The sequence below is a fragment of the Corylus avellana genome, chromosome 1 (genome assembly GCF_965113065.1).
Source record: "Corylus avellana chromosome 1, dhCorAvel1.hap1.2, whole genome shotgun sequence".
In the NCBI taxonomy this organism is placed as follows: domain Eukaryota; kingdom Viridiplantae; phylum Streptophyta; class Magnoliopsida; order Fagales; family Betulaceae; genus Corylus; species Corylus avellana.
This window is the reverse complement of record NC_142490.1, coordinates 27,201,792-27,273,880: the sequence shown is the minus strand read 5'-3', so window position 1 is coordinate 27,273,880 and position 72,089 is coordinate 27,201,792. Positions and strand designations below refer to the sequence as shown.

Genomic DNA, 72,089 nt, shown 5'->3' with positions numbered 1-72,089 from the left:
AGTGCAGATTTTGTGAGGTCTCTTGTCCCTCCAAACAAGTTGTTATTTTTCCTCTCTGTATATCCCCACTTGGTTTGAGATCACCATTAACATCCCTTTTGTGTTTTGGGCCTTGGTTATTATTACTAAAGTCCTCTGCATTTGTAGCATCACCAAGTTTACGTTTCCAAGAGACCGTATCAGCCACAATAGCCACCTTATCCTTCTTTTTTCCCCCACGTTTCCCATGCATGGTTTTTTCAAAATCAGAAAAAGTTGGGCTCTGAAGGTCTGTGGGTTCATGGGGCTGCTTATGATTCCATTTGGGCCCATGGAAATTTTTTCTACCAGTCCAGTAACAGTCCTGCTACCCACGTGCCCTGGAGTATCATGCAACGAGAGCTTACGTGCCTCCTCATCCCATTTTCCTTTTTTAGTATCCCGTATTTCCAGAAAGTCTGCCCGCAAATCCTCCCCCATTGAAGCATGATATTCAAATTCACGCTCCTTTCCTTGTGGCCATCTATTCCTTTGTAACCGTTCTCCTTCGCGTATCTTTCCATTAAGAGACCCATGATTAGTGCCACCGCCTCCGCCCTAGCTGTTTTGGGATCTAGGGTTAGCATTCTCCTTGGGAAATTCAATGCCGGCACCGCCGCCTTCTTCCCCATCGGAATCTGCTACATGCTGGTCGTCTGTTTTTTGGTAGCCTCTATCCCAATTTTTCTCATGTTCACCCCGCCCTGCATTCCCCTGACTGCTTTGTCCCCTTGGAGCATTTCTCCCTTGGTTTTTGTCAGGCAGTCTGGCTAGAGAAGCAACCGCAACCATGGGCCATATTCCTGTTCTTGCTGGCGGAATGAACTTCGACGAGTGCAGCTTGCCTTACCATGGATGATGACCCCTCAGTTGTAGCAAAACCTTTTCAGGAGACGCTCATATTGGAAATTTATCCACCTGACTGCTCCTTGGAGTTTAATCTTCCGTCCTCTAGGGAGTGGTTTTGTTAGATCAAGAAGAATCTTAACACGTAAGGATTCGGCCCACCCAATACCCTCCCCATCCGTATCAATGGCTTTCACCACTCCTACCGAGGCCCCAATCATTTGGCCTATCTCACGCCCCATACAGGCGAGAGGTAAATTTCGTATCCGGACCCAGAAAGCTGCATGGTCGAACGTGAATTCAGAGGGAGCAAGGTGCCATCAAAATCTTCAATTAAAAACAAACTCCCTTCAAACACCCAAGGGCTACCAGCCAAGACCTGTTCCTTGTCTTCTTTGTTAGTAAAATCAATTAGGAAGAGATTGTCTCCTATAACTTTGAAAGATAGACCAACCACAGGTTTCCACCAGCATGACAGGGATTCCTTAACAATCTCTTTGCTAACCAATATGTCCGTCAACAGTTTACCAACAATGCATACTTTGCCCCATGAATCCAATTCTTGGAACTTTTCTCCTGGAATTTCCAATTCCAATTCTTCATCTTCCGTAACAGTAAACTTTTCCCATAGTTGGGAAAGGTCTTCTGCCATACTTCAGTAGACAATAGAGAAACACCAAATAGTATACTTTCACATATCCAAATCTAGAAAAACTTTCCCTTCGTCTCTAGAAGAAGCTAGAGAGAAAACATCTTTATTCAAAAAAAATGTTACCTTAATTAATTAGAATTCAAATCTAGATCACATCATTGCATTCAAAAATGATGGCTGAATTACTTCCTAAGTCAATCTACTCTAGATGTATTAGTATCCACATTTTAGAAAACGTATAATAGCAAATAAATGATAGCAAAACCTGAAGTAGAAGTTCGGGAGAGGTAGGGATCGAAAATTTGAAGAAAAAGAACTCGTTGATGTGGCCGCCGAATTTTGGTGGTGTTCATCGGATTTTGCAGGTATCCATCGGACTTAGTAGGTGTTTGATAAGTGTCGAATGTTGCATATTCAAGCCCCTTAACTCACATATGTTAATGCCCCAACACTGTTATCTATTTGATTTTGTTTTGTTTTAGTGTTTTCAGGTTGTTATTACAGATGCAAGAAATTTCATTGATTTTGGGGCTTCAAACACACTTTGAGAAGGCCTAGAAGATGTGGTTAAGCCTAACCAATCATAATAGATGACCTATATGATGTGGTTAAGTTCAATCAAATCAAGAAAATGATTAAATCATAATTTCTCTAATTGGAGTTAAAATCGGATTGGATTAAATTTCGGATTCTGTACACGTCTCAATATTTTGACCATAAATATTGGCTCAAGTATCTAATTCAGGTGAAACTAGTCACAATGGAATGCTAACTCAAAATACTCAAATCATTGTGAAATATGAATTTTCTAATTTGGACGTTTGCTATGCCAAAAGTGTCTCGCAATATAAGGATGAAAATCTTGACGAATCCAATTCCGATTTGTACTAGGATTGCTTCCTAATTTGACTAGGAGACTAAAGTACAATTTTTCTGGGAATTCTATGACTTCTAGGGTTTGTTTTACACCCTATAAATAGGCTTCAAAGCCATGAAGATAGGTGTGCTTAGTTATAGATAGAAAATATCTTCTTGGAGGCTTAAAGAATTGAAGAGAAGATGACCATGGCAGGAGGCATCCCAACACCAGCATGAGCAACTAATTCTGTAATAAGGTGTTGATGTAGCCATTTCCAAGTAACAATGGTTTAATTGTATTTTAATTTTGGATTTTCTATCTGTATGATGGTTGTATAACTATGAGAATTGATCTTAATGTTTATATTCAATCATTATGAAATTCTTCTCTTGTCTTCATATTTTATGTGACTATATGAATGATTGTTATACAATGGTTTTAATTGACACACGATAATACAATTTGATAGGCTATGCCTAGGTAAGGCGAACTTGTCTACACCCCAGGTTAGTGTAATTTAAGTAGACAATTCATACTAACCTAAGATGAGTTATGCTTATCCATTGATTGTGTGTAACTTATTAAGATATTTAATAGTCCATGCCTAGGGAAGACGGATCACACCGCATCTAGAGGTTAGGCAGACGATTCGTGTCAACTGAAGATGAATTATACTTATTTCTTAATTATTGTATTTTCTTGACTACTCGAGTGAGACAAGCCCTATATGATGAATATTATGAATTTCCCTTATTAATTTATGATTGACCATTGTTATGCGGTTAATGGTGAAATCAACCAACTATTCTCTCTCTCATCACAATTTACTCTTACTTTATGCATTTAGTTTCCAAATAAAAACAAACAATCATATTTTAACTAAGTTATATTTAATTTTGAAAAACTTGATAACGACACCAGTGCAGTCCTTGAGGTTTGACACCCTTTATATAGCCATATCCTATAAGGATTCGTCCTATTGCGGGTGGTAATTTTATTATTGATTATTTTTGCACACAAAAATACCACGTCAGTGTCGAACGGCCTTAACATTTTGCTCGACTAGGTAGGTGTCTGGATCATGTAATGCTTTCTTTAGCGGATGGCTAGTTTGTAACTTTATTGGATGTGACTAGTAATATGGATGAAGTCATTTCTCGAAGGTGACAAGGGAAAATGATAACTTTTCGATTTCCGGATATCTAGTTTCTACTCCTTGCAATACGCAGTTGGCGTAATGCACTGGTTTCTGCACTTTCAAGTCTTAGAGACCTTCGGGAGTCTTGCCTAATTGAAATTATGGGCAAGTGGGAGTTTGTTGGGATTGTTGTGCCTTGAATCCCAATAATTTTATATTTGTGTTGACATTTAAATGTTTGTAATGAATATATATTATATTCACTGATTAAATTTTTTGAGCATATAGCATATAGCATATAAAATGTCTTTAATATGCTTATTACCAAGTTCATCATGTGGAAGGTCCTAAGATTACATTAAATATGGCTATGGGTGTGAGTAACAGGGTTATCACACAAGGCCTTAGTCTATAATCCTTGTATCCTTAATGTATAAAGTTCGCAATCAATAAATGGAATTGAGCATTCCATTTTGAGTAAGACTGTTACACATCGAATCTTGGTGATCTACCTTGATCAATTGAAGCGGTGACTTCGGGATTGATGTGTAGTGTGCTGAGATCCTAAGGCACTGAACGTACCAAGGAACTGTCTTTTCATAGAGATATTGTATACTAAGGAAAGACAATAAACTCATTAAAGGCTACTATGACTTTGATTCTAAATCCTAAGAAGTTCGTGAACTCGGATGTGAAGTGTTGATTACTTAAATGTATCTAAAAGTGAGACCTATCATCAGTCAATAGTGCTCAATACGTTGGGTAATCACATCTAACATTGTGGGAACATCGACTTCAAGAACAAATCCAAATCCTTTGTCAGAGAACAAAGAAATAAGAAATTTCTATTTGAGATAGATTTCATGGTTATTATTCTCAGAGTCTTCGACCAGGGCATTTTGGTTGGCATACCAAAATATATACATGTGTTTTTCACATGTATGAGAATAACGTAAAACCAGTGACTCAAGAATAAAGATGTAGAGAATTAAGTGGCAGTATCCTTAGGCTTAATTCTACTATGGAATATTTCATGGAAAATCATAAGTCAGCACTAAGTAAAGTCAAAGGGATTAATTGTTTAATCAAAAATATTTATTGGAATACAGTCATAATTAATTAGTGGAATTAATTGTGATTAAAAATATTGTTGCATAATAAATGTCAGGGAGACATGGTTACGAACATATTTAAGTCAATAATATTTTTCCCTTTAGGCCCCTCACCAAGCTAATGTTATTTAACCATAATAAGGCTTTCTTATTTCTTAGGCCAAATATTTTATTTATTTAAAACATGGGCTAAAGAGATATGGTGCAGTTGGGCTTGGGATAAAACCTAGAAGCCCAATGAGCATAATGGATCACATAAGGCCAGGGAAATTCCCTAGCCTTATGCATTGGAGACTGGAGAATGGCCTGGGATTAAATCCCAAGCCCAATCCCCTAGGATAAGGGGTGCATGGACCAGGAAGATATTCTCCCTAGCCCATGCGGCAACAACATGGAGGCTAAGTCAAAGCCCTAGCCATCCATGATGTTTCCTAGTGCTCCTTGGAGTATTCTTTTGCTCCTTGTCCCACATTGCTTAAATCTAAAAATCAGTCTCCCTACTCAGCCGATAAATAGAGAAGAGACTACGCTCTCAAATCACTCAATTCAAGCTATCAAGTTCTCTTGATAGTTAATTCTCAGAAACTCTCTGATAATTAATAGTTCTTTGTGTTAACTCACGAAGAACAAAAGTTTAAGATTTAAAGAGCCATGTAAGAGCCCACACTCTCTTGGTTTATCAGTCATTGGTGAAAATATCTAGAGGAGAAGCAAAAAGATTTTTGCCCAAAGCCATGAGTGGCCGCTGATATCCAAGTAAGTGTTATTCATTCTTGAAATTTAATTTTAAATTGCAATTGTTCTTCACATGTTCTAACGCCCCCAACCCTAGCCTTCACCAGCTTGACAGGGTTATTGGCAATTACCCTAGTTTAACCAACTAATGGCTAAATGAAGAATTACCCATCTAAGCATTATTAGGGTTAATGCATAGGAAGGTGAAATAAATCTGAGAAATCTATAAATCATTACGGTACGAGTAAAATCCTCAATTTAAAGACATGGAGCAACTAACAATAATATAAGGCAAACCTGATAGCATCATGAAGATCTTAAAACAAAGTCTGTAGTGGCAACCATGCCAATCTAGGATTCTATGAACAAGCTCCCTATAAGAGTAATAACCGCGTAAGTCTAACGACTTAGTAAGTAAACCTCACGATTAAATATGAGATGGACTCATTATTATTAAGCGGAAATAAACGTGCAGTTTTTGGTAAACATTGAAAATGAGGTACTGGGAGGTTAATACACCATAAAAGTATTGTTTGGTTAATAAAAGAGTGGTATACTACCGGTGGCAATCGCCTAAGTGTTTTAATGCAATAAAACTAATGTTTTATAGGTCAAAACGATCATATATGGTCTGCGTGAGATATTACCCCTTTTTAGCAGGGTTGGTGCAGTCCCGAAGGGCCTGTAATATAATGCTGGTGCCCCGACCATTGTACGCTACCGTCTATAACATTAGCAGCTCAACCGAGTCTGACCTCGGGTGGCCCACGCTACTAATGATGTACGTCATGTAGTGAACACCTGTTTAGGCTACGCCGGTCACAAAACACCCTTTGGATCCAAGGCCCATATAACAACATATACATTTGGCCATAGAATCAAGTTTATATAGTAAGCCCATGGTCATTATACTGCATGTACCAATGTACCATGTCATACAATGCATCTTATCAACAAGTTATTAAAGTAGTTACCAAGTTATTGCAAAAAGTAGACATGCTCATATCATATGTGTGGTCAGTCAGCTGACATTTCCCACTTTTTAAGGAAAATGTTCGTAAGTGTTCACTTACCTTGCGCACTCAATCGAGTCTTCCAACATCACCAATTCCTGCTATAACGAAATACGACACATCATTATAAGCAGTACTAGGGAACTCCTCAAGTGACACAATAAGTTCCTTCTTAGCGAAAAGGGGTCGTCAAAGCCTTAAACTTACATGTTTGGATCACTGGCGTCCTTCTTGTTGCCTAGGCAAACACTCGGCCCCGTGGGTGTACGTTTGGCCAGAGAGTAGGAACTCTCGGCTAGAAGCCTCGAACATGACCTTATGCTACTAATATGTGGTATATCCCATTCTAGGCTTCTAGTGGACACATGCAAGGTCACATCTCATGCTATCACACAAACTCAAAGCAATAAAAGGCAGGTTTAAAGTTCTTTAAAAACATTCTTTGCTTTTGTAAGAGAATAAATACAAGAACTTGTCAGAACATTTTAAAACTCTATAACATTAGGAAAATAGTAAGGACAACGTGAAAGTTATGGAAAAAGGCAAGGGGTTGCCTTAGAAGATTGCCAACTTCTCCAATCTCATCCTTCCCTCACAAAATCATTCCTTACCCTAGGTTTTAGAGTTTCTTCGAGTGCAAGGGAGGCTGAAGGTCGAATGGGGGGCTTTGGCCTTATATAGGGGCTTGGGGGCGTGGTATTGTCTGGAAAAGTAGATAATGGGTTAAAAATGCTTTTCAGGGTATCAGTGAACATTCGGTTACTATTGGGTGAACGTTCGGGTACTATCACACGTTGGATAAAAGGGTTCAGGCATACATTCTGGGGTATCGCCCACTGGGTCAAAGAATAGTCAACGTACGTTCGAATGGTCCCCCAGCTTAGGTTCTCACTAAGGCCAAGTGTGTATGTACGGGTGGTCCCCCGGTGTACGTTTGGTCAGAAAGGGGTGGGGTCTGGGTTTTGCCTCAAAAAGTTGTAGGGGTTGGTAACATGTAAGGGCCTAGGTCATTTTGTTTTAAAACCATACTTTACAAAATTATTAGCCATGTTTGCAATGAGTTATTAACCTTTTTAAATGGGTGTTTTTATTGGGGTATTACACTCTTCTCTCCTTATAAGAATTTCATCCTCTAAATAAAGAGTTTTATATTAAAAAAACCAACTCTTCTTTTACAAGGAGGATTTGCAAAACAGTCGGGAGAGTTGATATAAGATTTGTAAAAGAAACATTCATAAAACATAAAGGCAGCATAATAAGTCTAAAAACAACTGCATGCACAAAATTGCCACCACCGAGGTGGACTTATAATGTAACCAAAATATACACAACCAAAAGAAAGAGAAAGTCATCCAAGAGATTGCTCCTAAGAGCGAGATCGTCTGTCGCGGGTTCGTCTGTCGCCCTTGGGGCTAGGATTTTCAGATCCTTGGCCAGTGGTACCTCGCATGCTCAGGCTACCTCTCCCTCGGTTGATGCTCAAACTGTGAATGCCATAGTCCCTAACGTCGAGGGGAATCAGGAAGCTCTGTAATTGCAAGATTATGGCGTGATCTGCTACATGCACCTATGTTAACCCCTGAACTGTCGTTGCCAAGCTCCTGATGGAACGCTGAATCACGCTAAGTGTGCCTTCCATATGATCTAGACAGTCGTGAGTAGGACCGCTTGTGGATAAGGATGCCCCATCGACTACCGACGCTCTTGGTGCTCGCGGTGGTCTCGGTTCTTGCTCAACTCCTCGAAGGTGAGATTTGCTCACGTTGAGAAATCGCGATGTCATTTTCCCTTTCGGTTCCAGAATAGTCAAACCCTCAAAAGATATATCGGTGTGCTCGGCAATACGGGTGATAAAGGCCTATATATATGACAGGGCAGTGACCTGATCTACCAACCACACTCCCATCATCATCGTGAGGATGAGGGAACCGAAGTTGATAGGGGTCCATGTTAGGATAGCGTATAGGTAATGGGCCTTCTCAATAGTAATAGAGGCGAGGCTCACCATAGAAAGGACTCGGCTGATCATGATGGGGTAAATAACCCGGTCATCGTCCTGAAGAGCGTTGATCTGGAAGCTCCCCTCTCCCTCTAAGTCCATCTGGTGAGGATGCCTGTCAGCGAATCACTCGACCATCTGGCTGCGGGTGGGAAGTCTGTCTAGTGGCCATGAAAAGCCAGGGTTGCGAACTCATGGTGCCCTGGTGATGCGGATGATGAGGTCGAGAGTCACCACAATCGACTCACACCTAAGACAAGTCTGGAAGGAGTCACTATGCTACGCATGAAGGTTAGCGTAGAACTCGTGGACCATTTTCCACGATCGCCAGCCTATGGTCTTCCACCATCTCCAACCAACCCCTGGGCATCTAGCAGTGTCCGTACCCTAGGGGCGTGGTTGGTCACGTCCGCCATCTCAACTCCCCTCTAAACTATGATCTTTCAACCCCTGTACAGGCGTCGATATCGGAACTCGACCTTGTCGACCTTGAAGCGTTGGCGGTCGTAGGCGCGGCTACCATCATCAGTATTTGTACTAGTGCTACCCTCCATAACTAGGCCGTCATGCTCGTGGCTGCCGGTTGGAGATGCGTCGGGGATGGCCTCCTCCATCTCGTAGTTGGGGTCGAAGTCAGGGTCCTGGGCATCCTGCATCATAGCCCTAGTCTTGTGGGACCGTGGGTATGCGAAGGATGAAGCTACTGCACTCATTTTTGTTCGCGCCATCGTCCTGCATCATAAAACACCATCAACGCTACTTCCAAGTGTACTCATGCAACATCCTACCCCAACTATGTGCAAAAGCATCCTAGTCCTACAAATGGAGTTTCCCCAAGTATGGTTAACATGCAAGATAGGTAATGCAAAGCATGAAGAGGTTCCAAGGAGGATTCAAGGGTTGGAGCCATAGTCAAAAATAGGGTCGAAACATGATCGATGGATTAGGTCATCAAGGGCATTTCGATCAATTTGGGGTTTGGTTGGAATTACAGACCCTGATGGGTAAAATGGTGGGTTTGGATGTGGAATCTAACTTGCATTACCCAAGCACCTAAGGGGTTTCAATAAACGTCCTTAGCTATGAAACGTTGACGAAGTTGGGTCGTTAGAGGGTACTTTAGTCAATTCGGATTCAATCAAAGTGCCGAACTCGTTTAGGTAAGGTTGATGATTCAGAATACTTGGTGCTATCATAAGGACAGTCCAATTCGGTGGTGATCACAATGTGTGAGGGTATTGAGACATAAAGTTATACTAAGGGTATTTTGGTAATTTAGGTGAAAACACCAGAGGGGATGGGGTATTTGGAGTCATTACTTGAGTAACCCCGAATAATTGGTGATATCAAGATGCGAGAGCACCGGGGTAATTGATAAATCATAGAAATCAGGATGTAGGTCCAAGGGTATTTTAGTAAATTGTCGAACTCGGGCAAAATACCAAAGTTCGATTGGGTTAGGGCGATGGATTATGGTATTGTTTCAAGGAAACTCTCCCATAATGGCAACCTCAATAAGCGAGATCAGCATAAGGGTTAGGGGTATTTTGGTCATTTTCGAAGCTAGGACAAAAATACTGGAAATTAAAATGGCTAAGTACACCAGTGGGGTTTTCAAAGGTTTAAGGCTTAGTTTGACAAATGGGACTTACCTGTTAGCGGAATTGGGTCATCCCTAAATTAGGACAAAAATCCCCAATTTAAGAGGGAAGGGTATTTTGGTCATTTTTAGATCGGGCGAAAACTCCTGAATCCAATCGGTTAAAGGCATAGATCGGGATCCTAATTAAGGAGTTTAGACTTCAATTGGTCCGTAGGGCCCAATAGAGGCCACAAAAATAAAAATAAAAAAAATCGAGTTTAGGGCAAAACCCCCAAATCAAAGGCTAGGGTTTAGGTTGGTCAAAATTGGTCAATGGAGCGAGTGGGTTTTGTTCCTAAGCCATCCCTAGGGCATTTGAGTCACAACCCATGCATCAATTGCATGGTGGGATCAAGAAATGCAAGGGTTTCAGATTTTGGGCAAAAATCCTCAAATCCGAATAGGTAGCGAATTGAGGGTGGAAACATGCATAATTCAACCATAGCCATCCTAAAACATGATCCTAGTTCACAACCAACCAGCTATATGCCATAAAAACAAAGTAATTGGAAATCCCTAACTAAAAACCCTACATTGCGAAAGTTCGGAAAAAGGGTTTGAAAATCTGCACACCTCGTTTTAATCCATTTAGATTGATGGAATCCTTGGAAACCTCGAGAGACTTGGCTGAAAATGGGCTTGAGGGTGTTTGGTTTGTGAGAAAATGAGAGAAAGTTGAAATGAATAGGGTTTTGAGAGCGTTCGGCTATTTTTAAAGAAGTGACGCATGGGGTTTTGGGGCTCTGAGCGTACGTTCGACTACGGGGGTGATATCGTACGCTTCACTTAAGTGAGTACGTACTCCCTCACGGAGCGTGTGTTCGGCCAAAGGCTAGAACAAGGCAAATATATATATATTAAACATGCAATTTTAAAACAAGGTCCCCTTCTCCAATCATCGGAAGGTATGATTGGAAAGGTATCAAAACAAGGAGGATTAGGGTGCGGACACGAAAATTGATCTTGTGAAATCCACGGCACAAGTAAAATTCATTTTGAAATATAGGGGCTTCTAATACAAGACGTACTCCTAAGTACGGTATGTAGTCCTAGCTACCCAATCTCTAAGTCTAGCACTCCCAGGTCGATTCTTCTGACGGGTCTTCTTCATCTTTGACCATTGCCTCATAGTCCTTGTCAATGCTTGAGAGGAAGGTGGCTTTCTGTCGTTCAGACCCATAAGACTCTTGCCGTTTCTTTATATAGATGAAGCCTTGATGTCCTTGTTAACTGGAATTTCTGTAAGTGTAAACAATTTCCTTTGTCTTTTTCACAGGTGGTTTTACTGATTTAGTCCCAAGCCTCATCTATTTAATATCCAATCAATGTAAGTCAAATCATGCTTGGTGGTAGTAGTGTTTTTTTTTTTTGATAGTATGCTTGGTGGTAGTAGTTCAAGTGACTTGAAATGGAGTATTATCATGTACTGCTCGTACTAAAATTATTGGGTAGTTTGATAGTTGGAAGGCTTTTAATGGGTGGTAATTACAACTTCTATGCTTAATTTTGGATCCTACAACATTTGTAATCGTTTTTTGTTTGAGCAGCATTATATTATAGTTCTAACAATCCTGTATCGTTTTTTGCTGATACAGGATTGTCTTGTGTCTTTGTGTAATTGTATGTGTGTTATGTTATTTTTCTGTTTCATTTAGGCTGCGGTTGCATTTGAGAGACACAAAGAGAGAGAATTTGCTAGCTGTTCTTTTGTTTGTTCTACGATCCTTGCCTTTTGGTGTAGAAGTATGGTAGAAGCTGTTGTACTTGAGTAGAACGCGTGTGTATGAGTGTGCTTGTCATGCTCATTGTGTGTGGGGCAAAGAATGTACCATATTTTTCATGTGTTTGAGTAATTATGTTCACTTAGGGCTAGTAAAACGGGTTGGCGTGTCGGGTTCATGTTAACCTGGTTGACCCTCAAACCCGTTTATGCCCACACGAACCCGACACGTTTATATAAACGTGTTACGTGTCGAACACCCAAACCCAAACACAACACGTTTTCTTAACAAGTAACACGATACAACACGTGTAACCCGTTTAGATAAACTTGTTGTTTCAGGTTGACCCGACCCATAAACATATTAAATTTAGTTGTTACCCGACTTGACAGTGAAGTAATTTTAATTTTTATAAGTTAAAAAAATTATTAAAAAGGAAATTTTTATGAGTTAAAAAAAGAAGAAGAAGACAGATATTTCTTTTCTTTTCTTTTCTTTTTTGTAACAAACCTGCTTCATAGAAAAAGAACACCCAAAAACAAACACCCTCACTAGGAGGGAAGAGAAGGAGGTGGATCCTTGCCACTACAAATAGGAATAGGAAGAGGAGGGGAAACTAAGTAGGGAATGCAGCCCGAAATAACTCTTGCCACAGCCCTATATGCAACATGATGAATACAGAAGTTTGCACTTTTGTAAACTTTCTGAACCTCCCACAGGAAGGAGACCAGGAGAATAGAAAGAAATTACATGCTCAATATGCTAATCTAAGACTATAGTAGGACGCTATAAAGAAGAGATATTACAATAGAAGAGTCTCCTTCTAAAATGAAATTCTCTAGTTTTAAAGAAACTGCCAAAGAAGCAGCCAGAAGGGCTGCTTGAGCTTCACCAAACATGGGATCACAGGGAGGCCTAACTTGTGAGAAAGCCTTGACAATGTTGCCTTTGGAATTTCTGCAGACAGCTGCTTGGACAGAGAAGAGGTCTCTGACGGCTGAGTCAAAATTGATCTTAAAAGTTAAAACTGCCTGCTGAGGGAGGAGACCAAAATTCTCTTACTGGAGTGGAGATAGAAAACCAGGCTGCAAAATGTTCCAAAGAGATCCGTTTGATATTTTCAGCAAGCTTGGATGCATCAGGAATAACTCCATTATGTACAGCTTGATTTCTGGAAAACCAGAGCATATCACAAAGCACCACAGCATAAATCTTTAGTCCAGTTTTATTAACTCCATTTCTTTTAGACTTTTAGTACTTGTGGATTCTGTTGCTCTTTGTTTTCTGCAAAATAAATGTGTATGTTTAGGAAGTCTTGTTGGTCGCCCAACTCATAAAAATAACTCATAATTTGAAATTCGAATATAAATTATTTTTATTTACAATTATTGTAAATAAAAAGATTGAAAGTAAAATTTATAATAAATGTCATTATATGTTTTAAATTTTTTTTCTTTTATGGAAAGTAGAAACACCATTTAATCTTTTAATTTTCCTTTAGTTATTTTTTGGGGGATAAGATTTGACCCTAGCTAATTAAGATCTAGAAACAACCACATTATTTTAAAAAAAATTATTCTTTTTTCTTTAATTGTTTTATTAAGTTGCAAGCTATGTAAATTGATTTAGATAAATTCATTTTAAATTAAAAGAGTGGGAAGGAGATCATTAAATAACTGAATTTTAAACTACCTCCCCAATAACATCCAATAAAATTCATTTATTCTGTCACCACCTTGCCCTATGGCAATAAAATAATTACTCGGTTTTCACTAAGATCCTTATTAAATAATTGTTTTGTTTTAATTTTTCAATTTTTGCCCAAGATTTTATTAACAAAATAAATTAAATCTAAAGAAAAGAGGGTGAGAGTCTAACATTAACAGTTTCAATGCTAAATTTTTTTCAATGAATATATTATTATATTATTCAATGAATTGCATTAAGTACTAAATAAAATATTAATTATGAAATAATTTTTATTTATTTTATTTGAAATAGAAATAGTTTTCAATAAATTTGGAATGGGGCAAAATTTTTCCCAATATAATCTTTTTTCCGTATGAGCGCCAAGGAATAGCAGTTAAGAAATGACAGATTTTGAAGTTGTCCACTAACACGAGAACTTGACCACTACGACAAGCAAATCAAATTAAACGAACTTCACTCTAATGTCTAATAGAAGAGGTACCCGACCCGACCGATAAATGATGCGCAATGGACATTCGTTCTTACTGCCTCGAAAATCAAATTAAAGAGGAGCTCCATTCCAATGTCGCGCAAATGAAGATCGGTTCATTCCGTCTCCGCGGCAAACGCAAAATGGGAAGAAGAACAAAAAAAGTTATCTTCATAGAGCTCTAATAACATAAAAAGCGCTGGCTCGTGACAGCTTTCATTTCCTAGTCTCAATGACTTTGTTTTCTTGGCCTCAAGTGATTAAGAGAGATCTCCAACATGGACTCAGGTCTACGGTAACTGATGCCTTTAAATTTTTCTCGCTTTGTTTTTTGTTTTTTCCAATTTTTTATTATTGTCTTGGCATTGTTGCAGAGATTGATTACTGAGAAAATCTTAGAATCTGTTACTATTTTTCGTTTTGGTTTTCGCCAGTGAACCCAAGTTTCTTTCATAGTGAGATAGCGTAGAATTACGACAGGTGTCTTGAACTCATCATTTTACATCTTTTAAAAAAAAAAAAAATTCCGAGAAATTAATGTTTAAATTTCTAGGTTAGTAGAACGCCAATAAATCACTCTTAAAAATATTTTTTTTTACAAAAAAATGTAAAAGATAACACTTGTCACCTATTGAAGTAATAAATACTTGTGTGTTTGATTTAATCTAGTCATGTTTCTCTTGAAGATCAAAGTTCTTGGTATTTAAATTTTACGCAATAGATCCCAACAATACATTGCATAAGAAATAAAAAAATCTATACATCTTCACGTATGGATTCATTATTTTAAATTAGATGCCACTTGGTATCAAAAAAGAAAATAGATATCATAAAATTGAAGGAAGATGATGTTGTGGGATACCTTGTATACGTATCCAAAACCACCTTCTCCAATCTTATCTGCAGCATTCTCCAATCTTATTTACAGCATCAAATTAGTTAGTGGCTCCTTTGATTTGCCTATAGGTGAAAAAACCAATTTGTAGATCTAATCCTCTCAGCTGTGTCAAAAGGAATGCAAAGATGAGGCTAAGATGTCACATTAATCTTATAAAAGATATGATTAATTTTTTAATCAATATTGTTGTGTCTATTGACTACTTAGAAGATGCCAGATAGAATGTGACCAAACAAAGAAAGTGAGAAAATACCATACTGCAGTTGGTCAGCCACATAAACCCCAACTCAATGACCTCAAGTCATCCATCTCTCAAGTAAATATGCCTTCATTTAGATTTTATGAAAAAGCAATGATCTCATATTTCTGCATGATTTGGTCATATGATTTATAATTATGATTGAAAAAGCCCAAGAAACCAACCATGAGGACAGATTCTTATGCTCTACAATCCTGCAACAGTATAATTGCTTTCATGGTCTACTTTGGACTGTCGATTTTTCTTCAAGAGAAAAATGCAAAATAATCCCCTTCGTACTCTATGTTACCAATAGTGGTTGCACTTCAACCATACTTTATATGCAATGAATACCGATCTACCCAGGAACAAAAACAATGTATTTTAATGAAATAAGATATAAGCAAACATTATAGAGCAAAATGGAAGTTAACAACTGTCTTGTTTCATTTACTCGGTTGCCAAGAAAAAGATGAAGTAGGTTTTTTTTTTTCATTTATGAAAGAAAATATCGAAAGGAAGACCAGACAACATAATTAAAGCATACACCTCATAATTTGAATAAGGTAATATAGTTTAGCTTTTGATCATAGATACGTCTACTGGCACTTGCCGTGGAATATTCTTTATTTTTAAAGCACTCCTTCCAGCCTCACTAAAACCATTTTTTAGTTATTTTGATAAGACAATCTAACTAAAATGGCCAAAATGTCCACTTTTCAACCCCACTATTTTAACCAAAAAAAAAAAAAAATTAGTAAGGTAAACATTACTCACCAAATTTAAAAATTATCATTCACTCACCTATTGATTAAACTCATTTCTCTCTCTTTCTTTTTGCTTTTTGTTTCTCTCTCTTCCTTTAATGGTTAAAAATAAAAAATAAACAAATCTTTGAAAAAAATTATTTAAATGAAATAGTGAAAATAGATTATTAAAATAATGAGGCTGCTGGAGTACTCTAAAAAAGTAAGTTGTCAAAATAACCAAAAGTGTACTTTTGGTTATTTTGGTGAGTAAAATTTGGTAAGACTACTAAGAATGCTCTGAAAATATATATTAAGGTAACACAGCTGAAAGTGCCAACTTGGGCCAACACAACTTAATTAGTGTTGTACAAGGAAGACGTGTGAACTTAGCAAAATTATAATGAAAAAAGGAAATGCTTCACCAAACAATAAATATATAAATTGGTTCTTCTCATAGGTATGGACTCTCTTTTTGGGTTTCTTTGTAAAAAATATAAATTTTTTGGCTTGTTTTGTTGGGTTTTTACCGATCTTGTGTAAAAATTGTATAATTTTTACAATTTTTCGAAAACATCCCGATCTTGTTTTCGGAAAAACAAGATCCGTCCTTGAATGCCAAATATTTAGTCCTTATTCTGATTTCCCATAGACTCTGCTTGGTAAATTTTCTGAGTAAAGGAGAGAATCGTATCTCCATTCTAATCATGGAATAGTGGATGTTAATTCGCATTGGATGAAGAAGAATTGGACTTGAACCTTTGATGCATTTTTACTGCAATACATTGAGGATCCTTTTCTCCCTAGGATTCTTACATGTCGTGTAAACCAATAAACTACTTGTGTAAATTGGGTTTCTGTTTCATTTTATTAAAATATCTATGCTTTCTTCTTCTGAGTAGTGAGTAGACTGAGGTATATTTTCATTTTATTAAAATACCCAGTTACCGGACCAGATAACCGGAGTCCCAGTTCCAGTTCCGGTTGCGCAAACCAAGAACCGGATACCCCGATTTCAGTCCCCGGTTTTGGCCAAAAACTAAAAAACCGGATCGGGTTAACACCCCCAAGAATAACTATTTCACTCATTTTTTAGAAGAATAGCTACTCTAGCGTGTATGAAATTAATCATTCCAATGAGAATAACTATTCCCAAGAATAAACCTCTACCAAACAAAAGAATGATTTCATTCCAGTGGTCTATTTCGCAAACCAAACAAGCCCAATTAGCAATTTAACCTGTCAATTCATGCTAAGACCACCAAATTTCCATAACCAACAAAATTACTTGTCAACATAACAATGGGAAAAAAAAAATCCCTCTGCTCTTTTCTTACAGGAGTCACGTGGTGCAATAAGTAAATCTTATGCCGGTAGCAAAATCAGTTAAAGATAGGTGTGTTAACTTATTCTCTTAAAGGCGCAAAGCATTATAAGGTTTACAAGAGCAAGTAGCTAAATGCTGACTTAAATGCATGTTAAGAAAATAATGTCAAATTAATACTTTAGTAAATGCAGAAACGTTTGGTCAAAATCTCTTAAATAGTATCATGATGATAATAAAATTTTCTTAATTATAAAAATTTCCTCGTTGCACAAATGTACTTAATTAAGATAAAGAAATAGTTTCATGAACATGCTCCCTATAGATCTCCTAAACCCACATTTCGGCTTCCTATTCCTTGCTCGTAACCTGAAAACAAAACATAGTATTCATTTGCTGTAACACTTTTGAAACTACAAGCTACCGCATATCTCCCCACACACTCCTCAATCTTCTCAACCACTCAACCACTCGCCTATCCCACATTAACAATATACCTCTTGATGCCACTTTCGAACCCAAATACACCCGATCAATATGACTACACCCCCACACACAATGAACCACCTTCCTATCAATCACCTCCATTTTTGTCTCTCGCAAACAGACCATCTCAGCTTTCCACTCCCTTAATCCCCCCCTAATTTGCATTCTTTTCTCGATCTCATTCATAACTCGCACATTTAGTGAGATTATTTTTGGGTTGATAGATAACCTTTACCATCCCTCCCTTTTCCTGACATCCAAGATGATTGACCTCCTTTCCCGTCATAACTTACTAAGCATTCCAACTGCTTTAACTCGCGGCGGCCTCTATTTCCAGACTTTTCACTTACATCAAGAACCGTCTCCACCCCTCTCACATCTCTTTTAGCTTCAATTGCAGAGAACAGGACCATCATTTCCTCCTCACGGCCATCACAGGATAATCCCATAGCCTAGCAAAATTCTTTCACTCTCTCTATCACCCATTCTGTAGATATTGGTGGATTCCTTTCCTGCTCCCCCACAATCGCCAAAGGATGAATGTCTAGCATCACACTTCCTTCCCTTTCATCTGCTGCATATAACACCATTGATGTTTCCTTCTCACCCTCACCCACATTCCTTTGTCCCTACACATCAGTATCCCCCTCCCCAATATTTGCTGAGATATCTCCACCATCAACATTCCTTATAACCCCCGTTTGACCACTGATGACCAACACATGGATCTTACCTCATCCTTCGGTTAAGAGTGCTTCTCCATGGCATCCGTGGTGGACATGGCTGCATCATAATTCTTTGTCATGGGCTGCTGAAAACCCACTGAGGCATCTACGACGTGTTCTGTGTGGATATCATCCTTCTCAGAGGTCATAGCGGCACTTGTGGAACTAACTGCCGCGTTCTCTGTGGTCATGGGTTGCACAGTACCCTCTGAAACTACTCCAGCAGGTTCTATGGATAGATTTTCATCCATATCGGCCCTATCTGCGCAAAGCCCACCCTGCCCAGGTATCACCGATCTGACCTCCTCCTTCTCGGCGAGTCTGGAGGCACTCGTGGAGCTGGCTGCCACATTCGCCGTGATCAAGGGTTGTGCGATATCCTCTGAACCTCCTCCGGCAGGTTCTGTGGGGTGATCTTCACCCATTTCGGCCATGTCTATACAGAGCCCACCCTGCCCAGCTGCCTCCGCCACCCTGGAGCTTCCTGCCTCCGCCTCTACGTGCTGCAGAAGACAGTCGCTGGGCCTCCCCATTGCTCTGTTGAGTTGATCGGCATGGTCTGGTCCAAAATCAATGAATTTCAGCTCCGGCACCCTACTCCGGCTAGTCTCCGGAAAACTAAGCCTTGTTCCTAATAGCGGTTGATCGAACCTCAAGTATTGGTCACAATTGATCCCATTACATAATTTAAGCCCAAATTCAACTGGGTATGTTATCCAATAGTAACTTCTTTTTACTAATTATCGTAATCAGCAATATTGTTCATAACAATGCAACTGGAATCTCAAAATAAGGTAGTGAAGCAACATTCCATAAGTCTTCTACGTTGTATACTTTAATGGCTAAACCCCATTATAACTTCCAACTCATTAGCAAAAAAATTTCAACTAGTGACCACATAATCCCTAATTAGAATCTTAAGGAAATTGCCTATTGCTTGTCCTTAACCACAATTAACATCCCTCACCAAAACAATTTAAATTTAAAAGTTTATCATCTCGTTGTCTGACACTCAAATATTCAAGAGGAAAAATAATATTCTACCTCAACATAAGTCTTGCAGCAACAACACATACTATTTGAAACCTCAAGTAATGACCGCATATCTTTTATAGTGTAGTCATTTTATTTTCCCAACTTCACACATCTTATCTCTCGTCAACTTAAGGGGACAATGCATCATGCGGCCATACTGTACCTACTTTATTTGTGTTTACTTAGTTTTAAATTCAGCAATTACTCCCAAGAACTACTACACTGTACCGTCAAGCCTCAACTGGATTCATACTTAAACATCATGTATGATTAATTCATATTATATCTAAGATTCTCATTCGTTTGCCAAGATCTAATATTTAAATGTTCGTATAGTTTCTCACTCATGGTGTTTTGAACTCCCAGGTTCTATTCCAACCACTACACTTGTTGCCTTGGTACATGGTCGATAATCTCAAGTTCTTAGACCAGTTTATTATCAAACACTTATGTACCTCCATAATCATACTAACCTCGATCATCCCGCAATCCTTATGGTCATAAATATATATTTCTCTAATGATCTTAATCAATCTTCAGCATCTTAATTTTCCTCCTACCACAAGACTTTCCAGAAACTAAAATTGAATATTCTTCCTATTGCTAAAATTTCCGATAATATAATTTTTTTTTTTTTTACATTGCATGATACCTATGAGGGAACAACCGACTAATTAAATCTCATCACCTAATTTGTTGGTACAACAATATGATCTTTTAAATCTGGGGTACCCAAAACTGCATGTGTTGGACGAATCTTTGTTAATCGTGTCTCAACATGATCTCCATGTCCATTCTCCTTAATCACTAATTTAACAAAAGCTTAGTTTTGAATTTTTATCTCCTTATTGACTGAAACTAAAGCGACATTGGCGTAAGATCAAATCTGAATTTCAAATTATTCTCTGGATGGCCAAAACTTGAAAGCAACAAAACTGAATCATAATCTTCTCACCATGCTAATTTAGGCAAACCTTTCCTCATAAACCAGATTATAGTAATGCTGTAATAATGTCTAAAATCTTCCATGTAGTTTCAATATTGATAGGTTCCAAATCCCAAATTACCTGGAAATCCATGCCCTAGCCAAGAAGATGCATTCTATCTAAACTTAATTTATGCTCTTAGAGGAACTTTTTTTTTTTTTTGATAAGTAACAGACTTTATTAAAAGCGTAAGGTGCCCCAAAGTACACTGGAGGTATACAAGGAGGATCACCTAACTAGAAAGGGAAAAACGTACAAAGAAATCATCATAGCTAATTGAAACCGGAAAAACAAACGCTACAGTCTAAAGATACAGAGTATGGAAACAATAGGATAAAATGTCCTCGAAAGACCTCTCCACATCCTCTAAGCACCTATTATTTCTCTCACTCCATAGACACCAAAAAAAGCAAGTAGGCACCATCTTCCAGACTACAACACTCCCCGTAAGGCTTAGAGGAACTAAGCCTTAGTCTTTGAAAAAGAGTTCGTCGTACCTTAGGTGTTTCGCCAAACTCCATTTCAGTAAATGGTCCAAAGTAGTCTTCTTATTATGAATCCAACTTTACCTAAATACTGTATTAATCAAATGCCACTAAACAAAACAATTCCATCAATAAATTAAGAACATCTATTCTGTAAATCCAAAAGTCAAGGTTTAACTACTCCTGAGAACTTATTAATCGACTAAAGCCAAAATAAAAATCAACAATCTACACTAGTTTTAAAAATCTTATCAATTACAAAGAATACCTTAACAATTCCTATCCTCGGTAACTTAAAAACAAAACTCAATAAGATGCCTCGAGATAACTATAATTGCTTTTCAATAAAAGTCTATAGTAATAAGAGTACAACAATGTTTTTTCTCTCCAAAGATTATAACCCCCATTCTTATCTCTTTATACAATAGCAAAAATAATTTCATTAACGTCACAACTCCATCCTTTCTTTAAATTACGATTTCCTAAATCTCCAAGAGTAAGAGCGAGGTATTGAATCACATAACTTTATAAATCCAATTTCCTTAGAACTCTAGATCTTGTTTGAGACCTCAAAATCATTAACCCCTCTAATCTTAAGATGTAATATTTCAACTCTAATCATTGTACCTTAGTATCTCCATTCTTAATTATCTAACAAACTAAGAATATCATGAAGTTCTTAAATGGCACTGTAGCGAGCAAATAACGCCCACATCCTGTTTTATTGATAATCTGCCACAAATAATCAATCATAATTATTTCCACTTTCCTATTTCCCAACCAATCCAACACGTGTCATTCTAAAATCATGTCCTAAAGCTTATGTCCTTATAGACTCCCACTTCTATAACCTCTTATTAAAACTTAACAACTTCTATGTCTCCAATTGAAACGTCCTACCATTGGCCATTCCACCATAGAACACATGGTTCTTCAACCAAAAAGAAAAGACAACCATTTGATTCAAAACCCATCAAGGAATCCTTACTAAATACTTATTAACCATATGTAAAACTTGATAGAAGACCAACATATCATGATTCTCACTTATAAATCCACATGGATAAGAAATGATTAATTCGACATCCATTTTCTACAACATAAGCATCAAATTTTAATCCTAAAAGTAAAGCTGTCCAGAATATACCAATATATATGGCCAAATAAGTAATTTCAAAATACAGCAACCTTAGTAACCAACTAGGAATGTTAAAACCACAATAGATCACTTTAACACTTCAAGAGTACATAAATAAGTACACACCTTCCAGGTATAGACAATTTACACCTTTAGAGTAGCTTACGAGTATCATCTTCCAGCAAGTGTTAATTCACAACAAGCTGCTCCGCTTGTCATAAATGTGAACAACCAGCCCTTCAATAAATTTCCATGTCCTTTCCTTACACCCAAAAATTAAAGAAATCTCCAAACATTTAAATTGCTTTTCCATCTTTAATTTATTCACACTTCCTAAGAACCAAACATTCCAACTTCACAATTCCATTTAGTATTGAAACCATAGAACTTAAATCATAATCGGTCAAACCCAAATCAACCATCAAAACAATCTTAATCAATTTCAACATGAGAACCACATTCCCTTAAATCTGGCCGAAACAACAACTAAAATCAGTTCCACAGCCAAACCGAGAACCTCCAAAAGTTACACAAAACTTCCAACACCCAATCTGAAACAGGGAGAAAACTCAACAAGATCCAGCTACAAATTTCAAACCCATACTCGGTCCATGCTCAAACCATGAAATCTGTCAAATACCTAACAAAATATATTTACCCATTCGTTAGAAATTTTTAACTTCAAACTTAGAACTAATATAATCATCGACGACAAGACCCACAAAAGTTACTTCTAAAAACGCATGGAAAATCACCCAAATAAACCACCACGTCCGGTCACCCAAAACAACCACAAGCAAACCCAAAACCAAGCTCTTAACAAAACTAAAACCCATCCACTTAACCCACTAACAAGATTTTTGTGCTTATAAACAATGGGTATAACGAAAATAGGAAGAAAAGCTAGAGATTTTTACCTTCTTACAATCCATGGCCAAAACCCCGCTAGCATTCTTCTTCTCGGCCGATGTGCATCTCGGTCTCTCTCTCAATCTCTCTCAGTCGAAACTCTTTCTCTATCTCACTCGACTCATGTTCTCTCTCTCTCTCATCATTTTATTTTCCCAACTTCAGTCACCTTATCTCTTGTCAACTTAAGGGATCAATGCATCATGCGGCCATACTGTACCTACTTTATTTGTGTTTACTTAGTTTTAAATTCAGCTATTACACCCAAGTACTAGTACACTGTACCGTCAAGCCTCAACTGGAATCATACTTAAACATCATGTACGATTAATTCAAATTATATCTAAGATTCTCATGTATCCTGATACACGAGCACCTTGTTTGCCAAGATCTAATATTTAAATGTTCGTAAAGTTTCTCACTCGTGATGTTTTGAACTCCCCGGTTCTATTCCAAACACTACACTCGTTGCCTTGGTACATGGTTGATAATCTCAAGTTCTTAGACCAGTTTATTATCAAAAACTTAAGTACCTCCATAATCATACTAACCTCGATCATCCCGCAATCCATATGGTCATAAATATATATTTCTCTAATGATCTTAATCAATCTTCAGCATCTTAATTTTCTTCCTACCACAAGACTTTCCCAAAACTAAAATTAAATATTCTTCCTATTGCTGAAATTTCCGATAATATAACCTTTTTTTTTTTTACATTGCACGACACCTATGAGGGAACGACCGACTTAATAAATCTCAACACCTAATTTGTTGGTACAACAATATGATCTTTTAAATCTGGGGTACCCGAAACTGTATGTGTTTGCTGAATCTTTGTTAATCGTGTCTGAACATGATCTCAATATCCATTCTCCTACCAAACTTGGCGTTTCATAATCAATCACATAGCTTGACCCCTTAATCACAAATTTAACAAAAGCTTGGTTTTGAGTTTTTATCTCCTTATTGCCTGAAACTAAAGAGACATTGGCTTAAGATCAAATATGAGCTTCAAATTATTCACTGGATGGCCAAAACTTGAAAGCAACAAAACTGAATCATAATCTTCCCACCATGCTAATTTAGGTAAATCTTTCCTTATAAACCAAACTATAGTAATGCTGTAATCATGTCTAAAATCTGCCATGTAGTTCCAATCTTGATAGGTTCCAAATCCCAAATTACTTGGAAATCCATGCCCTAGCCAAGAACATGCATTCTCTCTAAACTTGAATTTATGCTTTTAGAGGAACTAAGCCTTAGTCCTTGAAAAAGAGTTAGTAGTACCTTAGGTGTTTCGCTACACTCCATTTCAGTAAATGGTCCAAAGTAGTCCTATTATTATGAATCCAACTTTACCTAAATATTGTATTCATCAAATGCCACTAAACAAAACAATTCCATCAATCAATTAAGCACATCTATTCCGTAAATCCAAAAATCAAGGCTTAACCACTTCTGAGAACTTATTAATCGACTAAAACCAAAATAAAGATCAGCAATCCACACTAGTTTATAAAATCTTATCAATTCCAAAGATAAAATCCCTTAACAATTCCTATCCTCGGTAATTTAAAAACAAAACTCAATGAGAGGCCTCGAGATAATTATAATCCCTTTTCAATAAAAGTCTATAGTAATAAGAGTACCACAATGTCTCTTCTCTCCAAAGATTATAACCCCCATTCTTATCTATTTATACACTAGCAAAAATAATTTCATTAACGTCACAAATCCATCCTTTGTTAAAATTACAATTTCCTTCATCTCCAAGAGTAAGAGCGGGGTATTGAATCACATAACTTTATAAATCCAATTTCATTAGAACTCTCGATCTTGTTTGAGACCTCAAAATCATTAACCCCTCTAATCTTAAGATGCAATATTTCAACTCTAATCATTGTACCTTAGTATCTCCTTTCTTGATTATCTAACAAACTAAGAATATCATGAAGTTCTTAAATGGCACCGTAGTGAGCAAGTAACGCCCACATCCTGCTTTATTGATAGTCTGCCACAAATGATCAATCATAATTTGTTCCACTTTCTTATTTCCCAACCAATCGAACGCGTGTCGTTCTAAAATCATGTCCTAAAGCTTATGTCCATATATACTCCCAGTTCTATAACCTTATCACTCTTATTTAAACTTGACAATTTCTATGTCTCCACTTGAAACGCCCTGCCATTGGCCATTCCGCCATAGACCACATGGTTGTTCAACCTAAAAGAAAACACAACCATTTGATTGAAAACAAGTCAAGGAATCCTTACTAAATACTTATTAACCATATGTGAAACTTGATAGAAGACCAACACATCATGATTCTGACTTATAAATCCACATGGATAACAAATGATTAATTCAACATCCATTTTCTACAACATAAGCATTAAATTTTAACCCTAAAAGTAAAGCTGTCCAGAATATACCCATATGGCCATACAAGTAATTTCAAAATACAGCAACCTTAGTAACCAAGTAAGAATGGTAAAACCACAATAGATCACTCTAACACTTAAAGTGTACATAAATGAGTACACAGCTTCCAAGTATAGACATACACCTTAGAGTAGCTTACGAGTATCATCTTCCAGCAAGAATTAATTCACAACATGCTGCTCCGCTTGTCATAGATGTGAACAATCGGCCCTTTAATAACTTTTCAAGTCCTTTCCTTACACCCAAAAATTCCAGAAATCTCCAAACATTTAAATTGCTTGTCCATCTTTAATTTATTCACACTTCCTAAAAACCAAACATTCCAACGTCACAATTCCTTTTAGTATTGAAACCATAGAACTTAAATCATAATCGGTCAAACCCAAATCAACCATCAAAACAATCTTAATCAATTTCAACATGAAAACCACATTCCCTTAAATCTGGCCAAAACAACTAAAATCAGTTCCACAGCCAAACCAAGAACCTCCAAAACTTACACAAAATTACCAACACCCAATCTGAAACAGGGAGAAAACTCAAGAAGATCCAGCTACAAATTTCAATCCCATACTCGGTCCATGCTCAAACCAAGAAATCTGTCAAATACCTAACAAAATATATTTACGCATTCGTTAGAAATCTTTAACTTCAAACTTGGAACTCATATAATCACATGGAAAATCACCCAAATAAACCACCACGTCCGGCCACCCAAAACAACCACAAGCAGACCCAAAAAAAAGCTCTTAACAAAACTCAAACCCATCATCCAGTTAAACCCACTAACAGATTTTCGTGCTTATAAACAATAGGGGTAACAAAAATAGGAAGAAAAGCTAGAGATTTTACCTTCTTGCAATCCATGGCCTAAACCCCTCCAGGATTCTGCTTCTTCTCGGTCTCTGTCTTAATCTCTCTCTCAATCGCAACTCTTTCTCTTTCTCTGCCAGCTCATGTTCTCTGTCTCTATCAAATCATTCAACCTCGATCCATGTTTATAAAATTTTCTAGGTAACTTTAATAGTGACAGACTGCAAACCACAACTTATCAATCAATTGCCCAAGTACAAATATTGTCTTGCACTTTGAATTTATGCTCCGAAGAAAAGTAAGCCTTGTCCCTGATAGGGGTTGATCGGAGCTCAAGTCTTTGGTCACACTTGATCCCATTAAATAATTTACGCCAAAATTCAACTCGGTATCTTATCCAATAATAACTTCTTTTTACTAATTATCCAAATCAGCAATATTGTTCATAACTATGCAACTGTAATCTCAAAATAAGGTAGTGCAGTAACATTCCTTAAGTCTTCTACGGTGTATACTTTAATGGCTAAACCCCATAATCCTTAATTAGAATCTTAAGGAAATTGCATATTGCTTGTCCTTGATCACAATTAACATCTCTCACCAAAACAAATTAAATTTAAAAGTTTTATCATCTCATTGTCCGACGCTCAAGCATTCATGAGGAAAAATAATATTCTACCTCAACATAAGTCTCGCAGCAACAACACATACTATTTGAAACCTCAAGTAATGACCGCATATCTTTTATAGAGTAGTCATTTTATTTTTCCAACTTCACTCATCTTATCTCTTGTCAACTTAAGGAGTCAATGCATCATGCGGCCATATTGTACCTGCTTTATTTGTTTTTACTTAGTTTTACATTCAGCTATCACTCCCAAGTATACCGTCAAGCCTCAACTGGAATCATACTTACGCATCATGTATGATTAGTTCATATTATAATCCAAAATAACGATCAACAATCCACACTAGTTTATAAAATCTTATCAATTCCAAAGATAAAATCCCTTAACAATTCCTATCCTCAGTAATTTAAAAACAAAACTCAATAAGATGCCTCGAGATAATTATAATCCCTTTTCAATAAAAGTCTATAGTAATAAGAGTACCACAATGTTTCTTCTCTCCAAAGATTATAACCGCCATTCTTATAGCAAAAATAATTTCATTAACGTCACAATTACATCCTATCTTTAAATTACGATTTCCTTAAATCTCCCAGAGTAAGAGTGGGAAATTGAATCACATAACTTTATAAAATTCAATTTCATTAGAACTCTCAATCTTGTTTGAGACCTCAAAATCATTAACCCCTCTAATTTTAAGATGCAATATTTCAACTCTAATCATTGTACCTTAGTATCTACATTCTTAATTATCTAACAAACTAAGAATATCACGAAGTTCTTAAATGGCACTGTTTTGAGCAAGTAACGCGCACATCCTGCTTTATTCATAATCTGCCACATATGATCGATCATAATTTGTTCCACTTTCCTATTTCCCAACCAATAGAGAACATGTGTCGTTCTAAAATCATGTCCTAAAGCTTATGTCCTTAGGGTCTCTAAACCTCTAATGTTTCCTACGGTCCTTGGCAAGTCAACCATATAGTCAACTTTGCTCAGATACCACTTTATCAACCATACAGTCAACATTCCTCAAGTCTTCTACGTTGTATTCTTTAATGACCAAACCCCATTATAGCTTCCAACTCATCAGCAAAAAAATTTCAACTAGTGACCACATAATCCTTAATTAGAATCTTGAAGGAAATTGCCTATTGCTTGTCCTTAACCACAATTAACATCTCTCACCAAAACAGTTTAAATTTAAAAGTTTTTATCATCTCATTCTCTGACACTCAAGTATTCATGAGGAAAAATAATATTCTACCTCAACATAAATCTCACAGCAACAACACATACTATTTGAAACCTCAAGTAATGACTGCATCTTTTATAGTGTAGTTATTTTATTTTCCCAACTTCACTAGTTTATTATCAAAAACTTATGTACCTCCATAATCATACTAACCTCGATCATCCCGCAATCCTTATGGTCATAAATATATATTTCCCTTAATCAATCTTCAGCATCTTAATTTTCCTCATTACCACAAGACTTTCCAAAAACTATAATTCAATATTCTTCCTATTGCTAAAATTTCCGATAATATAATTTTTTTTTTACATTGCACGAGACCTCTGAGGGAACGACCGACTTATTAAATCTCATCACCTAATTTGTTGGTACAACAATATGATCTTTTAAATCTGGGGTACCCAAAACTGCATGTGTTTGATGAATCTTTGTTAACCGTGTCTCAACATAATCCCCACATCCATTCTCCTACCGAACTTGGCTTTTCATAATCAATCCTATAGCTTGGTCCCTTAATCACTAATTTAACAACAGCTTAGTTTTGAATTTTTATCTCCTTATTGACTGAAACTAAAGTGTCATTGGCTTAAGATCAAATCTGAGCTTCAAATTATTCTCTGGATGGACAAAACTTGAAAGCAACAAAACTGAATCATAATCTTCTCACCATGCTAATTTAGGTAAATCTTTTCTTATAAACCTTCCATGTAGTTCCAATATTGATAGGTTCCAAACCCCAAATTACCTGGAAATCCATGTCCTAGGCAATAAGATGCATTCTCTCTAAACTTGAATTTTTAGTTTGTAGTTTTATACAATATTACAAGGAAAGCACTATTGACATTGTTCACTCAACCTTGTATGCGAAAGTTACATTGTTCACCTATATAATCTTAACTGATGTCTCCACACTACCTTGTTCAGACCTCTGACAGGTCACAACAAAATGGGGGAAACTAATGGATATTATATAATTTTTTTTGGCACAGTATATAATTATATGTTGACCACATTTTTCTTGTTGTGTCTGATTATAGACAACCAGGTTTGAGTTGGTAAGTGGGAGCAATTATAATCATACGTTAAGTTCACATTATCTGCAGATAAAGGTCCTCCATTGAAAGAAACTACAGTACTCAGCCGACACCAGCAAGAAAAATGTAAAAAGATCTATCAAAGCAAAACTAAATTCATTCAGTAATACACAAATAATCACATAATATCAAACAAAACAGTAGCTAACTTTAAATAACAGGATTAATATAGTGAGACAGCTAAGACTGAATTTTAAGATGATCAATTACATGCTCCACCTGTATGCAAACAACAATTTCTGAGCTTCCTAACAGGACAAATGAATTTGAAGATGATTTATGAATGAATGTCACATTTATCTATAAGTTGTGACGTATCAAGAACAGATAGTGATAACAGTACAAACTAAATTATTCCAATGCATATTATCAAGAACGGATAGTGATAAGAAAAACAAAAGGTTTCACTTTTCAAATTTTCTGGATCAAACGGATCAAACAAAATCCAGATAATCTTATCGACTTGTAAAATAAAAATTATCTCATTTACGAATAATTAAAAAAATTCAAACAAAAACCCCGTTTTCTGCAATTTCCTACTCACTTTTGATTTCAGATGAGGTTAAATCACCACATTTTTCCCTGTTTTGAAGATTATTCATCATAATCTCAAACTTCAACTTTTAAACTGTTAAGAACTTGAAGTTGATGGCCGTAAAACAACAAAAAAAATAAAAATTACAAAAATGAAAGTACTCACACGATAATTCTTCGTGGAACGCGGACGAAACCAGACGACGATTTGATCAGAGAGAAACTTCTTGAGAGATGAAGAGAAATAACAGAGAGAGAATTCTAGAGAGAGAGAGAGAGAGAATTCTGGAGAGGGGAGGAGGCATTAGAGAGAGAAAGAGAGAGAGAGAGACTGACGATTCGAATTCCACAGATTAATTGAAACTAAATATATATTGGGGCTTCTATTTTGAATTTTGGCTGCTTCTCTTTTTTTCCCACCTGCTAGCTAGTTCGGTATTTGTTCTCTATTTATTTCGTTTTTAATAATTTATCCCTCTTTCGCCGAGCACTTAAAGTTCATTTAATTGCATTTAAGGACAAAAGGACAAAAGCAGAACATCATAGTGCTCGGTTTTCTCCTGCATAATCTGGAATGTCATCTTTTTGAATAAACTATAAAATATTTGGTCAATAAATTATATTCATACTTTACGTGGATATGTTTAATTTTTTTTTTTTTTTTTACATTTTTACACTAGAAAAGAAAAAAGAAATTCGAACTAATAATTTTCACTTTATGAGACGTAGTTCATAGTCGATAGAGCTACTCCTTGAGGACTAGACATGTATAAGTTGAATTGTCATTTGTCATTTTCTCAAAATTAATCTCTATAAACACTAAAAATTAATAATATATCTCCTACATATTATTTTTATTTCAAACTAATGAATTCCATGATTTCGTATAAAACCAACATAATATTGTAAACAAAAAAGTACATATTTCCTAACAATAAAAATAATCCAATCATCCATAAATTTCAAATACCCAAATTTAATAACATCACATTAATAATAATAAATTAATGTAGAAAAATCACATTTTCAAGCCTCTCAAATAAATGTTTTTTACCGAACACTTATTTTTGTTTGACATAGCTTTTTTATAATCTCAAACAAGCTCTTAAAATTGGTCACACATTCACGAAACTATAACTGCAATTCAATGCTGCTCTACTAACTTTTTCATAGGCTAAATTGATATCTAAAATAAGGATTTGGCTTACATACTGTTATTAAAATAACAGCATGTATGTTGTAGTTTAATCAACGGTCAAGATTGAATTTTTCAAAATCTCTTTTCATTTTCTCTCTCCTATTAAATGCTTATAAAAGTAAGTGAACTTTAAAATTTAATCTTGACCGTTGATTTAACTACAGCATACATGCTGTTATTTTAATAACAGCATGTAAGCCGGATCCCTAAAATAATTAAGGCTTCACCTCAACACATGTTTATATTTTACTCCAAGAGTTTAACTATCTTGTAAAGTATTGTGCTATAAAAGTGAGTAGTAATTCTTGTGTCATATAAATGTAAAATCATGTTTTATCTTAAAAGATGTTTGAATAATTGAATGTTACATTTTTTGTATTGCACTTCAATACTCTATATTTTAAAAATGCTATCAAATATTTTAAATATTCAATGTCTTAAAAAGTCTTAGTGTTCGTTTGTGTTTGCGATTTCAAAATGTACAATTTGAAAAAAATGATTTTTAAAAATGCAATTAAGCATTCAGTAAAACCATGAGTTGGCCATTAAAATCGTAGTTTAACTTATAAAATGCATAAAAATTCGATTTAACTTTTAAATCAATTTTTTAAAAATTCGGTGGTTGGCCAGTTATAACGAGCCGAATTTACACCCCTACATGTTGCCATGTTGGTACTTTGATGGGCTATTTTAGTACCTTTTGAGCATTATAAGGTTATATTGTAAACAACCGTTAGTTTGAGTGCTTTTTTTATATTTTTCTCTATAAATCAAGATACATTCTTTGAAAAATGGGGCAAATAGGTACCATTTAGTTGTCAAAATGTAGATTGGTTTCATTTGTAACAAGATATATTCTGACAAAGGGTAGCCTACCTATTCATTTAGCTTTCACTTTTAAGTTGAAAGATATATATATACCAGGAATATACTTTGAGTGTGATTTACCTAAAATAAAAGCAAAAAGAACCTGTTTCTGATAAGCATTCCGGACAGCATCCATCAGCCAAGAATCTACTATGATTTACCTAAAGTAAAAACAGAAGAAACCCGTTTTTGGTGAGCACTCTGGATAGCACTCAGTCAATCCAACCTGGACTCCAATACTTCCAAACTCTTCTCCAACCTATTTAAGGATCTCTTATCAAAAGGGCATTATACCTAAGAAACCTAATTTTGGTTTGAAACAATTTGACTTTAGAAGGAGACCACTAATCCATCGACTTTGATCATTTATATAAACAAATTCAAATGTTTCCTATATTATTCAATTGACTTGGAGAAAATGAGAAGATCATCAATGTAAACTATAGAAAAGTGACTAAATGGATTGAATATTTCATTCATTACATATATATAAAATCCTGTCTATATATTGTGCACATGCATGTGCATGGAACAATGTAATTGGAGGCTTTATGAATGCTTTTTTCTCATGTAATATTATTAGTTTCCTTTGAAATTTCTTTGATCTTGAACTTACATGGATTTAAATAATGGAATTAATTTGTTTTTCTAATTTATAATGGAATTAATTTATATGTACGTGTTGGGGGACATAGCTCAACCGAGTCACGCCACAAGTAATCCAAATTTCCTCTTTGGTTTCTCTTGATCTGATTTTTTGGTGTTGTTTATTTGCTCTTATCTCACTTTTTAACAACAAAAGCCTTCTTTTGAGAGATAAAACCGATTCTCATTTGAGAGATAAGAAATTTGAAAATTCATAATTTTTTAACATGGCATATTACAGACCGTTCGATTTACCAGACGGCCTGGATTTCTAACATTGCTGCCACAACACAGCACCAAGATCCTTGGAGGTACAATTTATAATTTCCAAAAAGTTAGTTATATGAAAATAGTATTTTTGTCATCTCAAAAAATAAAAAAGACAAAAATACCCCTCTAATATAACTAACTGGATATAATATCCAGTTCAAATGAAATAGAAAAGATCTTGTTCCATTGACTTTAGGTTGATTGCATGTTATACTTTACATTTCCAAATTATATCAATAATCTCATAATTTATTCTAACAATCACTCTTCATTTACTCATTATAAATCAGACTTCAAACAAATAAAAAAATCAGCTAACATTACATTATAAATTTGAATATCAAATCAATATGATTGATTGCTACAAATACAATCTCATTATATTAGCAAAAGAGGTAGGTGGTGGCTATCATTCAATCATTAATGCATCTATAAATTAGCAAAAGACGCTCAGTCATTTACATGATAATGAATGAAAAAATTGGTTAACACATCCTGCAAGACAGAGTACAAAAAAAGGGGAGGGGGGGGGGGGGGGGGGGGGGGGAGGGGGGGTTGGTGGAATATGACACATAGCCAAAAGGGCCTCAGGCCTCTCTCAGGCAGAGATTTTAAGGATTACTGAGAGAGGAAGGTTGAGAATATGACCTTGATTTCCAAAAAGTCCTATTCTCCCAAAGCTGGCAACAGAATTATTCACATTTGCATTGAGGTATACACTCAACACTTGCCTCTCCCCACTGCCAATGGAGAAGTGGGCAGGAATCACCTTCACAGACACCCCATATGGGGCACTCCAACCAACACTGTAAGCCTCCTCCTTCCCACCAATGTTGATCACTGACCTTTGTATACTCTTAGACTGGTTCAGTTTTGCTATGGTGATTGAGGGCAAGTTCAGGTCAGCACCACTGATTGTAGAATTATAAACCCAACAGTTTTGGCCAGTGTAATTCAAAACCACAGAAGCAGATCCATTGATGCCACAAAGAAACTGCATGTACTCATCATAACCTGCAAAAACCACTGGACTTAGAATAAGATGCATCAATTTGTATGGAAAACATGGTTTATGACAAAAATACTAGCTTCTCTCAAATTACCCTTCTATCATCATCTTTTTTAATACACTTGACACAACTCAAGTCTCTAGTTTTCCTTTCCCTTGAGGGTTTGTTTATGTGTGACAGGGACAAACTGCACCTATAGGCCAGGATTTGACTTAATTTAAGATGTACGACTTAATTTAAGATGTACAAGAATGAAAACTGGAGAGACTTCAAAAGAAAAGGTGGCTGATGTTTATAGACACCGTCTTAGATAGAATTCAATGGTGGAACAAAGAAATATTGTCTAGTCAAACTCCGGAATTTGGGATAAGGCTCTGTTTTATGCAGGATAATCAAAGCAGATGTGAAAAGTAAAAGTAACTCCAGAACACAAACTATTTAGACAATACATAAAAAACATAACTAAAGTAAAAAAAAAAAAAAATACTCCCTGTTTCTTTTGCATGTTTTATATGGACTAGGGTTTTTCAAATGAAATAAGAAAGTTTGTTGGACCACAATTAAATCCAAGAAAGTACACTTGTTAATATAACAATCATGACAATATTTCCAAGAATTAGACATAGCCTGTGACTCCTTGACTAACATAAACCAAACATAAATTGACTTACTGGAATCAAAAATCAAACCCGGATTCAACGCTGCAGTTGCATTCACAAAACCACTGCCCATGTCAAAGGGTGTTGCTGGAGACTGGTTTAGATCTGGGTTGGCATAGGCGCGCTGAGCCATTATTGGTCCACCGTTCTTGGCATATAGAGAAGCAGTGGTGGAAAGGGCAGATGCGATGGCTGAAGGACTGAAACTTGGGAACTTTTGCTTAATAAGTGCTGCGAGCCCAGCAACATGAGGGGCAGCCATGCTTGTCCCAGACATCATTGCAAAGTTCTCACCTGAATTATTGATACCTTATTAGTTAATTACTCATGTAAGATTTAAAAGTATTGGTAAACTTTGAAATTTATGGGAGAAAATAATAATGCTTGTGTAATCCTTTTTCTTTGCTAGATACTTATACTATCACAATTGCAGCATTATGAGTGTATTTATACCTAGGAATTCAACTGAGTCAGTGCCAAGAGAACTCCAAGCAGACCATATGAAATTTCCAGGAGCTACCAAGTTGGGTTTCATTATGTCAGCATCATCAAGAAAATTGTCTTCCGGATCTGGTCCTCTAGCAGAGTAATACATAACCTTTGGAGCAGAATTACTGTAGTTCGCTTTTAATCCTCCACAGATGCTTGCAACTGCTCCATATTTAATGATTTTCTTTGTCAGCTCATCTCTCTCCAAAGAAGAATTGTAGTAATTGAGTAAAATCTGCTAGAAAAATCATGAAAGTGTGAGTAAGCACCAGATATAAAGAAAGTGAGGGGGGTGGACAGGTTAATCACAAATATATCCTAAATTCATAAGCTTTGAGGATTACTAAAGGGGCCCCACACCTTGGAATCATCTGGGGATGGTATTATGATGCCAGGCATTTTCATTGGAACTGGATTAAGCTGAAAACCAATTACAAAAGGATCCATGTAGAACACAACACCAGCCGCACTGAGGTTTTTGGCTGTTTGTAAGGCCTGTTTGATAGTTGAGAGCCCAAGCACAAATCGTATTGAATAGCTACAGATCAAGAGGTTCCCTTGGACGAGATCCTGATTGAAGCTACTGGAGTCTTGACATTCACCCACATACATATCATTGTCAACAGCTGTCTCATTGTTCAAAGCATGAATTGCAGAAATCATTGTATACATTGCATCTTCATCTGTTCCCGCTGAACAAACAAGAAATAAATCAGCTAATCTTTTAAGTCAATTGTGTACACTCGCAATATGTATTCAAGGTGCAAACCATGCATCAACAGCTTAGCCATAAAATCCACCATGCAAGATCAGCCCAATATTGACATAACTTAGTGATGAAGAAAGCAACATTTGCATATATAAAAAGAGGAATGAAAAACAGGTTGAATTCACAATAATCTATCTAATTCAGACCTAATTTTTAATAGAAGAATTCCCTATATAGGAAATACCCATTTGCCATGGTCAGATCCTGTGAGCAGGTTTAGGTTTCTCATGTACATCTAACTGCTTCTTGGAAAACACACCAGGGAAGTACACCCCATTCTAATTCACGCAAAGTTTGTGAGGAATAGCTACTTAAAACATCTTGTATGAAATTGGCAGCAGTTTCATAAGTATTTAATTACTAAAAGGAACTAAAACTTGAATTATCACTTTACTAAAACAAATGAAAGTAGAAAATCTCAAAGTAATACTCTTGTGCGCAGATAATTGAACTATGAATATTTTGAATTGAAGAAATGATCAAATGGGATTGGACAGTTATCCTAAAACAATTTGTATCACAGTTTCTCAAACCTGCCTTGCTTTAGAATATAGCATCCAAGAGAATCCTCAATTTTTTTTGACAATAATGGGTTAGAACCCAGGTTGCAGCTCTCCCCTTCAACTCTATGATGTGTTCACACAAAATATGAGTTTGGGTTTAGACTGAAACTCATATTAGAATGCCATTTTTAATATCCCTACACCATGAAATAATGCTCCCACCGTGCGTAAGCACTTACCCAAACTCATACCCTACAACAAGCCATGGGAGAGGGTTGAAGGTGAGAACTGCCATCCTGTTGTAGGGGAGCAGACGCCATCTATTTCTGACATTCCCGGTGATTTTTCTTTCCAAAATTGTGCAGTTAATTGATGGCTTGTTTAATCCAGTTTTCGCATTTTGAGTTTTGTGATAAACAGAAAATTCTGAACAGCTTTATCTTCTATTCTTTTATATTTGGACATGTCAATAATTGATGAGAGACACCCACATCAGATCCCAATGTTGATCCACTAGCATATAACAGACCTCAAATCATTCAAAACTATGACAGGTACCATATCACTTTGAATTCTTTTTCCCCAGCCAAATTATCAGTCATTTAAACATGGATCAAGAAACTATGTATTGTCACATTATCATCTATAAAGAAAATTAAGAGAGATGAACCAGTTAATTGGAAGACAAACTTACGCGCAAGCCCAACTCCATGAATGGATATGTTGTTGCCAAGGACTATAGAGTTACTGTAACTTCTGTCATGAGATGCAGCACCAACTGTAAAGATCCATGGACTGAAGGAAGACATGCTCTTAGGTGCTGGTCCAGTATTGCCTGCTGCTTGCACAACAAAAATACCAGCCTTTACAGCGGATAGCAACGACATATCTATGGGATTAAAAAATGTTGCGATACCAGGAGGACGCCGATTGGGGGTGATTGATAAGCTTATTATGTCAACCCCATCCTGGGCTGCCTGCACAGGAATATTCCCAGATTAATGGCTGAGCACATTTTGATAGATATTTAAGTGTAATGTATTTTACAAAGATGGGTTAAAAACTTTCAAAAGCACCATAAATAGGTTGGTTGACGCCCACAGTTCAACAAGTATTCTGTTGAAAATCTTGTGGACCGAAAAAGGATAATTATGAAATGGAAATCGTTATAAATAAAAGATATGCAACCAACAATGGGTTATATTGAGGGAAAATTCTAAAAGAAGACAGAAAGTTCTCCAAATTGGCATTGATTCACCACTGAAGCAGGACAAAGAGAACAAGAAGTCGCTTCTTGTTGAGAATATCAAATATTGCCATGCTAGGTTGTAAACCTCCTACCAGGTACACTAGTCATGTGACAAGAAGATCATTTGCAGCAAAAGAACAATAATATCTACCTGGTCTATGGCAGCGACTACATCTGCAGCAAAGCCTCCAAAGCTCTTGTACAATGCCTTGTAAACAGCAATGCTGGAAAGATTGGCATCTAGTTAATACACAAATATATATATATATATATATATATATAGAAATCTTCATGAGAGTGGGAAATTGATACATGCTATTTGGGATCAATAAGAAATTCTTAATGCTTGCTTTTTTTTCTTTTAATTTTTCTTATGAATGGCACAGCATTACCGACCATATTTTTTGTTCAATTACTTATTCCTTTGAATCAAGAAATTTTACCGAATTCTTGTTTTGGGTCAGGCGATAAATTCTTTTAGGGAGTAACTTGAAGATGAGGTGGCTTGCACATAATGAGAGGAATAGCAGACAGTAAGAAACAGGTAGTAGAGGAAAAAAGGGGACAGAGCAACAAAAACTACATTTTCCCCCATGAAATTCGTTGTCCATGGAAGGCTAACAGTGGTCTTAGGCAAGATAAAACAAACAAGCAAACACCCCCTATCTCATGATCCCTTCCCTTCCATTCCCATCTACACCCCACAGTTGCACGCAAGGTTTTACCATGTACAAGAAGAAAGAGAACACTTAGGGTCTGTGTGGTAAAGTTAAGAGTTCTCCATTTTGTGTTTTGAAAAAGTAAAAATCAAAGAGAGTATTCCATTCAGTGGAGGATACATCTGAAAACAGTCTTGTCTATGGGGTCTACAAATGAAAATTTGTTTAGATAAATGAAAGGGGATTTTGAAAACCAAAAAACTGAGAAGTGTTGTCCAAACATAATAAAAGAAACAAAAAAAAAGTCTGTCAAAGGCCGCCACCCCTTAACTGGGGAGGTGGGTCTCCCCCTGCCTTTCTCTCCAATAGGGGTGGAAAACCTACCCCACACCTTCATGAGAGATGAGGAGGGGGTGGATTGGATGGAGCACTAGGGTGAAATCAAACAATCACAAATCTTAGGAGCAGCTGTCTTGAAGGCCTCTAGGAGCTTTTTCTAGAGTTAACCATCAATTATGCAATGGGTAACACATGCATAATTGATGGTCCTGTTGGACCATGTATGGAAAAGTGTCACACACCACCAAATTCATCTCTAACCACCAAGTCAAGACTGTCAAGTTGTCTAATAAAGCCTAGGGCTAAAGCACTGAAACTAGGATAACAAGGCTTTCTTTAAGCGTGAGAGCACAAGAGTGAGGATCTTTAGGGATTGCCATGGTCCAAAGAGTCGTCCAAGCACTTAAGTGTATTCATGTACCAATCACCTTGTAAAGAATCAGGGAAAAGTGCTAGCCACATCTGCTTTGTCACCTTTAAAAAGACTAGTCAATTTGGAACTTCTCTAGAACTATTTATAAAGCTCAATTTCACCTAATAAGTAAGCAATGTAACACTTAGTACCCATAAGCATCTATTATAAACCATACACTCTATGTGTGGGCTACTCATTTTCCCAATATAAGACCAGGGTGTTACACACTCCCTCTGCCCTCAAATTGATTTCTTACTTTCATTTTCTCTTCATTCCAAAATAATATTTCCATCTGTAAATAAGTCCAGGCATTAAGGCATTCTTTACTTCTTAATTTCCCAGTGAAGCACATTCAGGTATATTTACGGTAGTTATGATCAATTTGAATCACTTCTTTCAAATAACCTTTAGCTTTGGAATATGGAAACATGAGTATAAAGTAGAGTTCGTGTATGAATCTGTACAGTCTTTGATGCGGAGAGCAGCAGCCGTTAATTTTATTTAGGTTTTTATTTCACTGTACTAATTAAGTTTTATTTTAGGACTCCCTTATTTATTTTTTGTAATTCCATAAATGAGCATTTGTTGCCCTAGGTTATGTTAGGCAAGAAAATAAAGTTATGTTAGGTAAGTATTAAATGGGCGTTCCCTAGGGTTAGGGTTAGGGTTTAGGTTGTAGTCTATTTAAGCATCATTATCTGATGTAATCAATAGTTTATGATAAATTGAGATTTTGTTAAACATGGATTTGTCTTCCCCTTCCCCCAATTTCTTCTGTATTCTCCCACTTTCTAAAGCTTTTCTCCAGGCTTCTTCCCTCTCTTGGCTTTATCCTCTTCTTCTTCTAAGCTTTATTCTTAAATTGCTCTTGTCCCGCATCAGTCTCTGGTCTGACTCAATCAAATTTTGGTCCAAAGCAAAGTCTTGCAAAATTTAAAGTGATTCACCACTTGTGTTGGTGATATTTGTATCCAAATTCATATATCTAGAATGGGGGTAAAGAACCATCTAGTTTCCTCAATTTTCTTTATCCTATGACAAAACCTAGTCCACATCTTAACAGCCATTTAGAGCAATGTAACCCACCTCCTAACCTTCCAAAGTTATTAAGTAGCCTATTCTTGTTGCCATTCATTCTTATTGCTTTACTATGGCCCAGCAATGTAGGCTAGTGAACAGTATTAGAATTTTAAACTCAGATCTTTCTCACCATAGTAAACAATACTGATTCAGATTATATTAAAAGGTGACATGGCAATCAAATGAATGTGTACCACCAAATGTCTTAATCAGTGTGGCTACTTGCTCACTATAATATAGATTGAAGACCTAACTAACTGACAACAATGACCACAATCATCATTATTGGACATTAAAGCATATCGCATGGAAAGGTGGAAAAGATAAATACAACCAAAAAATGGAAAGAATGATACAATGGTTAGGAAATTTCAGGGAAACAAATATAGAAACCTAAGTTCCTCCAAGCGTTCTTTGAAATGATTGCAATTTCCAAGTAATTCAGCAGTGTATCTGGAAAGTTGCTTAGACAGTTTTTCAAATACAAGTTTTGAGTACATTTATGAAAGTGTCAAGTAGGCAACTACTCAAGTCCTTTGGGGTTGTGTCAAAGACCTAGAAACAAGTTCCACCTTCATCAAGTTTGTGAAATCTTTTTGGGCTACCCCTAATTGCACAGCTCACTGTTGGCCCAAAAAAAGGGTAATCTCCCAAAAACAGGCTTCATTTCCAGACACGGCCGTAGTTTGAATGACAAATGCTAATTATAATTTCTGTTGTTTAAACTGCAATTTTTTTTGGTTCTCCTTGTCTTTGATAAGTACCAAATTGCACAATTTAATGTGTAGCAGCAGTGTATTTTATGCACTTTGTGACACTTCAGCTTTATTATGGTGGGGTCTCACATGATGGAATGGGAAAAATAAAGAGAATGCAGAGCTATATTTTATGCTTTGCTACTAGCAGTATCTTCAGAATATAGAGTATTCTCTATATATAGAAGATATATGTACTGCTAAAGATGCATATTATCAACAAACCAATGCTCAGATTTGGACTAATTACTGTGAACGAGGAGCCATTCCACTTGCATTTCCAAAGTGATGCCCAGCAACTACCACTGGAATCCCATGGTTTCCTGCAGCAACAGAAGCCGTGTGCCTGTGTATCAAGATTAGACTCATCAGGAACCTTTTTGGTAATTTCAATGAACTTCTGGTGTACACATAGAAGTGGAGATAAATAACATTATAATTCCCCTAGCATTTCAATGGATTATACAGTTTTCAGTGTCATTGAAGGAGATACGTTAGTTTCCTTAAGAGAAAGCAAGGTCATTTGAAGCATTTAAGAATTAGTATGATTAACATCTAAGTCATTGGAATGTTGATGGACTAGTGTATCTAAAGGCTTTTGAAAGAAATTAAATAATTAATAAAAGATATTCCATTTCCATGTGATTTTTGGAAGGAAAAAGAAGCTATATAACAATTACACAGGCATAAATGTACACTTTATTATGAATAACAGGTGTCCAATATGTTGAACCCCAGGAAAAAAAGAAATTGAAACATGAAGGAAGAACAAGAGAGAAAATTCTGAATCATGTCAATGTCAGGATTACACAGAGAGAAAGATGGCAAAAACAGGCTTGTCCAAATTTTATTGCAGATTAAACAACTACAGAGGCGCATAGTTTGTATGTAATCATAATTGATGACCAAATGACTCAGCCAAGCCAAAATAAACAAAGAGAATAATAATAACCAGATATATTTTCTGCTCCCTTTTTTTTCTTCTATGAATAGGAAGGAATTTTATTCTGCCCTCCAAAGTGTTTGTAACTGTACAGCTTCAATAATTTTTCATTCTTTCATTTCTTTGTGGAGTTTTGGACCTAAGACTTCCCCTAATTCCAGCATACCCTTTTTCCAATGTGAGCCAATGCCCAAGTGGTATATGGGCTGCAATTATGCAAAGCCGGTTCATTGGGCTACGGTTAAGCATCTCTAAGATGTGTACATCCTAACCTGTATTCCAATTTCAAATCCCAACACGCGAGCTAGGTGTATTCAGAATTTAAATCATTTCCCCTTCTTAGCCATGAATTACTTGGCGGAAGAAAACGGAAAAGAAGTGCAAATCCACCAAAAGGGTCATAGACAACAAAGGTGCAAAAGTTTTTTTTTTTTTTCAAAAAAAAAAAGAGTATAACTTTGAGAACAATCAACCAGGAAATAACAGAATTACTCACGTGCCATGGCCATCACCATCAAATGGTGATGCATAGTCCTGACTTGAATTGAAAATTCCTCTGGTTATAGCAGATGCAGCAAAATGGCGGGCACCAATAAGTTTTCTGTTGCATGATCCAGATGGAAAGTCTGGAGTAACCTCACAGATGCCAGAAAAATGAGCTGGAACAGGATATGGATGCTCAGATACATCATCAGCAAAGCTGGGGTGTGTCGGATCAATGCCAGTATCGATAAACCCTATCACAATTCCTTCTCCAGCAGATTCAAAACCACCTTCTTCATTCCATGCCCCATGTGGTAGGCCCAAGAACTGTGGAGTATGTGTGGTTGCAGTTCTAACAGAGAAATCCAAAACCACATTTGCCACTTCTCTCCTTCTCGAAAGCTTGTCCGCCTTCAAGATTCACCAATGTCACCATTTAAAGAACATATTAATCACATTTTTCCCGAATAGGAATAGAAATATCGTCACAAAATGTAAAATTTTCTACAAACATGTGACGCGGCAAAGCATCCTTATGCCAAAAAGTCTTAATCATAAATGCAAAATATTTTCCAAACTAAAATAATTATGTAGCACCACAGTTTTACTCTAGCATTACAAGTATACTAATGGAACAACAGTTGTGAAAAAATTTGGCTGATGCCATACCTGCTGTGGGGTAACAAGAACAGCAAATCCATTAATCAAGTAGTGGTAGCTGTACAGCTTGAGATATTGCTCCCCCCTTAACGCCCGCCTCAATAATGTATCATGAACTCGAGCAATATAAGAACTAAAATTCCGACCTGTCCTTGAATTATTTCTAAATCTAGAAAGAAATGAATTATAAGCATCATTAGTCAAGTCAAAGGTTCTATTTTGTGGACTGTGAAAAGGCTGAAGAATGAAAGACAAAGAAGATTGAAATAGAAATGAAATAAAAAAAGGCACAGAAAGATAAAGAGAAAAACACAGGAAAGTAAAAAGCATTGACTATTGTGCAAAAATAATCATGCATAGTAGAATGATAGTGGGCAAACAATTAAACAAAATAATAACTTTAGCAGGGCTACCAGGGTAAGGCATCACTATGTTCAGCTTGAGATTGGGTTAAGTAGCTTAAAAAGCGATTTTAGTACATAAAAAACTAGGCCAAGAAAATTGGGTCCATCTAGCAAAATTCTTAAAAAGTAATTCTTTGACGTTTTTACTCTAGAAAAGCTCAAAAACACATTTCGGAAAAAAGTTTAAAGCCTGTTTGGAATTGCGTTTGAGAAACCTAAAAGTATGTTTAATACTCAAAAAGTCTGTTTGAAGAAAAAAATACTCAGTAACAAAATTAAAAGTTTTTTTAAGGGTTAAAAAGCTTAGAAATATCCAAAAACACATTTTTGGCAAAAACTTAAAAATAAAGATTTTGCCAAAAAAAAACATTTTTTAAAAAAGCTCTATTTCTCTATCGCAATCCAAACCGGCTCTAAAAATAAGTTATATTTCTCAACGCGAATATTTAAGTCTTAACCGTGAAGAAATCGTATAATATGTGTAAAAGATTTTAAGAAAAATAAAAAAGAACTAACCGAAGGTAAAAAAAAAAAAAAAAAGATATGATAAATACATATTTCTACACGTTCATAAATGACAATTCCAAATAAACCTCACGAACAGGAACAACGGAGGTGAGAGGACCCCATCAGGCGGCACCGAAACTTACACGTCTTAACCAGACAAAAACTGCTAAATGATTACACTGGAATCCAAATTTGTATCGAATAGAGAGATTGAAATATGACACCCAATACAAACAACACCCTGTTTCAGACAGCCAAAGTTTTCCCACCCATCCCAAGGTGGAAAACTTACACAAAACAAATGAATCTGAATATATGAAGAAGGTAGTAAGTTAGTAATTTCCCCACAATTTTGGACCGTAATTGTTTTAAGTACAATTAAAATGAGCAATTAACTTGATCTGCTGAATGCTACACATAATTAACATCACAATTTTCTAAAGAAACAAAAGAAAATAAGTACCTTGGTTTGTGAATATTCAATCTTCCAGGCGAAGCATGTTTGAAACCAGTCGTGTCTCTTGTCAACTCACCATTGTAATGAGCAGAAGGAGCTTTTCTCAAAGAAACAATATAAACGGCTGTGAAATTTGCATCTGATTCACCCTGACAAAAGCTGTTCACGAATACCCCCAAGCAAAGCACCAACACCAAATGCGCCCAATAAATACTATCCATCCGAGAATGAATAGAAGGTAAAAGGGAAAATGAAATTCCCAGGAAACGAACACCCTGCCCTTCCCTCCCCTTCCCCCCAACTGAACAGGAACACCTTGAGCACAAATCTTCAACAACCCATACCTCCCATTTTGGAACCACAGGCTCTCTCTCTCTCTCTCTCTCTCTCTCTCTCTCTCTCTTCAAGTCTCTAGAGAAAGAAAGAAAAAAAAAATGGAGTAGAGTGAAGAAAACCCACAAACCAGAGACCCTTTTGTAAAACGTGAATATCAGTAAGAGAAAGTGCAGAAGCAGCCCACTGAGTTTCCACTTAGAAGAAGTGAAGTTGCAGAGAAAGCAGGGATCTTTTTGCTTACTTTGGGGAGAGAGAGACAGTAAAGGGGAAGTAGAAGAGGGTGGGTATTAATAAAGAATCTGCCACCTTTCTCGGGTGCTGTGAATTTGAACGTTTTGTTTATGCAAAGAAGAAATTAAAACAAAAAAAAAAAAGGGTTGTGACGAGAAAAATGAACGTTTTATTTTGGTTTTATGCCAATTTCGACTGTTAGAGGTTTTGTGTGTCCTTTAGTGCAATTTCTTTTTTTTCTTTTTTCTTTTTTTGTCTTTTTCTTTCTCTTTTTTGGACCTTTAAATTGTATGAATATTGAATAATATTAATGATAATCACTTGTTTCTTATCCCATGGAACAAGACTTGTTAGTTATTCCTCTCTTTTTTTTGTCATTTATTTATTTTTCAGAAAAAAATGGCTAAATTGCATTTCTTTCTTAATTTGATAAAAAATAATAAATTACGGAGATAAAGTTTGAATTCTGAATCTTTGATACAATTTTAAGTAGGGAAAAATTTTATACACTTTCTCAAATTGTCACTTAGTTGACAATGTTTCATAAAATTTTAATTTCAACAATGACAGAGTTTTCCTTTAATCCAATTTATAAAAATGACATATGTCATTTTTTTTAATAACATATGAGATGTACATGAGTTTTTAATATTATTTATTCTAACTTTGTTCCTGCTATTAAAAGAATGCGCATCTCACATGTTCAAAGAACACATATCACTTTTATAGACTAAGTTGAAGGAAATTTCTCTAACCCAGTTTGGAGGAAAACTTTGTCCATTACAAAAAATGTGAATCTCATATGTTTAAATGATACATGTCATTTTTATAGACTAAGTTGGAGGAAGTTTCTCTAATCCAGTTTAGAGGAAAACTCGATCCTTTGGACAGGACAACTCTCTCTTATATTACCAAAATTGTCGATGTTTCTCAATAACAAACATATCCTCAATAAAATAAAAATAAAAATACGAAAAATTCTATAAAAACACTGAAACTATAATTTTTTTTTTTAAAAAAAAAAGGCGGCCAAGTTTAATTATTATTATTTTTTTCAAATTTATAAGAGTATTTTTGTTTTATTGAAAAAAGTATAGGGTTATTTTTATTTTTTTGCTAGTCTTTGAGACATTGACAATTTTTTGATAATTTAAAAAATATTATTAATTAGGTAGTAGTTTAAGAGGAGTATGTAAATTTTTTTAAAAACTTAAACTAATAAAAAGAAATAAATATAATTATTTAATTAATTTTATTATGTGCACAAGTTAAATCCTTATCAATTCATAAAGGACAGAATGTCGAGTCACATTTTATTGTGGTTTGTCTAATGCTCCCAACGTTCCAATTTTTTAAGGCCGCCCGTGACACTGTAGAAAGAGAGAGAGAGAGAGAGAAAGGGGAAAGAAAAGCGCGTGAAACGGTGGCGCATTGAAAGCACATGCGAGAGAGAAAGACGAAAGTGCAGGCAACGGTGGATATAGGATTCTGGTTCCATCATTAGATGGTGGGGATCTTGTTGTTTCTCATAATTCCTTTGCATTTATCTATAATATATGCCTTCTCCTTCTTTCCCATGCTCTCTTTGTCAAAGTGGTGGGCCATGTTTTTATGCCAATTTCATCCCCCTTGTTGGGGGCCATTTTTTAATTTATAGTCGTTGAGGATGATGCCTTTATGCTTTCACTCTCTCACTTTACAATCATTAGGAATTTTGATCACTTTTTCTTTCTATCTCAATTCATGCTCTTCTCTTCTCTACTTGGCGCATTAGACATGTTATTTCGTAGAGCGTTATAATAAAGGATTTAAGTACTGATTTTCACTCTCGCATAATCTTAGTTGTATTATTGTATAATAGTTGTATTTTTTAGAGTAATATTATTTACTCAACTTTTATTTCTATCATTTCGTTAGACTAATGTGACAGTGATCATTAATCATTAGATTAATTTTTATTAAAAAGAATGAAACTTGAGGACTGATTTCACATCACCCCAAACATCTCCAAATTTGAATACAGTCATTATGTTTAGAGTTTTTTTTTTGTCAAATGTCACTATGCAAACGTCACTACATCAATAGTGACTTTTTTTGGGCTTAAAACGTCATCTTTCAAGAGTCAATATTTTGTAGGCTTTTTTTTTTGAAAGTGAAGTAATTAGAATTCCTCCTCTATTTGACAAGAATAATGTTATTTACTATTTAGTAGACTCAACTAAATGACATTACAATAAAAATTACTCTTTTGTTCAAGACTTATAAAAATAAAATAATAATAAAAAAAGAACATTGGGTAAGCAATAATGACAAAATCAAATCTTAATTATAACTTCTTTTTTATTGATATGATTTTGGAAAAGGCAAAATGTTTATTTGTTGAGGATATGATGGACAAGATAAGAAAAAATAAATAAACATTTTGATGGAAATATCCCACGTTTATTAGACAGTAAAGTTGTTCTTTGTGAAGTCCTTTTTTCTTTTTTTTTTTGTTGGTTCATGGTTAACTTAACAACCATTTCCTTTTCCCTTTTTACTCTTTCTGTAATTCACGAGTCTGTTAGACTTAATGGGTATCTATTATGCAATGATGTGTAAGAGCTTATTTGAGATTGCATTCAAAAAATGTAATTTTTTATGATGTGTCAGAGCCTATTTGAGATTGCATTAGAAAAATGTAATTTTTTAAGTTAAAAAGTGTTTTTTGATAAAAGTTTTATTTTTAAGTTTTTGCTAAAAGTGCGTTTTGACCAATTTTTTTTTTGGCTTTTTAGGCCCTTAAACAACCTTCAATATTTTTTACCAAACGGTTTTTTTTTTTTTTTTTTTTTTTTTTTTTTTTTTCAAACAGACTTTTTGAGTGTTAAACGCATTTTTAAGCCCCTCAAACGCATACCTAAATAGGCCATAAGTGTCATACTTAAGTCGATGTGAAGTATCATCCTTGAAGGGTAGTTCAATTGATTAGGGACCATGTCTTATAAAGTAAAGGTCACTAGTTCAAATTTTCTCTCCACTCTCTTCTTTAAAAAAAAAAAAAAAAAAAGGGGGCAATGTGAGATGTCATAAAAAGTTGTGAGGTCATGTTTATGCTGGGTTTTGCTGTCTTGTTTCTGCAGGTTGTGAGCTTTTGGGTTCCTTTGGTTTGCTTGTTCGGTTGTTTAATTGTTTTGTTGGTTTTTTTTTTAACTGGTCGAGGGGGTTTCCTGTTGTTTGTTAGCAGCTAGCTAGGTGGGGTTTTCGGGTGTTTGTCTGTAGCTGTGCCTAAAGATTTGCTCGTGATGTGTTTTGTCTTTTGATCTATAAACATACCAAGTGTTTACCTAGGCCTAAGTAAGTCAGCCGAGTCCATGCTCGAGTTAGACGGACAAGAATTTTCTTGGTAAAGATCTAAGTCCACGAAATGTCATTTTGAAAGGTGATGCGGTGAAGATAGTTCATGCCTTTCAGACATGAGACTAGCTTCTGCACAGATACGGTACGTTGAGAATGCAAAGATTGTTTTGCATAGTTTTAAGTCTTGATTTTTGATACATACAAGAAGTGAAAGCAAATATGCCAACACATCTGTTGGTAAAAGGAGCGCTCCAAAAATCAACGGATGAAATTGTTGTAATATTTGTTACAAACATTCATTTTTTAGTCACTTGAAAATATTCTATCATTTGATATTATCTTCATGAGTTTTTATGAGAAATAAAAATCATTTTTAATCATTTTGGTTTATAACCGTTTGTATTTATTACTTGGTTATAAAATATAACTTTTATGATCGTTTGTATTTATTAATTGGTTATAAGTTATTAAATAAAAATTATTTTTAATTGATTTTTATAGTTTTGACCGTTAGTCTTTAACAACTTTTATTGTAGTTTGACCATTTGATTATTAACAAATGTTTTACCCTTTTTTGGTGTTATGTCATTAACCCATTGATTTCCTTACCGTTTTATAACGGTTTGAAGTTAATATGTTTTATTGTATTTTATAACAAGTTTTATTCTTGGGAGTTTTTTAACGTTTTGACCGTTTGGTCATTAGATTTCCTTTATGACATACTTTCAAGCACTTGTATATATAGACATACTAATACATTGAAGGTAAGAACATATATGAGAGATAGAAGAAAAAATCACTTATTTTCTATCTAAGGCTAAGGCCATATAGTGTGTTGCAAAACACTTGTTTCATGGCATATGCTTTATTATTGGTTTTTCTACAAAATAATATTCTGAAGTCCCTCATCAACTTTGACAATTGGGTTGTTCTATTACTCTTCGTTATTTGGAAATGTGCCCTTAACGAAGAGAGATGCTATAGTCTAATCCTGAGAGGTTGCGTGTCAAAGGATCCGATCGTACCGATTTATACACTTCGGGAGGCATGAATCAACCTTTAAGGATAACGCTCTTGCATGATTCTATAACATTGTGAGATATTTCCATACTCTATTTTCATCTATTGTATTTTATTTATTTTATTGTTAATTTTCATATTGTAATTATTTTATATCAATGAGAATTTGTGCACTATCCAAAATTATTTCCAACAGAAATTTGAATGGAAGAATACCCTTATTTTATTATGATGTTGTACATACCGAAAATTGTAACTTTTGATGCTTTTGGATGAATGACGTTCTGCTTCCAAAAAAAAAAAAAAAAAAACCCTATAAGTTATAACCCACTACATCCATCAAATATAATCATTAACCATAATGAAAAAGATTCCATCAAAATGGTGAGCATCCTATTCAGAGAATTAGGATCTTCCTCATTTTATTTAAACTGGAGAATATTCAGTTAGTTATAGTGAAAAAAAAATTTTTATTCCCTCAAAAAATAAAAAAGACAAAAATATCTATACAATATAATTAATTGAATATTATCTAAAACAACTTGTTCTTTATTTAGAGGTACACATGGCAGGTGTGAAGCCCAAATGTAAAGAAAATTAAGCCCCAACGCAGGTACCACTAAAATCCAATGTCGAGCTGCCCGGCCCATGGGCTTAGTTGAAATGGAAGCTTTTTGTTTATCTGTTACCGTTAGCACGAACCAGTGGCGCCTGGAGGTGCAAGACGAGTAGAAGATGGCATCACTGGCTTCATCATCATCATCATCATTAAGTTTTGGTGTGTCTAATGGGATTGGCCGAAGAAGAGTAAGAGTAAGAGCAAGAGCAAGAAGAAAGACGATTTCTCTGCGAGTTAGTGGGTCTAGTCGGGTTGACGCCTCTGCTCTCCTCCAAGCAGCCCACCACACTGTATGATTTCCTAACCACTTTCATTCCATTCTTGAAGAAAGTTGTGTAATCCTATAGTTTCACGGATTGGGTTTTTGGGCCTCGAGTTTTGAACCAAAAAAATGCATTTGATGATGTTTTTGGTAAATCTAGTGGTTATATTTGGTTAATTTGAGTGAAATCTAGTGGAATTAAGGGTTGCAGGCTTGCACATTTAAAGTGTTTGGGAAAATTGATATTTTCATTGTTCATTGCATTGCAACTCTGATGTTGATTGTAGGTGGATACGTACATTAAAAGTGGCATGGTTATCGGGTTGGGGTCTGGTTATGCTTCTGGAATGGCCATTCAATATCTGGGTCGGCAAATTCGGGGCGGTGCTTTAAAAGATATAGTTGGGGTGCCCATGTAAGTTCACTGGCAGTGACTACTTCAGAAACAACTGATATCCTGTAATTACTATGTTGAATGCTCCAAATTTCTTATGCAGCTGTTTGTTTCGTGGTCTATTAATCTGTCCAACACTAGAAAAGGTGCAAACAAGGCAACTTAATTCATCCACTTAATGATTCTGTTCATTCACCCAGCATTTCTTTTTGGACCAATTGGCTCACGAAATTTTTTTTTCTTTTATAATTTGCCTTTGGTTCAGTTTCATGCTCTCTGTGAGGTTTTATAATATTTTTACATTTATTGCTCTCTTGTCTTGGTCCTGTGTAGAGACTTTTTTTACTTCTTTCCAGTTCAAGTTAGCACATAAGCAGGTGCTTTGGTTTTTGCAGGTCTATTGCTAGTGCAAGTGAAGCAGCAAAGGCAGGAATTCCATTGGATCAGTATCAAGCTTGTTCTCAAGTGTGCACAAATTTTAAACATCAAATCAGTTTCCTTTTTACTCGTGATTCGGTTTTTTGAGTATTATCTTGCATGCTAGTTTGAACGGAGAGATTTTGTATATGAGTCCTAGTGAATTTTGCCAAAGCAAATATTGAAGCGGGCCAAAACATTTGTCAAATGTGTTTTCTTTTTTCGTAGGTAATAATTCTTCTATTTTTTTTTTTTTTTTGAACCATAGATTGACAACAAGTTGGTTAAAAAAGCGAAATTCTTATGAGAAGTTAAAGTGCTATTCAACTCCCAAGATGCTTTGCTCACTATTGAGAGATACCATTAGGAGTTTCCCTCACCAATGTGCTGCATGAATCTGAGTGAATGATCACTATGATATCCCTAGGGTATCACTTTTAACTTGCTCTTTTGTAGATTGATTTTGCATTTGATGATGCTGATATTATAGAAGAAGGAACACTTGTTGCTGTCATTGGACAACAGAGATTGCAAGGTGAAGATTCAATACTCCAAGAGAAGGTGAGTCACAATGTTGGTCCAACTTGTGGGATAGCATGGGAAATTTTTAGATACAATTTAAGTTACTTCCGTTAAATATAATCTTATGTCTCTCAAAATATGGATCTTGCATGCATTCTCATTTCCTGGTTTGTTCTTAATTCAAGGTATTTACTTGTGAATTTCCCTTTTTCATTCTTTGCTTTCAGTCTATACTAAATGCAGCAAACACACTTGCATTCATGGTCAAGGAAAGCCAGTACAAAGGTGGTCTAGATGGGTCGGTCCCAGTTTTAGTTCAATCTGTAAGCAATTACACACATTAGTGGTTTGGAATATATGGAACATTAATACTTAGAATGAGAGAAAGATGACTTGTTTGGAACTTGAACTCATATTTCAGCTCAACTGGATGGAAACTGCTGAAGAGATTGATGACCTGTTTTTAGGTGATGCAGAGGTATGCTTTTTATGTGGTATGTTATCATGTTACTAAATTGATACACGTGTGCGCGCTCGTGTATATCAGTAAATTGTATATGGTTTTCGCTACCATAAAGATTTAAAGCCATTTAACTTTTCTTCTCCAGTATACTATTAATCATATGGCTTTGAAACCCTAGAATCTCACAGCTCCCAATATTTCAGCAGCAGAAAAAGTTGACTTGCACCTGACCATACTCTAAGTTATAAGCGGTCAGCTTACGCACAGGAAATCTAGTCCTTTGTGTAAAGCTTGCTAGTTTCTTTCTCAAACAATCTGTGACAGTGCTAGTCAACAGATCAACTTTTTTCTTTTTTTTTTTAAAAAAAAAAGGGTGAACAAAAGTTATCTTTTCCATTGGCAAAAACCATGACAGACAATATTTACTTAAATCAGTGACTCAATTGCAATATAACTTCGAAATTTTCATTATTGTTTATGAGACCAGGAGCTAGTGGTTGGTAACTTGATATTAGGAAGTAATATCTTTCCTATTAAAATTGTTTTCCTTTTCTTGTATCTTCCTCTGTAATTGTAGGTATGGAGGAGACCATCCATAGGGCATGCAGGTCCACTAGGGGGTGATTTCCCTTTGGTCACTAGAGAAGGCCATAATGTTCTTGATGTCATATTTACATCTCCAATTCTAAGCTTTGGTGGGTTTTACATTCATGATGTTCAAAAATCTTAATTTCATCAGCCATGTTTCCACTTTCTAGATTATCTCCCATTTCTTATGTAAATTACAAATGCAGCTAAAGTAGCTGAAAGCCTTGATAAAGTTGATGGGGTGGTGGACCATGGCATCATATGCAAGTTCCCGTTAGTTTTCTTACTCCATTGTAAACTCTTTATTGTTTTCACCAGCAACCAAATCCACGTTGAGACACACAGGTATGCATGCACACATACAGGTGTGCGTGTGCACACACAATTACCTTTAGGTGTTTTTTTTATGCCTTTACTCAAAACCTCCAATCATGCATGTAATTACCCTAGTTAGAAGATTAGAAAAAAAAAATAAAAAAAATAAAAAAATTCCCTAGTTAGAAAGAAGAGTGCATCAAAACCTTAATTTCCTTTCCAAATAAAGAAACCCAAATTCCTCGCGTTCTTTAACTAAACTTCTCACATTTGTCAAAATCCTTCCCAACGACCTAATGACAGAATGGTTGGTAACCAAACCAACTCCATTAATCCGTCATTCTCTTTTCCATAATTCCATGGCATTTCTAACTTATTTCAGAATCTTAGGATTAGGCTCCATGATCTACCTTAATCTTCTTATCGAATGGAATGCCCAATTCCATTAATGACCGCAAACGTAAGGTTTTAGACTACAAGGTTTATGATTTAAGATTTTCTGTGAGATAATCTCATTATTCCCACCATAGACCATATTCAATGTAATCTAAGGACCATTTACATGCATATGATAAATAATAATCATAGAGTAAAAGCATATAAATATGTTATATGCTAAATGCTTGATAAAAAAATATTAGTGAATAACAACTTTATTCTATTTTAATCTAAATATCTTATTAAAATAATTGGAGTTTAGGGCACTATCCCTATCACTTTAGGTACCATTCCTAACAGTTTGATATTTTATTGAGCTTGGTAGTTGTGTATTGGAGCTATTTGGTTGGATGTTTGATATCAAGACGTCAGAAATGAATCAGACTCTAGAAAATTACAAAAAGGGTTGAAGGGTCAGATGACATTCTAGAGCGAAAATCCTACTCGTCAAATCACTACTGTGAAATGGAGCGAGCTTAATTATCTTGCTTTGTCACATACTGCAATATTGTATGGTAAGAGTAAAGGAAAAATGTGATATCTAAATTGTAAGGTTCAAGAACCAAAACTAGATGATCATGTTTATGTCAAATGGGAATGAAAATTCTACTATCATGTAACAGGCTTGGGAAATTTGAAGTACTTTTTGGGTATTAAGGTAGTAAAATCAAGGCACGGTATATTCATCTTACAACGAAAGTATGTTTTTGATCTACTCAAGGGAACAAGGTTGCTTAGGTATAAAGCTATTGATAAATCAGTAGAGCGGAATAATACGTTAGGAAAAAACAATGAGAGCCCTCTGATAGATAAAAGTAGATATGAGATATCATTGGCAAATTACTTTAAATTGGTCTCACACTCATCCAGATATTACCTATACACTTAATCTGGTGAGCTGATTTATGCATTCACCAAATGAGTCTCATATGAAATCAGTTTACCGAATTCTACGCTACCTGAAATCTTCACCTAGTTGAGGTTCATTGTTCTCTTGACAGGATTGCTTAAAAATGAGGTTCATCCAGATATTACTGTATATGTGCATGAACTATTTATTGTTTCTTTAAGAAAGAAACTTGGTTTTACCATATATAGCATCCAATTTCTTTTCCACTTATTACTGTATCAACTGCAGATGCACAGCAGTGATTGCTTCACCAGATGGGCTGTGCATTGTTGATAATCTGCCAACGAATGCAGCAGAGGTACTTTGAATCTTTGATTGTGAGAATCTATAAAAATTGGAGTAATGTCGTTCTCATGGTTGAAAAAGAAAATTACAAAGGAAATAGCTAGAAAAAAAGAGGCTTCTAGTTACAAACTCCAACTTTTGACTGATAGTGAACCCTCAAGTTAAGTTTTCATTTGATGCCTTGAAAAATCCTGTAATTTGGTCAAGAATTCAAGTTGCGAAATGTTAATTACCTTATTCCTTTCAGTTTTCACTCCCTCGTTTTGTAGCTTAAATAAGTTAACTTTTTACCATTTTTATTCCTTAAGTTGAAGACAAATGCATTACCCTTCTCAATCATTAACAAATGGTCAAGTTTGTACTCAAATGATTGGAGTGTAACCTATTGTTCTCTCTCTCTCTCTCTCTCTCTCTCTCACACACACACACACACACACACATATATATATATAGGAAAATTATATCTAAAATCCTTAGGTAAACGCGCTTTTATTAAAAACTCCCTGGGTTTTTTTTTTTGAAAATTTAGTCCCTGGGTCACTCGAAACTACTAGAAAACTCCCTACTGTCAATTTTTGTTAACTTCCGTTAGTCTACTCAAAACTCACCGTTTTATTTGATTAAAATATTATTTTTTTATTAATTTAATTTAAAAAATTCAATCTTAAAAAAAAATAATAATAAAAAAAAAAAATTTGAAGGGTGGCCAGGCGCCACCCCTGGCCACCCCCCCCCCCCCCAACCCCAATGGGGTGGCCCACAGGGGTTTGGGCTGCGGGCCACCCCTCCACCCATGGGGTGGCCGCGACCCACCCCTTGGGTGGAAAGGGGTGGCTGCGAGCCACCTAAGGGGTGGCTCCTTAGGTGCTCGAGCCACCCCATGGGTGGAAACGGGTGGCCGCGAGCCACCCCATGGGTGGTTTGGGGTGGCTGCCCAGGCGCAGGCCACCCCAGGGGTGGTTCGCCCACCCTTAGGGTGGCTTGCGGCCACCCTTCATTTTTTTTTTTTTTTTTTTTTTTAAAGATTGAATTTTTTAAATTAAATTAATAAAAAAATAATATTTTAATCAGATAAAACGGTGAGTTTTGAGTAGACTAACGGAAGTTAACAAAAATTGACGGTAGGGAGTTTTCTAGTAATTTCGAGTGACCCAGGGACTAAATTTCAAAAAAAAAAAAACCCAGGGAGTTTTTAATAAAAACGCGTTTACCTAAGGATTTTAGATATAATTTTCCATATATATATGCTTCACAAAACCCACTTCTTGAAGTTTAAAAACTCTTAATTTAGGGTATCGAACTTTCAATTTTTTGCAATATCCCTTATCCGTTTGGATTTCTGTTAAATATTGTCAAAATTCAAAGATTTTAGTGTAAGTATTTTTACGAATTTCGTTAAATCATGACCAACGCCTGAATCTTTGTAATTTTTTATTTATTTATTTATTAAAAAAATGGCTATTTTGAAAATTTTGACAAGATTTAACGGAAAATCCTAACTGAGGGGGACATTGCAAAAAAATTGAAAGTTTGATACTATAAATTTAGAGTTTTCGAACTTTAGGAGAAGGTAAATTCCAAATGCGTAGAAGTTTACAAGGGTTAAGTGAAGTTTTCCATTTTTTGTTTTTATACTAGGATATCAACACATGAGTGACATGATGTTATGATTAGTAGGGATCAAACCAACCAAGCTGGAAAATAAGAAAAATGTTAGGCTTACAAACAAATTTTACAAAAAAAGTTTTACAACATGATGTGGCACAATATGATTGGGTTTTTCAAAAGTTGAATTTATTTCATTTCCAATCATGTTGTGCCACATCATGTTATAAAAGTTTTTTTATAAAATTTATTTGTAAACCTAGCATTCCTCGAAAAATAATCAAACTAGGACTAGCAAAATATAAGCATATGGCTTAAGTACACAAATATTTTACACTATGTCTCAAAATTCCCGGAAGAAGATGATGAAGGGGAAAGTGAGAGGAGAAGAAAAGGAAAAAAAAAAAAGGAATGAATTACTAATATTTTCTTTTATTTGAATATTTTTATTCGACCCCCTTGTTTGGTTGTAAGATGTAAAAGAGAGAAAAAGTTAAGTTATTATGCAAATTGACCATATCAGAAGAGTTTGTTATAATATCGTTGATATTTTAATAATTTGTTGAGAATAAAAAAATGAATAGTCTTGACATTTTTTCTCCATTCAAAGTACTCCAATTGAAAAGGGTTTTAGAGGGTGACATGCTCTTTAAATTTCCTTCAATTCTCTCTCCCCAAAAATAAAAATGAAAACGGTAGGAGCGTGGGATCAGATCCCCAGCAATACTTTCAAAATTGGTAGCCAATTTTTTTATAAATCTCAGCCATTGAATATATCTAATGGCTTAGAATAAGACACCCACCATTTAGTGGATGGCATATTCCCGAAATTTCCCTCCAAAGGCTTTTTTTTTTTTTTTTTTTTTTTGTCAAAGTGGGAAAGGGGAAATTGGGATCCCTCCAAAGGCTTGCTTCTTATTTTTTTCATCTCTTACACGTAAAAAAAAAAGAAAAAAAAAAGGGAGAATCTGACGGTATTTGTAAGGGAGAATCTGAGAAATGGTATTTGTAAGGGAGAATCTGAGAAAAACTATTAAGCAGGATAACACAATTGAACTGGTATTTCTCTTTTGAGTTCTTTGTCCATTTTCACTGTTTATTTTGATATTTTAGTGGGTTTGCTATATATGGGTTTGGGGTTGTTTTACTGCTATTTGTTATTTATTGTCTTTGTGTTTGGTTTAGTTAAATTTTTGAAAGCGTAGATTTCTGTAAAATGATCTTCTGGGGAAAAGTTTCTCCCATTAGGGTGGAAATCCAATGGAAACTAAGAGAATATGAGAACAAACGTACAATGTGAATTAATGTGTAAAAGTGTTCTCATGAGACTTTATTAATGGAGTCTTTATCACAACTCTTGACCAAGAGTTGTGTCTCTTATCATATTTATCATATTTACCATATGGAAATTAATTATTAATTATTACCTTCTTATATGATTAATAAGGTGTGGGTATGCAGTATGCACCAGAAATTCTAACGCCCCGAAGCTGATTTTATATATATATATATATATATATATATATATAGACACACACATTAGCACTTGACCGGCTCTTAGGTTTAGGTTTTGTTTTGTTTTGTTTTTTTTTAATCGGCTCTTATGCTTAGGTTTGGATTAAAGTGTGCTCTTTTTTAAAAAAAAACAAAAAAGCAGTATATTGAGTAAAAAAAAAAAGAAAGTAAAATGACTAAAAACCTTATTTAAAGAAGAGAAATGCTTGACTTCATTAAAAAATTCATATTTTGACCATTTTAATTTTAAGTGGTATTGCCCATTTTAAAATTAATAGATTTTAAACAATAAATTAATAGATTTCTGGAAAATGGGCCATGCCACCTATGATTAAAATGGCAAAAAAATGAACTTTTTAATGAAGCTAAACATCTCTCTTTAAAGAATGCACACAATTTTTTTTTTTAAATAGTAGAGCAACTACATGAGATTCTCCCTTATCTTCACCGTTTTTGTTATATATATTAAAAAAAAAAAAATCCGCTTTAGGAGCATTAAAATTTATGACTCATCTACATCGATTACTTTCTGATGGTGCATAGGGTGATCAAACTATTCTAAGTGTGGTCATCCCCACGCCTTATTAATCCTATTGGAATGTAATAATTAAATTAATTTCCATATGGTAAATATGATAAGAAACACATGAAAGGGTAACATATAGTCTCATTCATTGATAACACGAGCATAAAGCTCAAACAATGCAGAACGAAGTTCTGAAGCAACAATGGCCGAAACTAAAAGGTTACAAGCGTTAATGATGACGTATTACAATCCAAAATTTAACAATCCACTAACCCATGACTAGACATCAATTTAAATAACAGATCTGCACTAGTCAAACTCATACAAATGCATAGGTAACTCTTATTCCTTGGTGAGAGGAGAAAACTCCTATGCCGAAACTCATCCTCCTTGACCCAAAAGCTAGGATAACGTTCACATTCACAACCCAAAGGTCCAACCAAAGCTAATAACCCGAAGGTGGCAGATCGAGAGAGAGAGGACAAAGCCTTATTACAAACAAACAACAGGGAAATAAAAACAAACAGGGAAATAAAACAGGAAGGAAAAGAACAATTACATGGAAAAAACGGAAATACAACCAAAGGAAGCCAACAATACAAGGAAATAAACAAAACATGAAATAGCACACGCTTCGCAGATGACAGCAGCCGGAAGAAAAGCCGATTGCGCACTCACCGAAAAATCGAAAACGAAAGGGGTCGGGTGTTGGAAGCTCGTCACGGTAGGGACACGAGAAAAGGCCCAGTAGTTGACTGTGGGCAGCAAAGAAGGCGCGTAGGAGATCGGCGGCATACTCAAAGGGGGAGGTTTGAGTGAATCCCCAAGAACAGCACCCACAAAGTACCAAACATAAGCAAAAACCACATCAACAACAAATATAGAAATAAACAAAAACAACACAGACAAAAACAAGAAAAACAATAAACCCAACACAGGTACCACGTCGGAGGGGAGGTTGCTAGGGGAAAACTGGCTGGAACGCGAGGAAACAGCCGCGGCAGGAGGCGATGGACCCGGACGGAGCAAGGGAGAATCGGAGATGGGGCTCACGACGACGTGGGACCGGCAATGGAGGGGAGATTAGGGGCTGGCCGGCCAATCCAAAAAAACCTAAATAAAAAAAGGGTGAAGAAGAAAGAGGAGGAAGAAAACGCTAAAAAAACTAGGGACATCATGTAAATAGGCTAGCTCTCGACGAAAAATAGGGGGAGGGGAAGAATAGGGGTTCTCCCTCTCTCGACGGCGCTCTCTGCCATAGATGAAACCCTAAGAAACACAACTCTTGGTCAAGAGTTGTGACCAAGAGTTGTAATGATGATTCTATAAATAGAGTCCCATGAGAACACTTTTAGGTATCAATACACATTGTACATTTGTTCTTATATTCTCTTAATTTCCATTGGATTTCCACCCTAACGGGAGAAATCATTCCTGAAGATCATTCTACAAAAATTTACACTTTCAAAATTTTAACTAAACCAAACAAGGAGACAATAAATAACAAATAGCAGTAAAGCAACCCCAAACCCATATACAGCAAACCCACAAAAGATCAAAATAAACAATGAAAATTGACAAAGAGCTAAAAAGAGAAATACCAGTTCAATAGTGTTATCCTACTTGATAATTTTTCTCAGATTCTCCCTTAGAAATACCAGTTGCCGTCCGAAACATCTGCAAAATGTCAAAGCTTTTTGGTGGTGTTTCTTTTTTCCTCGCTAAAGAGATGAAAAAAAGAAGAAGCAAGCCTTTGGAGGGATCCCATTTTCCCCTTTCCCACCTTGAAAAAAAAAAAAAAAAAAAAAAGGGTCCTTTGGAGGGATTTTTTTTTTCTTAGCCTCAGGAATATGCCATCCGCTAAATAGTAGGTGTCTTATTCTAAGCCCTTAGATATATTCAATAGATTCAATAGATGAGATATGTAAAATAAACTGGCTGGCAATTTGTAAGGTATTGTTGGGGATCTTGATCAAGGAGCGTGATCCCTATTCATTTTTAGGGGTATACAATCAGAGCAGTCATTAACAACAAATAATTGCTAACAACTGCTAATCGTAACCTAATAACAGCCTAGGTCAGTTGCGGTTTTAAAAATTGACGAAAGTATAGGTCCGTTTGGTATTGTGATTTCAATAAGTACGATTTTAAAAATTACGTTTTTTAATTTGCTATTTTTTAAATCGCAAAGATGTTTGATAAAACATGTTAAAAAGTTTTTTTATTTAATATTTGTTATGTGAAATCATGATTTTGGTTTAAATTCGCGCTTTTTTCAAATAAGCACTCTCTAGCTTGCTTATAAAAATCACATTTTTTTTTTCTTATTTTAAATTACGTGTTTTTTAAATTACAATGCCAAACTCTTTACGTTTTGTGATATCTTTTAAAAACGCAGATTATTCTTATGAAATCCCTTCTTTACAAATTCTATTATTCGAATTAATTTTACTTTTCTCTGGTTAAAATTCTTCTTTAGAGAATATCTTCAATATGGATGTTGCACAAAAGGTGACTTTTGTACAACCCACTCAGTGAATGACAAATCAACATGTTGCAAATTAGAGAATAGGTTTGGGTACACTGGATTATAATCTCTTCATAAATCAAAACAAACAAAACCAAACCTTCACTAAACTAAGCTCGACGATTTCTACTGCAACAAGCCTTCTCTACCCAGTCCACGCTGCCCAACTTGCGCTGCTCTTCCCCGCACAATCATAATTTCAGACAATTTCAGACCAAACGAAAAACAATAAAATGCCGGTGGATTGGGCGTGGTGCTGGTGGCTAGGCGGGCTAGGCGTGGGCTGGGTGTTTGAAGTCGGCGTGGGATTTTTGAAGCCGGTTGCAGCATTCTGGTGTGAGTTGCGGCGTGCCGGCGTGGTTTGAGCGTTAAATCAACTTATCGGCAACGTTCCGGTGTGGGTTGCTGCATGCTGGCGTGGGTTAGGTATTAAATCAACTTACCGGTGGATTGGGTGTGGTGTCGGTTGCTAGGTGGGCTGGGCGTGGGCTGGGAGGGGTACCGGTGGGCTGGGCGTGGTGTCGGCGGTAGGATGGGCGTGTTGGCGGTTGGGCATGAAGGACGGTGAACTGGGTTGGGCGTGAAGTATTGTTCTTTGTTGGTTTTGATTTATGATGAATTGATGTATAATCAGATGTAGGCATACCTATTTTCTAATTTGCTACATGTTGAGTTGTCATTCATTGTGTTGGTTGCACAAAACGTCCACACAGAAGATGTACTCTCTTCTTTCTCTAACATTTCTCTTATTCTTTCTCAAGCGTAGGCAATGATCACTCAACACCCACTACGGAGACAAAACCACTCAAGTGCTAGAAAGACGAGACTCATAAATAATGGTGTAAACGAGCTCATACAACTCGCCAGCTCGCTCGATACCCGCTCGGTTAAGCTCAACCCGAACTTAAGCTTGACATTGTACAAGCCCGATCGTTACTATTGAAACCCGCTTGATTAGTTAGTAATACATATCTGGCTCGCTCGATCAAACTCGACGAAGACTTGTGAGCTCGACTCATTTAAGACTCGAACCGGCTCGTTAGCACGACTCGTTAGCTCGTTCATATATATATGTTACAAAAAAATAGTTTATATATATATATATATATATATATATATATATATATATATATATATGTTAGTAATTAAATAATATATGTTATATGAATTATTTAATATTTATGTGTATGTATTAGTTGGCATACTAACTAGTTAGATCATAAATGAACATATTATCTAGTTAATTAATATATATCAAGTAAATATAATTAAGTACATGTTACTCAATACTTCTATGTATAATACTTTTTTTATTATACATGTGTGTGTTATATATTAGTATTAACATACTAACTAGTAATTAGTTAGTTAATAAACTGACATATTATCTAAGTTAATATATATTAAATTACTAACTTAGTATAATTAACTATAGGTTATTTTGACAAACAAAAAATTTATATGTTACTTAATATTTGTATGAGTATTATAATATACATACTTGTTAGTTAATACATACTAACTTAGTATTACTATTAAGTTAAGTGTTAGATCACATTATCTAAAGATTATGAGAATTGTACATGACATAAGTTATAAGTATACAAACTCTTACTAATACAATAATTAAGTACCCAGAGGCAGAGACTTACTAACTAGTTAGTTAATAAACTAACATATAAACTAAGTTAATTTATTAAATTACTAACCTTGTATAATTTACTATAAGTTATTTTGACAAAAAAAAATCATATGTTACTTAATATATATATATATATATATATATATATATATATATATGTCTCTGTGTGTGTGTGAATATATATTATACATACTTGTTAGTTAACATATACTTAGTATTGCTAAATAAGTTAGCTATTTTCAAAAAACAAAAACAAAATCAAAAACAATGATACGATGATATCATTGATATGTATTATCATTTTAATTACATATCAATTAAGTATGACCTAGTGTAATTAGAATGATAATACACATGAACATGATCTAACAATTAGAATAACGGATTTGGTTTTCGGTCGGTCTTTTGTTTTCTTATGGTTTTTTTTCTGGGAGCAAACTATAGATCAATGACAGAGGAGTTATCAAGCACAAAGAAGAATTGTCACTATGGTAAAGACAATGAAGTGGATTGTGATTGATAAAGTACTAGTAGCGAAGTTATAAAAAAATATATATATAAAAAAAAAAAGATTAAAAAAAAAAAAAAAGACAGGGAATCAAGGACTTAGAAGTGGATAGAGATGTGATTCGCCGGAATTTGTTGCGGATCTGAAACTGATTGAGACGATGACTTTTCATAGATATTGTCTTATAATAGCCCGATAGGTTATTGTGTATGCTATAGACAATATTTGAGTTGTGAAGATTCCAAAAAAAATTAATATACAAGCAAGTATTAACATACTAAATAGTAAATACTAACTATAGTTAAGTGTTACATCACATGATTTAAAGATTATGTGAATTGTTAGATCATATATATATATATATATATATATATTAAAAATTAAGTGATTAATATTAGAATCAACAATGTATTTATTTAGAGATATATGCTATTGTTATGTTTAGAATGTCATGCTCTCGATATCTAATTTTTGATGAATGAAGATTAGTAGATTACAATGTTTATAAAAAAAAAAAATGTTTGTTACGATCACAAATGTTGTATTATCTTTATAATTTATATTTTATATCATATGAATTATCATTCGAATTTAGTCACATTATCATATGGTCTAATATTTTGCCATATGAACATATAATTACCAATTAAGTAATTTAGCAATCAATGCATACTAAATAACTAAACGAACTCACAAAAAAAAAAAAAAAAGAGTAACTAGACGGAATTAAAAAAGAAAAAGTAACTAAATGGTTTCTGTCGACAAAAGGCCAGTTTGACGCTCACATGACCACATCTTCCCAAAAGCTTCACATGATCACATATTCCCAAAAGGCCAATTTATCGTTAGATCTAAGCATTTCATCTATGCCGTTCATTCTTGCATCTTATGATCTTATCTTTAGACTTTAGCATCATTAGCTGCTTTCTCCAGCTCTGTACTTTGCTCTTACACGGCGCAAAACCCACCCCACCACACATCTTGTTCTCACTTGAGTCTCTTCTCCTGGACCCCTCATCGCCGTTAACTTCGTCACCGAGATGCATCTTCGCCGTTACGCATCATCTCGTTCAGGGTTGGTTGCATCATGGCTGTCTCACATCAAGAGTGGATTTCTTAGAAAAAAATGTTCTACCTCCTCAATGATTCGGATTTCTTCTTCTTATTTTTAATTTTTAATTTTTTTTTAATTTTTATTTTATTTTATTTTATTATTATTATTTTTTTTTTTCAGTCATTCTGTTTTCTGTGGGGTGCTTCTGGAGGGCGACATTCCAGCCTTGTCTAGTACTCGAGCCAAGCGAGCCGAGTACTCGATAAGGCACCCGGCTTGACCGATAGGCAAGCTCAAGTTCGAGTTCGCACACCATTTTTTTCTTCACGGGTCGAGCCAAGCTGCGATTTAAGTACCTGACTAAAGCTCGGCTCGAGCTCGAGCTCGAGTAAAGTGTGAACAATCCGATCCTGAACATACCCAACTCGCCCGAACTCGGCTCTATTACAGCCTTACTTGTAAAAGAAAGCACTTCTCCATGCCCAAAATCTCTAACTCTTCAATTCTTGCAATCTTCTCCACTGAAGCGTATCAAAGCTTTCTTCTTCTCGGCCGAAAATCAAAACCCATTTCATTCGCATCCTCATTCTCATCCTCCTCCTCCACATCACCATATCCTGTTCCAACCCAGCAGCAGATTGCGCATTTGATACTAAACTAGAAATCGGCCTCCCAAGCCCTCGAAACCTTCAGATGGGCCTCCAAACTCCCCAACTTGACCCACTCTCAGTCCACCTACCATGCTTTAATACGCAATCTATGTGCTTTCCGTCGCTTTGATACTGTACAGGATTTGCTCGACGAAATGCCCAACTCAATTGGGTCACCCTCAGATGATGACATTTTCGTTACTATCATCCGTGGTCTCGGGCGGGTGCGTATGGTTAAGCAAGTGATCAAAGTGGTTGACTTGGTTTCTCGGTTTGAAAAGAAACCGTCTTTGAAGATTTTCAATTCAATACTAAATGTTCTTGTCAGGGACGATATTGATTTGGCTAGAGCGTTTTATAGGAAGAGAATGATGGGGTGTGGTGTTGAAGGCGATGATTACACTTTCGGGATCTTAATGAAAGGGCTTTGCTTGATTGACAGGATTGGTGATGGCTTTAAGCTTTTGCAAGTGATGAAGTCTAGGGGAATTACACCAAATACCGTGATTTATAACACATTACTTCATGCACTTTGCAGGAATGGGAAAACTGGGAGAGCAAGGAGCTTGATGAATGAAATGAAGGTACCCAATGATGTGACTTTTAATGTCTTAATATCTGCTTACTCTAAAGAAGAGAATTTGGTTCAAGCTCTGGTTCTGTTAGAGAAGTGCTTCAGTTTTGGGTTTGTGCCAGATGTTATTACAGTAACTAAGGTGCTGGAACTTCTCTGCAATGTTGGTCGTGTAACTGAGGCTATTGAGATTTTGGAGAGACTGGAGACTAAGGGAGGTGTGATAGACATTGTGGCATATAATACTTTGACAAAGGGTTTTTGTAGATTAGGGAAAATGAAAGTTGGGTTTTCCTTTCTGATGAAGATGGAGAGGAAGGGCTGCCTTCCAAATGTAGACACCTACAACATTTTAATCTCTGGATTTTGTGAGCAAAGGATGTTGGATTTGGCTCTTGATCTGTTTAAAGAGATGAAAACAGAAGGGATTAACTGGAATTTTGTTACATACGACACACTAATCAAAGCTTTGTGTTCAGGAGGTAGGATGGAAGATGGGTTTAAGATTTTGGAACTAATGGAGGAGAGTAAGGGGGTTGTGGGAGGCGGATTAGTCCTTATAACAGTGTGTTATATGGTCTATACAAGGAAAATCAGTTGGATGAAGCACTAGCATTTCTGAAAATGATGGGGAAGTTATTTCTTAGAGCTGTTGATAGGAGCATGAGTATTTTAGCCTTTTGTGCAGATGGCGCCATTGAGGATGCAAAGAAGGTTTTTGATCAGATGCTTGGAGAAGGGGGAGTTCCAAGTGTTCTTGTTTATGATTATTTAATCCATGGATTTTGCCAACAAGGATGTGTGCGTGAAGCGTTTGAACTGGTGAATGAGATGGTTCATCTTGGTTATTTTCCGCTTGTATCAACTTTCAATGCCCTGATCAGTGAATTTTGCAGGCAGGGGAAAGTTAGCAGTGCTTTGAAGCTCATGGATGACATGGTTGGGAGGGGTTGCATTCTGGATATAACAAGTTATAATCCCTTGATTGATGCTCTGTGTAGGAAGGGAGATTGTCATAAGGCTTTGGAGCTCCTTTCACATATGGTAGAAATGGGGATCCTCCCTGATTCTTCATCATGGAATTCATTGCTTCTTTGTCTTTGCCAAGAAACTAGTAACAACATGTTCCGAGTAACTGATCAGCTGTTGCAGCAAATTGCTCAGAAGTGAATTTATTTATGGGTTTTGCATATATTCCAAGACTATGGGTGTGTGTGAGAGAGAGAGAGGGAGAGTAGTGAGTGAGTGGATTTTGCATATTATATATACCCTGTCAGGAAATTATTACAAAATTATGCACTACTAGAAATGATTACAAAATTAGTAGAAAATCCAAACATAAGTAAGGGTTAAAACAATTGCACTATTCTTAAGGTAGTGACTATCTTAGATCACTTGTCTAAGAAACAAAATATGACCCTCCTACAAAACAAACAATAATGCTATAGTTCATCTTCAATGTTAATGCCATCACCTCTTTGGGAAAAGAAGCAATGAATAATTAAAAAGAAAAACAATAGATGCTTTTCTATAATCATTTTCACTTTTTCATTGGAGAAAATATTCCACCAAAACGGTAGTAAAGGAGTCACAAGCAAGTGAGGCAGAACAAAAGCAAAAGAAGAAAACAAACATTTAAGGATATGTTTGGAAAACTATTTTTAAAAAATTGTTTTCGCTTCTTAAATGCTCAATATTCTTCTCATATATAAGTTATCCAAACGGGTTTTTAAATGTAGTTCCCATCACTAGCACACTTTTCAAAATAACTCACAAAACGCTTTTCAAAATCAAAACAATTTTCACAATATTTTGTTAAAAATAAAACACTTATAAAAAAATATTCACTATGAATGTCCGGCAGCCCTGTCGTGATCACCATTAACTTCTAATAATCCCGTGGTGACCACAAACCTACAAGAACTTTCGCCAGCTTGAGTTGTTACTTTGAACTTTTTGCGATTTTGTGGTGGTTACTATAAACTTTTGATAGCCTTATGTTAGCCACAATGAACGCCTGTGACTGCCATGAACTTTTGGAGACTCTATAGTGACCACCATGAACATTTGGTGGCCCTATGGTAGCTACTATGAACTTTTGGCAACCTAGTCATGGCCGCTGAGAACATGTGACATGAACACTGCAATGGTTGCTTGATGGCAGCCACCAGGCCCACCACCATTGAGCGTTGTTATTCTACATATAAAAAAATAAAATAATAAGAATAATAATAAATAAATAAATACATCACTGTAACATGACAATGACAATGAAGGGTGGTCACCAACCAATGGGCATGAAGTTGTTATTTTTGAGTGTAAAAAAAAAAAGAAAGGAAACTTCAGTTTGGCTCATTGAACTTCCAGTTGATTTGACAAATCCCTCCAAACTTTCAAATCTCTCACATTTGACCCCTGAACTTTTAATTTCTTTCACTTTGAACCCCGCTGTTAGTTTTCAACGTTAAACTCAAACGGTTTTTAACTTTTATGCTTATTATACCCTCACATAGTCCACTTGAAATTTTGATAACATCCAAAACTACAGCACCCACCCCCAGCCCAAAATGACACTGTTTTGGGCATCTATTTTTTTGTTATTCCTAAAAAAAAAAAAAAAAAGAAAAAGAAAAGGCAAATTTTTTTTTTTTTTTTTTTTAAAAAAAATCGGGGTGGCTGGAGCCACCTCCATAGCTGATTTGAGGGTGGTCGAACTACCCCATGGCCGATCTGAGGGTGGTCGAGTCACCCCATGGCCAAGGGGGTGGTCCGGCCACCCCCAAAAGGCCAAAAGAAAAGGGAATGGGTTTTGGGCTTTTGGCAGTGGCCACCCTTTTTCGGCCAAGGAGCCACCCCGATTTATTTTATTTTATTTTATTTTAATATTTTGCCTTTTCTTTTTCTTTTTAAAAGATAATTTTAATGCCTAAGATGACGTCATTTTAGGCTGGGGTGGGTGTTGTAGTTTTGGGGCCCAAAACGGTGTAGTTTCCAAGTGAGGGTATAATAGTCATAAAAATTCATTTCGTTTGAGTTTAACGTTGAAACCTAACAGAGGGGTCTATAGTAATATAAATTGAAAGTTCAGGGGTTCAAAGTGAAGGATTTAAAAGTTTGAAAAAAGGTTTGTCAAATTACGTAGAAGCTTAGGGAGCCAAAGTGAAGTTTCAAAAAAAAAAAAAATTAGAGTTGGGGTATTTTAGAAAAAAATATTCAATTCCAATTTTGTTGTCTCTAAACCAAGGAGTTATCATTCTATTTTAGCTTATTATAATCAGTAACAAGTAATAACCATTCCTATTTCTAAAGAATTAGCTTACACTTTATGAGGCATGATTCACATTCAATTAGGCTATCTCTTGAGGACATGTCAAAAAAAAAAAAAAAAAAAAACTAGTGTTTTGTGGGGCCATGGACCCAAATCGGTCAACCCGTTTGTGATTCGTCGGGTTTGTAATGTTTCAATTTGGGTGTTGACCCGGCCCACGCTCACTCTTCCGAAGTGTTGGATATCTTTTTTAACGACTCTTTCTCTCTCTCTCTCTCTCTCTCTCTCTCTTCCTCTCCCTCGCCCGGTGTCTCTCAGATCTGCAGCGAAATCAAAAAAAGAAGAGTAAACCTCCTATGCGGTCCATCTGCAAAAGGGATCTTTTGCAGCAACTAATAGCACAAAGACACATCACCTAAAGCACAAAAAATGCACACAAATAATCTACAACCTAATGCACTAGATTTTGAACTCAAAAGCAAGAAAAATTGAACTACAGAGGCAGAAACAAAGAGACCCCCATGGGTCTCTGCTGAAACGATGGCCGTGGGTCTCGTCAGACCCACGGCCAGTCAGACCCAACCACCCGGCCAGACCCACGGCGTGGGTCTGGTCGTGGGTCTTGCCGTGGGTCTGGCTCCGGCGCCGTGAGTGACATTCTCCGGCACCGTGAGTCATTTATTCCGGCTTTAGGATGAAAAAATTCCTAAGGGTTAATCTTCCCCTCTAGATTTTAGTTTTGAATCCAAAAATGAGTTTTGAGGCATTAGAAATGAGTTTTAAGGCATTAGAAGCTGATTTTGAAGCTGGATTTGTCAGAAAAGAGGCCGGAGAGGATGACCGGAGGTAGTGACCCAGCAGCTGGGTCTGGGCGGAAGTGCGGCTGGTTCAAGCCAGACCCAGCCGTGGGTCTGGCCAGACCCACGACGTGGGTCTGGCCGGCGCAGAGGGATGGACGGCGCCGTGGGATGCTTGCCGGCGCCGGTGGTTTGGTTGTGGGTTCCCTGGCGCCGTGGGTTCCTTGTAGTTTGGGCGTGAGTTTATCTAGTGTTTTTGATCTTATTTTGTTAAAATGCACTGGATTATGTGTCCACACATGAATGGTTGCTGCAAAAGACCACTTTTAAGGTCCGACCGCATAGTAGGGGCACCCAAAAAAGAAAAGAAAATGGCGGCAGGACCAGATCAGCTCTTCAGTCTCCGGAACAACTTCTATCTGGGAGCATTCCAGGCGGCCATCAACAACAGCGAAGTCCCCAATCTCTCCCCAGACGACGTCGTCGAGCGCGACTGCCTCGTCTACCGCTCCTACATCGCCCTCGGCAGCTTCCAGCTCGTCACCAGCTAGATCGACTCCTCCGCCGCCACGCCTCTCCAAGCCGTTAAATTACTCGCCCTCTATCTCTCCTCCCCCGATAACAAGGTCTCTTTTCTTCCCCATCTAGTGAATTTCGCTCTTGCTTTTTTGTTCCGCCAGCTTATGATTTATAGCTCTTCTTCGTAAGGACGCGTTTGGTTCTACCGGAATTGGAATGCGTCGGATCTGTGATTTTGAATCGAATCCAGTTCTGAGCCACCAAACGCGACCTTGCTGATGGTCTAGTTTTGTATGGGAAAGGATGGAAATCAATGTTGATTGTTGCGAGTGTTATTGTTGTGTTAGGAGTCGACGATCTCGAGTCTGAAGGAGTGGTTGGGGGATCCCGCGATTGGGAACAACCCGATCTTGAGGTTGATTGCTGGGATCGTCTTCATGCATGAGCAGGGCTACAATGATGCTCTCAAGCACACTAATGCTGGAGGCACTATGGAACTGTGAGTCTCCAGCTCTTTTTGGCCCTTTTTTGTCCCGTTCGGAGTCTTGGATCCGATTTCTTGTTTGTCTTTTTGTTTTCCCTTTCAGGGCATTTAATTCAATGTTTTTTTTTTATACCGCCTTCGATGATTCACTTTTTTCATAAAATAACATGAAAGTTCGTTCAAGTTTGGATGCTTGACATCAACATACAGTGTTCGGTATTTCAATAAGCTGTGAGAAATGGGTAAATCTCTGTAGCTGTCAACAGTGATAATGTTTTCCAGAAGTTTTTTTATGCGTCAGATCTTGATTTGGATGGTAAATCTCACTTGAAGAGTGATTTTGTCACTGATGATTCTTTGAGATGCATTTTATCTAGACCAAATATTTGGTTAACCTAATGTCTATTTCTCACAATATGCTGAAGGCAAACAATAGCAGCCTTCCATTCTCTGAGTAAATTCCTCACCCTAAGGCGTTGATCACCCCCATTGAACCCTCTCACGATCCAAGATAACAACTTAGGTTTCATTAAGAACTGAGAACACCTTTACCCACCTTTAGAGTCATAATTAAGAGCATGCCAATCTTTTTAACTCCCTTGTACCTCTATCTACTAGTTTATAATTGGAGGTTGATCCGTTTTGGGAATGACTCGCTTCAATAGCTGTCAAAAAATTGCCATAAATTGTTTATCATGGTCCTCACACGAAATCCCCATGACACGATGGATCTCCTTCACTCTTTGCAAAACCCAATTTGAACACTCCCACCCCAAGCAAATATTTTTCCCAAACACAGTTGGGGGGGCAGGTACTTGAAAGAGTACATAACATGGCTTCCTTTCTACTGTATAGATCTACATCCAGGCAAGGCATTGGGTCGCTAATTGGCTGACTGTTACCTTATGCATTACCCAACTCCATCCCAACTAAAGCAGACAGAACTGTCCCTTTTCCCTTATTGCTGATGACATTGAACTCCCGCAAATTCTCAGCTGAAGAATCAAGATCCGGCAAAGAGGTTAGTTTCCCCCCTTTAACAGCTAAAAGCCCACTCAACGGACCTAGGGTATGCTCCAAAACCATCCGTGTCTGACAGACTACCAACACAAGAGGGCCCTAAATCAAGAACCACAACACGCAATTTGTCTACTGGATGTTCTACCCATGCCGCCAGGGTGCAGCCTAGTGGTCAAAGGGTGAGCTTGGGATGAGTGGTAGATTTGGACATCTTGGGTTCAATTCCTCACTAGGAGTTCTTGATACACAGTTCTAACGAGTGGGGTCGTATATTCGGGGTTTACTCCTTAAGGGTGGGCTTGAAGGGCCTTGCCTTGTGAGGCTCCTGCATCATTAAAAAAAAAAGTGTTCTACACATGCCCCTTCTCCTGGTAACTCCACATCTCCGATATTGATAGATTTAGAGAGAAAGAAATGTCCGAAGCTTTCAAGACAGTGAGAGGATAGTGGCGGAGTTGAAGGCCTTCTTTTTCTATCCCCTCTTTCAATGGATTTTTGTTTCTCTTGTATATTTATTGCGTACTTGGGTGTGGCCATTGGTTCTTAATGAATTTCATTACTTACAAAAAAAATCATATGCTAGACTTGGGATAAGATTTGCATGTTGCCTAGGGGGTAGTCCTATCATATCCAGGGAGCTACGGATCTAAAAAGACTAGGAATAAATCAATCTTAGAGATCTGAAACAGTGTGGTAGCATGTTTAGGCGAGATAGTTGAAACTTATACCAATCGCTTCTGTCAAATGAGTGCTTAGTTTGCTGGGGGAAGTGACAAAGGATACATGGCTTGTCAACTGTGGAACTCATGTTCAATCCCACGTTGGTAGCCAACAAAAGGAAAATCTTCTTGCCATTAAGAAAGAGTCCCACATCAGTTAATGGCAAAAAGGACATCAGTTCAGAGCATGCTTCTTATATAAAACTACAAGCCCCCTCACTTTTTGTCGCTGTTATGAACTGTGCGTGTTGCACGTGAAAGTGAAAAGTTAGTGAGTACTTTTTGGTCTTGTACCTTGAGTTGGTAATTGGGATGCGTGCTTCTGTGGGGACCTACCACCTGATTTCATTTCAAAATTTTTGAAAGGGTTGAGAAAGTTGATGCTTCGTGTTCATTTGGTTGGTGTATTTTTGCCGAGTTCAAGCTGGTTCATGAGCTCAGACAATCATCTTCAGACCTAAGCTTGAGCTAGAACTTTGAGATCGTAATGAGCTCAAGCTATGCTCAAGCCTGTACAATTTCC

The 72,089-nt window shown here is 36.2% G+C and overlaps 3 protein-coding genes, 1 long non-coding RNA gene and 2 pseudogenes across 5 annotated transcripts in view; 4 read left to right on the top strand and 2 right to left on the bottom strand.

Moving 5' to 3' along the window:
• Nucleotides 1-12,313: 12,313 nt before the first annotated feature.
• On the bottom strand, nt 12,314-30,056 carry LOC132172572 (uncharacterized). The gene is made up of 3 exons (XR_009439159.2): nt 29,825-30,056; nt 14,777-14,915; nt 12,314-13,019 (listed from the first exon to the last, which is right to left on the bottom strand). It is a non-coding gene; the product is annotated as an uncharacterized LOC132172572 (long non-coding RNA).
• A 3,128-nt stretch (nt 30,057-33,184) lies between these two features.
• On the bottom strand, nt 33,185-44,606 carry LOC132170324 (subtilisin-like protease SBT2.2). The gene is made up of 10 exons (XM_059581259.2): nt 44,026-44,606; nt 42,661-42,820; nt 42,005-42,402; nt 40,816-40,911; nt 37,469-37,541; nt 36,763-37,045; nt 35,157-35,488; nt 34,761-35,031; nt 34,320-34,601; nt 33,185-33,652 (listed from the first exon to the last, which is right to left on the bottom strand). The coding sequence occupies exons 1-10, from the start codon at nt 44,238-44,240 to the stop codon at nt 33,237-33,239; spliced, it is 2,526 nt and encodes an 841-aa protein (XP_059437242.2). The 5' UTR covers nt 44,241-44,606; the 3' UTR covers nt 33,185-33,236.
• Nucleotides 44,607-49,635: 5,029 nt separating this feature from the next.
• Nucleotides 49,636-54,500, top strand: LOC132171064 (NagB/RpiA/CoA transferase-like superfamily protein). The gene is made up of 9 exons (XM_059582274.2): nt 49,636-49,854; nt 50,114-50,241; nt 50,616-50,685; nt 51,094-51,198; nt 51,387-51,482; nt 51,581-51,637; nt 52,200-52,317; nt 52,417-52,483; nt 54,102-54,500. The coding sequence occupies exons 1-9, from the start codon at nt 49,681-49,683 to the stop codon at nt 54,178-54,180; spliced, it is 894 nt and encodes a 297-aa protein (XP_059438257.2). The 5' UTR covers nt 49,636-49,680; the 3' UTR covers nt 54,181-54,500.
• A 9,501-nt stretch (nt 54,501-64,001) lies between these two features.
• LOC132169615 (pentatricopeptide repeat-containing protein At2g17525, mitochondrial pseudogene) lies at nt 64,002-65,929 on the top strand (annotated as a pseudogene).
• A 3,257-nt stretch (nt 65,930-69,186) lies between these two features.
• Nucleotides 69,187-72,089, top strand: part of LOC132168811 (pentatricopeptide repeat-containing protein At2g17525, mitochondrial) — a 6,025-nt gene continuing 3,122 nt past the window's right edge. The window contains exons 1-2 of one of the 2 annotated variants that reach the window (XM_059579870.2): nt 69,187-69,450; nt 69,691-69,842. The gene's annotated coding sequence lies outside the window, so the exon portion shown is untranslated. The remainder of the gene's footprint in view (nt 69,451-69,690; nt 69,843-72,089) is intronic. The other variant, XM_088511272.1, reaches the window with a different exon arrangement.
• On the top strand, nt 69,196-69,846 carry LOC132169614 (coatomer subunit epsilon-1 pseudogene; annotated as a pseudogene).

Excerpts from the sequence above, each read along its gene's own strand:
- LOC132171064 (XM_059582274.2), top strand. The coding sequence starts at position 49,681 with ATGGCATCACTGGCTTCATCATCATCATCATCATTAAGTTTTGGTGTG. Across the intron at positions 51,483-51,580 it reads TCCCAGTTTTAGTTCAATCT|CTCAACTGGATGGAAACTGC; the intron begins GTAAGCAATTAC and ends CTCATATTTCAG. Across the intron at positions 52,318-52,416 it reads ATCTCCAATTCTAAGCTTTG|CTAAAGTAGCTGAAAGCCTT; the intron begins GTGGGTTTTACA and ends TTACAAATGCAG.
- LOC132170324 (XM_059581259.2), bottom strand. The coding sequence starts at position 44,240 with ATGGATAGTATTTATTGGGCGCATTTGGTGTTGGTGCTTTGCTTGGGG. Across the intron at positions 40,912-42,004 it reads GATGGTGATGGCCATGGCAC|GCACACGGCTTCTGTTGCTG; the intron begins GTGAGTAATTCT and ends CTTGATACACAG. Across the intron at positions 33,653-34,319 it reads GGGTTTGATTTTTGATTCCA|GTTATGATGAGTACATGCAG; the intron begins GTAAGTCAATTT and ends TGGTTTTTGCAG.